This window comes from Phragmites australis, chromosome 2 (assembly GCF_958298935.1).
Source record: "Phragmites australis chromosome 2, lpPhrAust1.1, whole genome shotgun sequence".
NCBI classification, from domain to species: Eukaryota; Viridiplantae; Streptophyta; class Magnoliopsida; order Poales; family Poaceae; genus Phragmites; species Phragmites australis.
In genome coordinates this window covers 16488095-16560183 of record NC_084922.1, presented here as the reverse complement: position 1 = coordinate 16560183, position 72089 = coordinate 16488095, and the positions used below count along the sequence as shown (strand labels likewise).

At 43.4% G+C, this 72089-nt stretch overlaps 1 protein-coding gene and 1 pseudogene across 4 annotated transcripts; both read left to right on the top strand.

Moving 5' to 3' along the window:
* The first annotated feature begins 33952 nt into the window (after positions 1 to 33952).
* On the top strand, positions 33953 to 60822 carry LOC133901198 (ABC transporter C family member 14-like). 4 transcript variants are annotated; one of them, XM_062342486.1, is made up of 14 exons: positions 33953 to 35492; positions 39192 to 39688; positions 40045 to 40306; positions 49224 to 49544; positions 49721 to 49807; positions 49964 to 50596; positions 51060 to 51224; positions 51318 to 51612; positions 51809 to 52023; positions 52236 to 52541; positions 52621 to 52684; positions 56790 to 56837; positions 59832 to 60071; positions 60225 to 60822. In XM_062342486.1, exons 1-14 carry the CDS (start codon positions 34125 to 34127, stop codon positions 60323 to 60325), a joined length of 4602 nt encoding a protein of 1533 aa, XP_062198470.1. In that variant the 5' UTR covers positions 33953 to 34124; the 3' UTR covers positions 60326 to 60822. The 4 variants fall into 4 exon arrangements, with proteins under 4 accessions (XP_062198470.1, XP_062198477.1, XP_062198486.1 ...); XM_062342493.1 differs by lacking the exon at positions 56790 to 56837; XM_062342502.1 differs by lacking the exons at positions 56790 to 56837; positions 60225 to 60822 and adding an exon at positions 56722 to 56759 and having other exon boundaries at positions 59832 to 60067.
* On the top strand, positions 43263 to 43369 carry LOC133910363 (small nucleolar RNA Z247; annotated as a pseudogene).
* Positions 60823 to 72089: the final 11267 nt, after the last annotated feature.

Sequence of the window (72089 nt, the reverse complement as noted above, 5' to 3'; positions counted from 1 at the left end):
ATATATCATTTCTGCAGTTTTCTCCTCAATGCTGAAATTACTGCTGAAAATGTACAACTATTATTCACAACATGCATATCAGCTCTTACGTTAATTTGCAGTTAATGACATTTGGAACTATTGCAATATAATAAGAGAAGAATGAGTCACACTTGAGCTACCAATTGAGGAAGACATGGACTGATTCTATGGAAACTGGTGCCCAGTTATAGTAATGCTGCAGACGGCTGTTGCAACAACGTAACCAAGTTTTTTGTTTAATAATGAGCACACAAAGCTAACGCTTGATATTTTTACACCAAATTGAGTTTTCATACATGCTGGCCATCTCCATCGTTGTTCTTGAACTCGATCAGGGGGCCAGGTTGTTGTAATCCAGCTGAGACCACAGTATGTCATAAATTCTGTAGACCCGCAACTTAAATTTTTGCAAACTGCATCTCCATAGCGCACGCAAGATACGCATCGCCTTTGTTATTATTGTAAACATTTTACATCAAGATTTGACATAACCTAACACTTGTGTGAAGGGGGAAGATAACATGTATTATGAATGGTTAACAAATTCATCCGTTACCGCTCGAAATTCACGGTAACTGATCTTACCGCTCCGGTTCGATAATATAAACCGATCAGTTACCAAATTTGAATTAAAAAAGTTTTAAAAAAAATAAAAATAAAAAAATCAGAAAAAAATCCTAAAAAAACTAAGACAACTCTAAGAATTTCTGTGAAATTTGTTTTCATAAATAATGTTGTTTGCATCATATTCTATAGGGAGGAAGTTTGAAAAAAAAACTTGAAGCGCGCAGCTCATTTATTTATTCATATTAAAGAAAAGATTAACATGCAAATACATATTTTTCTTGTGTAGGATGTATCTTAAGAGGATCTTTAAAACTGGTTTCACTTCAGTTAGAGTTTTATTAATTTCTCCATAATTTTTACAAAGTTCATAAGCATAAAGTGAATATATTAAGAAACAGCATAGTATAAGTAAACTAATAAAAATAGCATCACTAATTTTGGAGGTGTGATGGGTTAGTTATGAATTAATCTAGTAGCAACACATTTATACAATCCTGCATGTTACAATAACTATTTCATGAGTTTATGTATTTATAAAAGACATAAGATCATGTAAGAAGACTAACAAAAATAGTTTCATGATTTTTGGATTAGCAAAGAGTAAACTATGTTTCTAACTTAGTTTAGCAAATACATTTTCTCACAGAAAATATTTAACTTTTTTATGAGTACAAATACTTTTATCGTGTAGATCATGTTATAAGAAAACTAACAAAATTTGTTTCACTTGATTTGAAACTCAGATGAATTAGTTATTTAGTTTACAATGTTGAGACATTGTTTTTGCTTTTTTTGTTGAGCGTCACTAAAAGTCGCTCGATAAATCGCTAAAATTGAACGGTTACCGATGAAATCGAGCAGTTAACGACAATACGGGAAATTCAAAAAATGCGCTTGATAAATCGGCGAAACCGCTTGGTAACCGGTGTAAACGAAGCGGTTATCGTTCGGTCGATTCGATCTGAATTCTTGCTGAATTTCAAATTTAATCGAGTGAATTTTGAGTGAATTCTCATCAAATTTCGAGCAGTTATCGCGATAACCATGATTTTTCGGTTACCACTGAATCTCGATTTTTGTGCTGCAAACAGTTTTGTAAATCTTGATTATGATACAAGACACGTTAGAGATGCATAACCAAAAGTTTAGTCTTCCAAAATCCGACCATGCATGCGGACATGTGCAGCTGCCAGATAGTACACTCGATCTTTGTAAGTTGACTTGACTTGGTAAATTCGATATGTATGTATGAAACAGAGACGACAAATTATTGCAACAATGAACAATTTATATTCAAGCCATACCCAAGATACTTGCATGTATCACTATATGAAAAACATAAAAGGAAACACTATATAAATAACGGTCCTTAGCACTCGTCACTTAAAAACTTTTATTGATAGATTTTATTATGATCCGTTACTTATATAGTCTCGTGTCGGAATCAGATCATGACCTGTTACTTTTGACAGGTAATTAGTGATAAGTTATAAAGTTACTCATCACTGATGATGTTAGCGACGGTCACTAATGACCAACTTACCAGTGACAAGCTGTCCTAGGTCAATCATAAGTAACGGGTCTCTCTGAACCAGTCATAAGTGACGAGTCATGCTATGACTCGTCATTGATGACTCATGTTATGACTCGTCATTGATGACTCAACTCTGCTATTAGATATTGTACAGAAAGCTTATGGCTGGCCATTTAAAGATTCAAACCAAAAGAGGCAAAGATCATATTCTCTAATTTTATACAAACCAAAGAGTGGTTCAGAACCTTGATCATCCAAATTTGTACAAATATTTTATGAATTTTTGAATATCTCATGTAAACGATCGTAATTTGATAGGTGATCCAGAGTACCTTCGGTAAAAAGGGTATGACTTTTACATACGGACTCCATTTTCGATGTTTTCTTTTAACTACAAACTTGTATAGAAAATGTTACATCTATTGCTCATAGACTACATCGGTTTTCGCAATTTTTTCAAGGCCAAATTCGGCTTGAAAGATTGAGTTCTTGCCCTCTGAAGTTTTTGCACCGTTTTCAGAACGCGCGTTTGTATCTATAGGCACCAACCTTTACTTCAAACTTGAGCAGAAATGTACAATAGTTCCTATTCTAGTGCTGCTGAAATGAGAAAAAATAAGAGAAAAATAAAAAATTTGAATCTTTAGGTATGATCTTTTCTTGAAATCATCATACATGAATATGTCTATATAGATGTACAAAATATTTTTGATTTCACTATATTTTATAGAAGAATGAAAAAAATATCTATTTACATGAATAATAAGTTTTATATATAACTTTGGCAAAAATAGTCATTAGTGACAGGTCAAGATTATGACCCGTTACTTATGATAAGTCATAAGAGATGGGTCATGTTATGACCAGCCACTAATGTCCTTCAGCAACGAAGGTTAAAAGGACAAAATATCCGACTTCCTTCAGAACGCACGTGAGGGTGGGGTGGTATGGTGGATTCCTACCTCGCTTAGCACTTCTGTGTTCGAATCCCCCCGAACGGTGCCACTATTGGAGCAAGAGTTCTTCTTGCCCCAACAAGTATGACGAGAGTTTCTTCTAAGGAGGAGACTCAAGCTTGGAGACGAAGTTTAAGAGAAAGAAACATCACGAATGTATTGATGGTAGAAAAAATGGATCGATTTGGAGGGAGTATCACAGCGTTCACTATGATGCGTCTTCTGTGTCCATTTCCTGCCCAGAGGACCATGGCCTCCTATTTATAGGGCCATGCGTAGCTTGTCATACAAGTTATCATAATGTACAAATGTTCGGGATCCAGCCAAATCACTGAACCTTATCCCGGATGACTACCTTTTATCCTGTCAGAAAATAAATATCCACCGTGGTAATTATCGTGGTGCCTACCCCCTAAAGGGGGCGAGCCTATCGCCAATTGTGGCCCGGCGCCATACTATCAGGGGTGTCAGGATAGCCCTCATCACGCCGAGGTGTCAGAGTGGCATCTATTCAACTTAGGCTTTTAATACCAGTCACTTCCTTGCAGGCAAAGCACGACCGGCGCTCCCCTCTCGGCAGATCTTCCCAGGTCCTGTTGACTCACCTCGATGCCGTCAGGAAGGTGGCCTGATCATCCCGAGGTGGGAGCCTCGGGAGGCATAGAACAGGGAGGTGAAGATGTTGGGAAGCGGGACCCCAGAGGGCCGGGACTTAGGGAGGCCGAAGCTTCGGAGGACCGAGGCTTCGGGAGGCCGTGTTTTGGAAGGCTTCGGGAGGTCAAACCGGGGAAGCCAAGGAAGGGCTTCGTAGGTGCGAAGGGTATCATGAAAGGATATGATGATATCAGAGATAGAGCCTTTAACAGAGGGTTCGGAGATCAAGGCTCCAGAGGGACCTGGACGGTGATCTTCGACCGTTATCTTCAAGCTGGTTTATTTTCCCCCAACACATGTACTGAGTTAGTAGAAAATTATCATGGCAATTAAAAAGAACATATAATCGTAGTACCTGTAGCCCTGTGAAAATCATCTCTCCCCATCGTACCGCTGCTGAAGAAGCTCGGGAACACCACCATGAGCCATGACAATGATTTCAAGCTACATGGTTCAATAAGTAGGTGAATAACAAATTATAATATATTACAAGCTTCATGGTTCAATAAGCTAACAAATTAGAATATATACAAGCTTCATGGTTCAATAAATAGGTTAATAACAAGCTTCATGGTTCAATAAGAAAACATTGTATGTGATGTCAGTATCAAATGATATATTACAAAATAAGTAGTACAACTAATAGGTGAATAACAATTTAGAATTCAAACCATGATTGCGAATAACTTCAAATAACAAACTAAAATGCAACAACTCTAATACACTACAGTTCGATAGTGACCTGATAGTTTACTGCCAGGTCGAGCATGTCCTCCTATCATGACCAGGTTGTTTGATAAGTTTGTACCTGTGTAGGCCATCAAAAGCATCTGTTTCATCCATGTCACCTTGCAGCCTCATGGCTCTGGGCTTTCTAGGATCCGTGCATTGTGCTTGAGATAAGGTACCCACTTAGGCCCCTCGATCGCTTTGTAGCTGCTTCCGATGTTGGAGGACCGCATCTTTGGACCCATGTGCTCCTCAGTGCATCTATCGTGAAGTATAGTGCTACATACTATGATCCACATTGCTGCCCATATCCCTGCAAGTGGAAAAGACATGCGAGCATGGGATACGATGCAGTTTTGGCTAATTGCATATGCACTTCACCTCGTGAGGCCCAAGTTGACATTGTTGCATGGTGTCCCCTGCACTATACCCTGAAACATATCTACGATAGCACATGAACAAGAATTCATTGTTGGCCAGATTGTAGATCATCGTCTGATGAAAGTGTGTCTTGTTCCTCCTTCTGGATATGATTAGCTCCATCTTAGGTGTGAACCGCATGCTACAATTCATAGGAGCATTACCACGGTCTTGAAAGTAGTCCGTCGTTCTATAGAATATGAGCTCAATGATGGCACACAACAGGAGGCCCCGTACTCCCTTTATGATATTGTTTAACGTCTCTGCTATATTTGTTATCATGATGGTGTATCTAACATGGGATATAATAATTTTAGAAGGCCTATTTGCATAAGAAATGGTACAATATGATCATTTAAATTTTATGTGCTAATCTGGCACCGTGAGTGTCATGGATTAGGGTCCAATGCTCCACCAGCTTCCCCGCTATCCAGTGGCTAAATGCAGCATGTGAACGGCTAACGATAGTATGTCCCCCAACCATTTGTGTTCGTAGATGGTCATCATGTGCTTATTGATCTGACATCATCTTGCGAGTGGTCTCATTTAACTCTCTCCATATCTCATTGAACTTCACCTGCTGGTTCTGTAGACACAACCCTTTAAATCTCTTTACAAGAGACTTGCTGTGATACCTTGTGTACAGATTCACTCCCAAGTGTCGCATGCACCATCTTCTCTCCACATCAGGCCATGCAATGGAGCTGTTTGTGCTATCATGCAACACATCCAATGCATGCAAAAGGTCCTTGTTATAGTCTAAGATGATGCAAACTTGTTCCCTGTTTTCCACGACATGTGTCCTCGCCAAAGTGAGGAACCACAGCCAACTATCATTGTTGTCACTCTCAACCATTGCAAAGGCGAAAGGAATGATATGATTATTTGCATCCGCCACAGTCGCTGTCATAAGGGATCCATGGTATTTGCCACTCAGAAATGTGGCATCCACACATACAACCGTCTTGCAATATCTGAAAGCTTTGATGTATTGTCCAAAGGACCAAAATATCCTAATGAGGTACCGGTCAATGGTGCTGTATGACCCATCCTCTAGCTTGCTCGGCTCATCCGCCATGGCCCACTGAGTCCCTGGATTCGTTATGGTAATAATCTATAGTAGCCTCGGAGCATAGTTGTAAGACTCCTCGAAGCTTCCAAACAACATCTTCAACGTCTTCTGTTTTGCTCGCCACGCGGTGTGGTAATTGATCAGCATACCCGTCATAGTCTGCACATCCTCCACAATGGATTTTGGTGACAAATCAATGTCTGTGCCAACAAGAGTGATGAGGAGTTAGGCTATGGACCTCACATCAATGATGTGGCTCACATTCCTAATAGCCTCTTCACTGCATATATGTGGGATATGTCTACTAATCATAAAATAATTCTCATATTTCAACATATGTGCTCGTACGAAGTAAGGACAATTCGAGTGCTTGGTACACATAACCTCATACTACGTAGAGTTAGACCGGGAGCACTTGTGGTCCCTTCATGTCATTACAGCATAGTTTCTAATAAAGTGGATGACCTCCCCCCTATTACGAAACTGTTGCCTGACCTAGATGTCGCTATTCTGGTATCTCCAGTTAGATAAGGTGTTATACTCAACGACGGCACAATCTAGCAGCCCAGCACCATGAAAGTACTAGATCGCAGGCACCGGGTCATCGTTGTCACAAGCTTCTTCATCCCCGCTACCACCGCTTAATCATCCATGCATCCTGCATCTACCTCAGAAGGGTCCACTCTAGCTCCCTCTCTACAGGAACTGCTCTCCCTGACATGCCCTCCATCCTCTTCGTGCATCACCTGCTGGCTTAGTCCTTCCACGGTAGTCACTGCATCACCTTGCACCAGTCGTGGCACTATGTTTACATATACGCCCATATCAAAGTTCTCCTCCAATGCCTTACGTGAGTACAAAGCTCATGCGTTATTCCTTCTCATCTTGAACAACGTATGGACAACGCCGAGCTGTTTGGAACAAGCTGTGGCTACACACCCTCCTAGACAACAGTATGGGATTGCTCATTCACACGCAAAATTCTCATAACATATGATTTCAGGTCATCCAACTCATTAGGTACCTCAACCAAACTCTCTATGTGCTGATAGTTATGTGCTAACCTAGCACCATGAGTGTCATGGATTAGAGTCCAATGCTCCGCCGGCTTCCCTGCTATCTACTAGCTACACATAGCATGCAAACGGCTAACTATAGTTTGTCCCGCAACCATTTTTGTTCACAGATGGTTGTCCTGTGCTTGTTGATCTGACATCATCTTGCGAGTTATCTCATTTAACTCTCTCTGTATCTCATTGAACTTCACCTGCTGGCTCTGCAGACACAAGCCTTTGAATCTCTTTACAAGAGACTTGCTACAGTACCTTGTGTACAGGTTTTCTCTCAAGTGTCGTATGCACCATCTTCTCTCCACATCAGGCCATGCAATGGAGTTATTTGTGTTATCATGCAGCACGTCCAACGTATGCAAAACGCCCTTGTTGCGGTCTGAGATGATGCAAACAGATTCCATATTTCCCACGACATGTGTCCTCACCAAAGTGAGGAACCAGATAAATAATAAATAAATTAACAGTACATATTAAATAGTATTGTTAATATTTAAATTAACAATACATATTAAATAGTACTATACTTAATAGTACACCCCTCGATAAATAATAAATAAATTAACAATACATATTAAATAGTACTGTACTTAACAATACTAAATATTTAAGTAATTAATAATGTTAATTAAATCAACCATACTGAATTTAAATGAAATATTTAATATTTAATATTGAACTAAAATATTAATTAAACTAACATTAAATTTATATTGACCAAATATTCAATCTCATTGTAAATTTACTACAAAACTATTTTGGAAGCTAGTTTTGCTAGGTTTCTTTATACCACATTTACTCTTCCAGAAATCAGAAGCATCAACATGTCGCTCTAAACCCAAGTGATCATCTCCTTTTTACGATGAATACTACTATACATATAGTTCCTAGAAACATTTCAGTGGTCACATTTGACAATACATTATTAACCTATTCATAGATTTCTTTATGCTAAGTGAGCTGAATAGAGAAAGAGACTAGTCTATGGTGAGTAGAAGACACTAAAAACATTGCTTTGTTTGACTTCATAGTTGTTTTTTTTCTTTAACTAAGGAAAGGAGTTCTTGTGCACACTACTATTTTAATAGATTGAGTTAAAATACTGATTAAACAAACGTACACCACTATTAATTAAAAAAAATTCAATTTGACAATTTTTTGGTGAATTGTGATTTTAATCAAATCTTCCTGTCCAACCCAAGTTTTTTAATGTTTTTAAAATTTATTTTTTTATATTTTACCCTTTCTTTTTCCATTTTTTCTCTCTTTCCTCTCATTACACCAACACCCTACTTACACCTATGGAGAGCATGCATGCAACAGGCCACTACCCTATGCCACCATTAGCACAAAGTGTCACCACTAATTTATCATATTATTAAACTAATTAAATAATCTAATTACACTGACTAATCAAATTCACGCTAATTACTTTTATACGATCTACTTACTCTGACTAACCAAATAATTACTATTATACAAATTCATACTAATTACTATTATACAAATTCACGCTAATTACTATTACACTAACTAAGCAAATAATCTAATTCATATAATCAAACTAAGCAAATAATTAAATAAATGTAATTGAACGGATTAAACAATCTACTTACTATAATTACTATTATTGCTGCAAGTATTAATGAAATACATAATTTAAGTATTTACTGTAACTTGTGCTACTGCTCATCCTCATCTCGGGTTGATTCTCCTCTCCTCGTGCTACTGGTACTCCTCACCTCGTGCTGCTTCTCCTCTCCACACGCTGCACTGTTTCTTCTCCTCTCCTCTCATCCCTTGCTCGCGCTGCTCACCCGCTCTCTACTCAGGCTGCGGCTCCTTACTAGTCCGCTCTCATCTTATAGCGTGCGGCTCTACTAGTCCGCTCTCATCTTATAGCGCGGGGGCTAACTAATTAACACATTAACGACTCAACCGGGCGCACCGAAAGCAACAACACGACGCGATGTGAGCAGGGCCGGTCTGTATTCAGCACTTGATGTGCCGAATATGGTACTGTTCACCATATTCGGCACCTCAAGTGCTAAATAAATGGAGTTTTTAGCATTTGAGATGCCGAATATGGTGAACAGTACTGGTGAATAATGTCAAATATAGGAGTTTTTAGTACCTCTGGTACCAGAATCGATTTTTTGGTGTTTGAGTGTTGAATACAGGTGTTAGATTTACAAATACACCGATATATTATCTATTTTTGTAAATACAGTGATGTTTATTACTTATTTTTAGATACACAGAAATGTAACATTCCTGGTATTCACAATGTGTGCCACATAGAAAAGAACGGTTGGTGTAAGGCTTGTGCAAAAGGTATAAGACCATATCTAACCATATTTTTTTTCATTTTGTTTCCTTCTTGATTCTCTTCCTCGTTCTTATTTTCTTTATTTTCTCTCATCTCCAACATCTTCTTTTTGAGAGGAATCGCGAAGGAAAAGAAGAGAGAATCCCGTTCTGAAGTGAATGATCTTAGAATTCCTTCATAAAGGAAACCGTGAAGAAAAACCGTTGGAGCGCTGAAAAGAACGAAAATCACTTCACGATTTTCATCTAAAAAAAGCCGTTGGTAATGATCTAACACACTGAAGGCTGTGAAGTATCATTCCTGGTATATATTCACAATGTGTGGCTTCATCATTCTAGTCAGACGACACTATCATTCCGTCTCATTGGCGAATCCAAGGAACTGGAACAGTGACAACTTGTTCATTGGCCATCGTCATTTCCTCGCCCTCTCAGCCGCTTCTGAAAGGTAGATACAAGTCTTTCAGTATGTGGCGCCGTTCAAAAAGTTCAGGTCTAGGCGTTGCGTCCAAACTCCGCATCCAGAAAGCACCCTTTCCAGGAATTGTGTATACACTACTGGAATGGCGTTTTATACTCGCCATGACGATTCCGTGTATGCATCACTGGCAACCTGGTCCCACGTGTAAGAGAGATAAAAAACAAGCCATGGTCCACATGTTCCGTGATTTTTTCTTTTCTTTGGCAAATCCAAGGAATCTAGGACAGCAACTTGTTCATTTACCGTCGTTATTTCCTTGCATTCTCAGGCTCCCTGTCTGAGCTGCTTCCATAGGAAGACGAGGCCATGCCGGATCGCGCGAGCCACACTTACCCCCGTCACCTTCACGTCGCCATCCCGCGGTTCCATGAAGTTTTGGTGCCTTCCGGAGGACTTGGGTCCGTCTGAAAACCACCCACGAAATCGTCACCGCTGACACCATCATCACCCTCCAAAACTTGACCCTTCTCTCCAACTGTGATGATTGTTGTTTAGTCTGCTAGTTACGGTCATCAAGATCCGATCGTGGCCACGTTCATCATGAAATCTAGTAAGGGCCGCGGTCGTTGGATCCTGTTCAGATGCTATGAATCTGCAATTCTGCATCAATCAAAACATTGAAGTGATGAGTAACAAAAAAAGGGTCATTGCTCACTCGAATCATTTGTGTCCCTCTTTTGTCAGTCATCTACAGTTGCCTTCACAGCTAGCACCATCTCGACATAAATTTCAATAGGCTTCAGCTAAATTTATTGCTGGCCACGTATTGTCTGCAACAAGTCATTGGTTGGTCTGCCATGTGTTTGAGATAATAAGCAGGTATAGCAATCAGCTTCTTGGCGATTTTTCTCTGCTTCTTCCATACTAGTTTCTATTTTTACCAGAGCATGGTATAGTTCTATTGCATATCCAAATAACCAAACCTTACATTACAGGAGGTTATTTACTGCTTCATTTTCTTCCAACAAACCCTGACATCGCATTTTACCTTACAAACATGAGGAAAAAGGAAACCTGAAGCATTGTCATTCTCGGAATGAATTTAGATTTCTCAAGGAGTATACTATGGTAACACGGTCTCTGCACTATTATATAGCGAGTCCGTTGTATCCCATGGGCCTAACAGTACTAACGGTAGGTCACATACCCATCAATGGCTTTTCCACTCCTTAATTCTGTCATTTATTCCGAGGAAAATTACAAATACCCTCTATAAGTCACTTAAAATTGTAAATATCTCCCTATAACTAAAATAGTTACGTTTATCACCGTATAAGTCTAACCCTATTGTGAAATCCCCCTCAGATTCTAACTTGATGCCTTGGTAACATATTTGCCATGATGTTGTGACATGCTGTTCTCCACCTATGTTGCCAGCATGAAAAGATGAGGATGGGGATGAGACTAACAACGCACTTATTGAATCAAATATGTTATTGTAATTCTTTAATCATATCATATCTATGCTATCAACCTATCTGGACTCTGGAAGCCTCCATCTCCCAGAGTTATGCCTCTCGAACCTTCCATCTCTCGAAGCCATGGCTACCAAAGCCTCTATCTCCTGGAGCCATGCCTCCCGAGGCCTCCGTCTCCCGGAGCCATGCCTCCCCCCGGAGCCCCCATCTCTGGGGCTCAGGCAGGCTTCCCAAAGGCTACGGGGTAGACCATTGGGTCCCAAGAAAGATCTGTCAGGAGAGGAACGTCGATCATCCTTTGCCTACAAGTAAGTGACCGGCATTAATTACCTAGACTAGTGGGCGTCATCCTGACACCCTAGTACAATGCAGGTTATCCTGACACCCCTGACATCACAGCGTCAGGCCGCAATTGACGACCGGATCACCCCTCTGGGTATAGGCACCGTAATAGTTACCATAGTAGATATTTATCTCCTATGTAAAGTAAAAAGTAATTATCCAGGATAAAACCATGTAACTCAACCTGATCCTAGATATTTTGCACATAGCGGTAACTTATACGCTAAGCTACGTCCAAACCTGTAAATAAGAGGTCATGGATGTGTGAGCAGAAGAGCACACTCAACACAGCACGGAGGAGCACAATCACAAGTCTTCCTGTGATACTCGTTCTAGCCCAGTCCATATTTTTACTATCAATACATCTGTGGTGTTCATTCCTCTCGAACTTCGTCTCCAAGCTTGAGTCTCTTTCTTAGAAGAAACTCTCACCGTACTTGCTGAGGCAAGACGATCTCTTACTCTAACAAGAGTATTTGGAATTTCTTCTTTATTCTGAATGAAACTGCATGCATGTCCATGTAAAACGACGTGCAAGGATACTAAAATATCATCGTTGCTCCCGCATAGTCACTCACACGTGAGATCTCGACATTTCGGGTGTAGGAAACTGTAAAACTGAAAACTTCCAGTACCATGCAAACTTCCAGATGGTACTTTAACATCACAAAATCCTGAGACAAAAGAAATAAAAACTGTTTTATAAAAAAAACAAAACTTTTTGAACAAGTAAACAAAAAATCCTAAGTATATATATATATATGGGTATGTACATATGTGTATAAACATATATATATATATATATGAAAAGGGCTATTTTTATGAGTATATATATAAGTATATATCTATAAATAAATGTTGCTTGATTAATATGTGTGCTGTTATATGTGTATATATAGTAGGAGTATATGATATATACATGTACATGTATGAAATACATGAGAGAATACCTAGAAATAGAAATATAAAAGCAAAAGGAAAAGGAAAAGGAGAAAAGTTAAAACCTCATCTAGGCTGGCTTTACCCAATCTGGCCCGATCTTCTCTCTTTCCTCCTCTTACCGGCACAGTCCACCACCTCTCCTCTCTCTTTCTCTCTTTCCTCACAGGCCGACGCCGTCCAACACAACTCGCATGCGTGCCAACCCATCAGCTGCCTTCTTCCTTCTTCCACCCTCCCTCTCTGTTCATGTTCGGCATGCCACTGACAACCGGAAAACGCACGAAGGAGATGCTGTGTTTGAGCCAGAGTTCAGCTAGTGACTGCCGAAACAGGATCACCCTAACCTCTGGAAGCTAGAGCTCACGAAGAATGCAGTCGAGCCCTAGATGAACAAGAGTTGACCTCAAAACTGAGTTCGCCAGCCGCATGAGATACTTCAAATCTTCATAAATAAGGAAGGAGATCGAACTCGAATCAAAGGGGAAAGAATCCAAGTGCTACATGCGAGCTTTTGACCAGATAAATATCGACCAAGCGCGTTTGGACCATGAGATTAAGTTCGGATCCTCTCTGATGCCGCCAACCCTAATCCGACTTGATTACGCCTCCCTACGCCCTCCCAAGTATAATTATGTACCTAGAGCCCCTCCTCAGAGCATCCCGCTTCTTTCGCCCAGCTTCCCGACAAAGAATTGTCATTGGAGCCTCATCTACAACGAGCTCAGGAGCTTAGATCAACCACCGCTCGTCGCTCGCTTGACCAAGGCATCATCGACGTCAACACATGGTCCAGGTGAGTTCGCTGTTAGCATGTGGTTATGTCCCGCCTCTCATCGGAGCAATCGGGGCATGACGATGAGGTACTAGCCGAACTTCAACGCATCGTCTCCGCCGTCTCTCAAACCGGAATCGAGCGAGGTAAGATGCCAGCCGTCGAATCTGTTGCATACGGTCGGGGTTAGATTGTCTACCTACCGGTTCGCGAGATAGATCTAGGACGTCCGATTTAAAATCGACGGTGTAAATTTAAATAGCCTAGCGGCGCCATCCGACCATTAGCTGACGCCGTTTATGCCACATCGGACAGTTGAGTCAGCGTGCCACATCAGCAAGTTAGCTCATGTGTCGTGCCGTGTTAGCTGATTATGCTGAGTCAGCATACACAATCAACGTTTCTTTTCTTTTTGTTTATTTTAATGCTCCGATGACATCATAAACCTTATATATTACATAGTAAATATATTTCCGATACAAAAATAACTCTAAAAATAGGAATAAATTAGAAAATATTTTTAATAATGTTTAGATAATGTTATTTAATTATGTTTAACGTTTTTGTATAGTTATATAACTCAAATAAATGCTAATCAATTACAGAAAAATCCTAGAAATCATAGATCACTCTGGAAAATTCTAGAAAAATTGCTAACCACATAATTTCATATGTAATTAATCTTTTTGTCCTATTTTAATCTTTTAGAAGCCATAATTTGTCAATCGTAGCTCTGTTTTGACTCATTTTTTTGCCAGAATGTCCAAAAAAGTGTGATTTTGTGTGTGATGATGTTTGTTGTGTGATATTTTGTTCTTTTTGGATTTTGGTGTTCATGTGTTGCCTTTTCGCTTATGTTCATGAGTAAACGTCAATGTTCTAGAGGAGATAGAAGGACTTTAAGACCATGACTTTGAAGACCCAACTGAGTACAGTGAAGGCAAGTTGTGTTTTTAACATATTTATCCTAATTTTTAAAATATTTTGTTTCACAAACATACATACTAATAATTTGGTCGGGAATATCAAGAGTTAGGCTTTACCCTTGTTTCTCTTTTCATCCTTGTCGCCATGGTTATGGTTATGGTTTTTGTTATGGAAGGTTAGATGATGCCTAGCCTTATTCTGGGATGGTGATCATGATTATGGCTCAATGAATATGATAATGGTCCTATGCAACACTGATAAAAGATGGTATAATTTTTGTAGCAACATGGTATAGGGATTTGAGCAATGGTTTGATGAGATCGGTATATGATGTATAGTTGGGTTGGGGTAGTTCTGCTCAAATCTAAGGATCGGTTCGTGGATCGATCTTTTCGAGTAAACAATATAACCATAAGCATGGAACGGGATGGGCCTAGACAATTAATTTGCATACTCTCAACATTTTGTAGACCATCCGGTTGTATGAAATGGATGGGTGTACTTCTAGTGTTCCATTTTCCAAAGAGGGGGCTTCCATTGATAAGGTGTATTCACGCTGCAATGAAACCTTAGCGTGTATGCATGTGCTGAGAGGGGCATTGCAAAGGCTTTATAGTGGTCAACTCGGCGCACACCTCGGAAGTGCGTAAGGTACTGATGGGTACCAGCAACATAGTTTGATCATCACTTTTGGGTAAAGTGTACAACCTCTACAGAGTGTAAAACTAGTCAATTAGCCGTACTTACGGTTACGAGTGGCAAGAAAAATCACACATGATTAGAACTTGATGGTTTGGTTGGTTTGGTCAATCATGGTGGTGGGAAGCTATGATTGAGGTGTTAGAAGGTTGGTTCCATGAAGTTGATTGAAATCTTGAGATAGTTATTTATTTATGGTTGCTCACTTAATTATTATTGTTTTTCAAATGTTTTACTTAATGTTGTTTTATTCTAAAGAGTCATATTGCCATATTATTATCAAGCTTTCATATGCATACTATTTCATCACAACTTGCTGAGTATGTCATGTGCTTACTCTTGTTATCACCAAACACTCAGTTGGAGAAGAAATTGAAGAGTTCACTGAAGATGGATCATTCTAAGATGCTTTCTACGTCGGTTTAGCCTATGGAGTCATCGTGAAGGATTAGAGTCTACATAGTTCTGCTGCAGTTTTATTTGGATATTGACCCTTGAAGGTCACTTTTGTAAGACGTTTAATAATCATTAAGTCGATATTGTAATTGTATTTATCTATGAAGTCACTATGTATTGAGATTGATTCCTGGGCTCAAAACATAGATGAGATTGGTCTTTTCCTTGGACCAGTCTTGACAGTACTCGTTGAGCTTAGTTAGCTCCTTAATCATTGAGCTATTTGGATTTCGATATTTTGAAGTATTGGTACTCTTTGTCGTGTCGAAGTTTACTACCTAAACTTTCTGCAAAATTTTGTGTCAATAATATTGTCGTTCTAAATTTCATTACCAAGACCAGAGCTTCATTTCACGGTTATTGCCATGAAGAATCTCATTAAGCTACAAAAGTTGCCAAAATTAAATTATTTCTTATTCTACTAGCCCATGTATCTCTTAGTTCGTTTTCTCTTTGAACTCGAGGGCAATAGGTCTAATCCCCTTTATCCAAATAAAAAATAAATAAAACTGGACCACGGGGAGGAGTCCGCCTATTTTTAGGGAGGTGCTCACACAACCTACGAGCACCCAGGTTCGAGACAAGGTGGGTAGCCTCTCAAGTGGAGGCTCTACCAATCACTACTGCAGACCAGGCTATCACTGTCGGTTCAAACCTGGCATCACTACCAGTTTTGGAACCTACAGTAAATTAGTAGCAATGATAATCATGGATTATCATAGCTGGCTCTAGAAATGGTAGTAATAGTAAGTATCATTGTCGATTCATGCTTTGAACCAGCAGTGATAATCCATCCACATGTGCAAAAATTCTCTACTTAAACTCTTCGGTATGTGAATCTATCTCAAGTTTGATCTCAAACTTGAGACAGAGACCCCGTACCAAAACGTTCATGGTAAAGTATTTTATATCTAAATCTAAATTCGTAACAAAACCTCAATCAACATTCAGATTAATGTGCCCTATGGTGTAAAACTGTTCAGAGCTCCTAGCTCCTGGTAGAGCGGTTTTGCACCACAAGGCACATTGATCCCTATGATCAAGCTTGCCTAATTTGAAACTATAATCTTCTTGAAACCGCAATGACAAATAAGAAGGGATGTTGCAAAATTGCTCTATCAGGAGCTCTTTGCCTTGGGATCTAGTATTACGGTATTGCATGAATATGTCAGTGAGCTCCTAGTAAAGCAGTATTACACCATAATAGTAAATATAAATGAATGGCGAAAGCACAGTCATATTGAAGCAAATGTGTTTTCTGCCACTCGTTTAGATCTGCTTATTGACACAATATTCAACACTCAACTTGCCACTCATTTAGTTAGGGAGACAGAGATTGAGAGAGAGGCTCGGGCGAAGGGGAGATGCGGAGAAGGCTTGGGCTCAGGTGATGGGAAGACGGCTTGGGCTCGGGGTGGCGTCTTTGGAGGCGAGGCGGCACGACCGTGCCAAACATGGCCGCAAGGTCAACGATGGACTAGGGTGGCGGGGAAGACAGCTTGGGCTTGGGGAAACAAGGAGATGGCTCGAAAGGCGGCGCAGCGCGGCCATGAGGTTGGTGATGGGCTCAAGAGACAGGGAAGAAAGCTCAAGGTTACGGAAATGGGGTGCCATGGCCACATCAAGCGTGGCCGCAAGGTCGGTGATGGCTTCGAGTGATGGCTTCGGGAAATGAGGAAGACGGTTCGGGCTTAGGGAAGCTAGGTGACATGGGTGCACCCAGCGTGACCATGAGGTCGAAGATGAAGTAGATGGACCTAAGAGGTAGATACGGTTGAAGTGGCGACGGTGAGCATCGAACCACTTCGACTGCCACAACCCCTCAGGATCAATTTCTAGAGATAGAGGAACAAAGTGAGATGGGGAGCAGAATGAGGGAGATAGGCTTGGGGTTTATAGAAGTATTCCAAACCGACAGTGATAATCCTTATCACTGTCAATTGGTATTTATTCAATTATTGATCTATCAATGAGCTAAGGAACTGGCGGTGACAAGCAGAATTACTACCGGTTCATATTGGCTCAATAATTGCTCTACCGATAAGCTTATGAACCGGTGGTGCTAACCCTTATTACTGTCAGTTTGTATTGTAAATGGCAATGATACTTCACTGCTAGTTCTAGCTGGTTCTAGATTATGTATGTAATTATATTTAGATTAGTAAATGTAATTAGAGTAAGTAGATTGTTTATTCCGTTCAAATATATTGGTTAAATGGTATTAAGTTGATAAATTAGAGTATGTAAAGTATTTGCATAATTTTATTAATGAATTTGATTAGTCGGTTTAATGAATTTGATAAATTAGAGCACATAATTAGACTATTTTCGTAATGTAATTAGAGTTATTAGAGTTGTATGATTAATCAGATTAATTAGTTTAATTGAATTAATATGATTAATTAGCTTACTCACTTAGAGCATCTCCAGCAGACTAGCCAAATTTCACCCTCCATATCTTCATTTGGCTATTCACTCCAAAAGATTCCCTCTCCATATTTATGTACTCTCCATATGCTTGTGGACAGGTGGTAGAGGAATTTACAATGCGTGTGCTTGTGTGGTAATCGCAATTATGATCTCGTAATAGAATCTACCGCAGTGTAATCGCAATTATGATCTCATCACAGGCATGGTAATTAGAGTTAGATTCCGCCACAGGCATGGTAACTGGAGTTACGATCCCACCACAAAAATAGTTATGATCCTGCCATAGGCATGATAACCGGAGTTACGATCCCAGGCATGGTAATCAGAGTTACGATCCCACCACAAAAGCAGTTACGATCCCGCCATAGGCATGATAATCGGAGTTACGATCCCGCCACAGGCTTCATAACCGGAGTTACGATCCCACCACAAATGCAGTTATGATCCCACCATAGGCATGATAACCGGAGTTACGATCCCACCACAGGCATCGTAACTGGAGTTACGATCCCACCACAAAAGCAGTTATGATCCCGTCATAGGCATGATAACCAGAGTTACGATCCCGCCACAAGCATCATAATCAGAGTTACGATCCCACCACAAAAGTAGTTATGATCCCGCTATAGGCATGATAACCGGAGTTACGATCCTGCCACAGGCATCGTAACCGAAGTTACGATCCCACCACAAAAGTAGTTATGATCCCGCTATAGGCATGATAACCGGAGTTACGATCCTGCCACAGGCATCGTAACCGAAGTTACGATCCCACCACAAAAGCAGTTAAATTTGGAGAATTTTCATTTAAAATTTGTAAGAGATTTTTAGTTGAAACTTGTTAAAATGGGCTCTCTGTTATTTAATATATGAGCACAAAAATCGGTGTGATTTTAGAAGTTCTATAAAGTCACTTTTTGAATTTATGAAAGAGGAGAGAAAAAAATGGAGTTTTGAAGCAAAAGCTAGCTGGCTGGCTTCTCTCTTGTCTCTCTACAGGAGTCACTACGGGAATTTGGCGAGCGGGGAGGCGAACGCCAAGTTTGGCCAGCGAGCGGAGTCGGATGGCGATGCTACAGGGATGGCCAGTCGTTTGGCTCTTCTGTTGGAGTCGTGTTTTTAGGTCTTCTGGCCAATTTTAACGATAGCGAGCCGGATAGCTTTTCTGCTGGAGATGCTTTTAGGTTAAGTAGAGTAATACGAGGTGCTGAATATGAAACTGTAGACCAAATTAATAGAACTAATTTGATTAATTAGCTTAATCACTTAGGTTAATGTATGGGGCGTAATTAGTTGTGTATCGTACATACATCTAAGTAGTTATTTTTTTACATTTACGTTTGCTTAGCAGATATGCTATGACTATCTACATTTATTATGGAGAACGTCCCACTATTTTGCATGGGAGGCTCGTATCAATTCAGAACTGCTAGCACATAGAGAGTACGATTGAGCTATCTATTGATCTAGATGGTCTGAAATCACATGTTGTGAGCCTTTTGCGTGTGAACCAGCAGTCCTATAATGTTGTCCTAGAGGGTGTGCAGCCACGGCTTATGCCAAACAGTTCGGTCATTGTCCATACATTGTTCGAGTTAAGAAGGAACAATGCATGGGCTTTGTACTCATGCAAGGCATTGGAGGAGAACTTTGAAATGGGGGTGTACGTAAACATAGTATCACGACTGGTGCAAGGTGAAGCAGTGAATAGCGTGGAAAGATCAGGCTAGCATGTGATGCATGAAGACGAGGGAGGGCATGTCGGGGAGGGCAGTTCTGATACAGAGGTACCTGGAGTGGACCCTTCTAAAGTAGATGCAGGATACATGGATGATGAAACCGGTGGTAGCGGGGATGAAGAAGCTGCTGATAATGATGACCCGGTGCCAGCGATCCAGTACTTTCATGGTGCTGGGCTGCTAGATTGTGCCATCGTTGAGTATAACACCTTGTCTAACTGAGGATACCATAATATTGACATCCAGGTCGGACAATGGTTTTCGGAACAGGGAGGAGGTCATCCACTTTATTAGCAACTATGCTATAATCACAAGAAGGGACCACAAGTGCGCCCGGTCTAACCCTACAGAGTATGAGGTCAGGTGTATCAAGCACTCGAATTGTCCTTACTTCGTACGAGCATATAAGCCAAAGTACGAGAACTATTTTGTACTAAGTAAACACACTCCACATACATGCAGCGAAGAGGCTGTTAGGAATGTGAGACACGCCGTTGATGCGAAATTCATAGCCCAACTCCTCATCACCCTTGTTGGCACGAACATATGTTTGTCGCCAAAATCCATTATGCAGGAGGTGCAGACTAAGACAGGTATGCTGATCAATTACTACACCGCGTGGCGAGCGAAGCAGAAGGCGTTGAAGATGCTGTTTGGAAGTTTCGAAGAGTCTTACAACTATGCCCTAAGGGTGCTGCAGAAGATTACCATGACGAATCTAGGGACTCAGTGGGCCATGGCAGATGAGCTGATCAAGATGGAGGATGGGTCATACAATAGCACTGACCGATACCTCATTAGGTTTTTCTGGTCCTTTGCACAATGCATTAAAGCTTTCAAACATTGCAAGCCGGTTGTATGTGTGGATGCCACATTTCTTAGTGGCAAGTACCATGGTAACTTTATGGCAGCGATGGCGGCGGATGCAAATAATGAATCATTCCACTCGCGTTTGCAATGGTTGAGAGAACAATGATAGTTAGCTGTGGTTCCTCACCTTAGTGAGGACACGTGTTGTTGGCAATAGGGAACGAGTTTTCATCATCTCAGACCGCAACAAGAGCCTTTTGCATGCGTTGGACATGCTGCATGACAGCACAAACTACTCTATTGTATGGCTTGATGTGGAGAGAAGGTGGTGCATGTGACACTTGGGTGCGAACCTGTACTCAAGGTACCACAACAAGGGTCTTGTAAAGAGGTTCAAAGGATTGTGTCTTCAGAACCAGCAGGAGAAGTTCAACAAGATATGGAGAGAGTTAAATGAGACCACTCACAAGATGATAGCAGAGCAGGAAGCACAAGAGAACCATCTGTGGACGCAAATGGTGGGGGGCCAAACTATTATTAGCCGTTCACGTGCTACGTTTAGCAAGTGGATAGCGGGAAAGCTGGTAGAGTGTTGGGCCCTAATCCATGACACTCACGGTACCAGGTTAGAACATAGCATTTCGATGATCGTATTTTACTCTTGGTTATGAAAATATCCCATCTAAAATTGTTGTCTCTCATGTTAGGTATAGGATCATGACAACGAACATAGCGGAGGCGTTGAATAATGTCCTAAAGGGTGTACGCGGCGTCCCGTTGTGTGCCATCATTGAGCTCACATTCTATAGAATGGCTGACTACTTTTGAGACCGTGGTATAGCTACAATGGAGTGCAGCACGCGGCTTTGCACCCAAGGTGGAGGAAATCATATCCATAAGGAGGAATAAGGGCACACTTTCATCGGACTAGGATCTACGAGCGGGCCAACAATGAATTCGAGGTCATGTGTCACTGATGGTATACTTCAGGGTATAGCGCGGGGGACACCGTGCAATAATGTCAAATTGGTTCTCATGAGGTGAAGTGCACATGCAATAAGCCAAAATTGCACCATATCTCGTGCTCCCATGTCTTCGTCGCTTGCAGGGACATAGACGGCAACGACGAATCACAATACGTATCACCCAACTTCACGATCGATGCATCAAGGAGCATGGCTTCCAAAGATGCATTTCTTCAACATCAAAAGCAGCTACAAAGCGATCGAGGGGCCTAAGTGGGTACCTTGTCCCCGAGCACGATGCACGGATCCTGGAAGGCCTAGAGCCACGAGGCTGCAAGGTGACATGGATGCAGCAGATGATATGTCACACCCGGTTTTTCAAAAGAATAACCAAGTGCAATCCACATGTATGACAGGATCAGTTTCATCATACATGCAATGACATATAAGTGATATACAGTTCTATATCGAACAAAACAACTTTATTGAAATAAATACCATAGTTTACAAGACAGCAGCGGAAGAACACAAGACAACTCCTATGGATCTTCTAGGCACACCGCAGGCAATCCACTGGGGGCAACGCAACCCAGGACGCTCAGTCTTCATATAGCCTTCAGCTTCCTTGATCATCACATAGACTTCTCCCATTGAGCATCATTTATTATTGGAAACAACAAGTGTGAGTACATATCATACTCCGCAAGTGTAGGAAAGTATGACATGAGGGCTTTAGTTAAGAAATGGTTAGACACTGGTTAACTGCACTAAGCAACCTTAACCTATGACTCCCAAAATTAGGCATCCTATTTACTAAGTGTGAAGACACAACTTAAACAAGAAGAACAGCTCATCGGATTTCATCTGACTACCAAACTCACCAGATATTCCATATTCGGCTACCATAACTCACCAGATAATCCCATTACCTGGCTACCCAGCCATCCATACCAGAACCCTGAACCCAACTAATCAAGAAGAAGTCCAAGCCGCTCTTGACCGTGAGCACGGCTGATCGATCAGTTTTATACTCTGCAGAGTTTGCCCATCTTTCCCCACGGGTGATGATTTCATCACCCGCATTACCAGGTGATAGTCTCCATGTTGTCGTGCCGGCCAAGCACTTACACACTTTTGAGGTGTGCGCCAAGAGATCACTACAAGGCCTTCACAAAGCTCCCGCCGACCTACAAGCACCCACTGAAGTTTCACAGCTAACAAATGATTAAATCGCTACAGAAGCCCCCTCTTGTGTCACTCAACCGTCCAACAGTGCTCGTAGAACCAGAGGGTGGCTAATTAATTGGCCAGGCCATACCCATATAGGTCCCGTGGATGGTTGTGGTTTTAGCTTGGTTACATGTTCAAGAACCGGTCCTTAGGATCCTACACAGGAACAATCACAAACCTGCTGTGCAGCACAACCTCAAACGAACCATCCTGTTAGGACCCCTATACCATGTTGCTACAAATGATTACCACTCCCAATCCATGTTGCATAATCATTAGTCAAGTTTAACATTTACCCCAACCATGACAACAACTAGCGTATCTACCCTTCTATTTCCCATGACTCATCAACAGTGACAAGGGTAATCATACAAAATCTAGTAAACCCTAATCATAGGTTTCCAATTTAGACAAGCATGCATAAATGATAAACAACTAACATATAAATACTAAAATAGGTGCAAAATGAGCAAGGACACTTGCCTGGCTACAGCTTAGTTAACTTCGTAAAGTCGGTTCTGGCATATCTTGAAGTCTCGACCTTGTAGCTCATCGAATCCCTAGAAACGCCATATTCTGCTCACAAGACCTATCGACAAAAGAGAAAGCACAAAACAAATAAGAAACAATACATCAAAAAAGAGACAACACATCATAAAAACATTATGGTTGGATAGGATATGATTTGGGCACAAGAACCGCTCAAATCAGAGTTCAGACGGAGGAGAACAGGTTCTTGGAAGATTAAATTAGGGTTGAAAAAAAAAGGAGACAAAATATTCCTTGAAAATATTCTCGACCAATTATTTGATGAAGGAAAACCCTAACTAACAATTAGAACAGAGTGGAACAAGGCGATGGCCGGTGGTGGGCTCTCGACGTCGCCAGCAATGGAGGACACAGACGACGGCTGGGGCGGTCACTGACGTCGATGTTGGCAGTAGTGAGTTTCAACAAATTGAGGAGATCATGGTGTAGAACGCGAGAAGGCAAGTTTAATTTTATGGTTGGTGTTGGCAGAGGTGTTTTGAGGTAGCGGCAAAACAGCAACGAACGCTCCCAGGTTTGGTGGTGACCGCGCGCAGACATAGTGAAGAAGACGTTCGCGTTCTCGGAGATTGACTTTGATATACAAGAAATGGGTTGAATAGAATTATTCATATTTTCTAGAACACGGTTCTGTAGAGATGGTTTGGATAGGGCTTCACCTGAGAAGGAGATCGATCGGTTGGAACTTTGGCGAGATTGCGCAACGACGTTGGAAGTTAGGATCGCGTTCTTGGTGGCGTCGCTGCAGATGCAAGGGAACCCTCATGTAGCTGCATAGAAGATGTGATGGGACACACCGTGACATGGTTGGTGCGTCCAAACAGCTCTTGGATTAACGGAGAATGCGAATGCATTCCAGTGCACGCGCAGAAGCCTCACAGACATGGGGGCAGCGGTCTAGCAACCACAAAATCATCGGATTCAGTGCTCTTCTGGCCGAACTACTTTTATTGATTGTTTATGATAACCAAGGGCACATCTCAGTGAAAGGGATCGATGATTGGAGCTCCGGTTTACCGGGAAACGCAGCTGACATTCTAGGTACGCAGAACGAGTACGGGACTGGGCAACAGGAATTGCGACGTCGAAAACGGGGGCTCTGTTGCAGCTTTGGACAAACCAATTTTGGGAGGATGTAGAGGACAAGTAGAGGCATGTCTCGGCCAAAGGACTCGTGGATTGGAGTGCTAGTTTGCCGGGGAACGCGATCTGAACCCATGCTACGCGTGCAGAACTCCAGACTGGGCAGTGGGCACGGCGGTTATTATCCAGATGGCTTCGGAGCTCTAATGGCCAAACAGGTTGGTGAGGGTGTGTGGGACATCCAGAGGCACGTGCTGGTCAAAGGGCGTGGTCATCCAAGCTTTGATCGGCCGGGGAACGCCGATGCCATCTGCGACGACGACGACCGTGGCAGCGTAGATCGGGCTTTGTCCGGGGTTTGGGGTTCGGTTAGGGATCACAAATGGTGAAAATACAGGGTAAAGGGGGGGGGGGAGGGGCTGGTCCTCACCTTGCTGCGACGGTTGGGGAGGTGGTCATCGAGGCGGCAAACGGCAGCAGCAACGATGCGCGGTGTTGGAAGTTTGGCTCGCGTTCCTGTTGTGCTGATGAAGATCTATTCGAGCCCTTCAGGGATACTGAGGTTCCATCAATGTTCTACAAGGTGACGTGGGTGGCTTGGCCGGATCTTCTCTAGATCATCGGGAACGTCGAAGGATTCTTTGGTTCGCGCTCTGGACGCGGCCAGACATGGGGTAGCAGCACGGTGACGTAGATCCCAGTGGCGTCGTTGCTCCTTTGGCCAAATGGTTTTGGGTCATGGTGGGGGATGATCTGAGGCACATCTTGGTGAAAGATCAAGGTTTTTACCTGGACGGATCGCCAGGAACGCGGATGCCAATCGGGGTTCTTGTGGCTGAATGCGGCGGGCCGCGAGAACAACAAGCCATGGTAGCAGCCTGGCGGTGTGGTAGGGCTTTGGAGGGGTAGGGGAGGACATTCTGGACCTATGTGAAGGGCTGGGGATGGTTGGGCCATGAAGGGGGAGAGGAAGAGGCTGGGGTTGAACACGAAATGAATGGCTCAAGAAGATGAAACAAATGGCTCTGGTTGAAGCACAGTAACATCAACGTTACAACTCCAAATTGGACGTTTTCAGACTCTATCATGTAGTACTCGAAAATATCTACAACTTTGGTATTCATTGAAATTTCTGGAAACGCCATCTTTATTTCCAAAACTTCATCACTAGATAAACTGTTTGAATTCATCCCAATCTGTGCAACACCGATTTCTGGGGCTATAACTTGTAGCTCCATTATCCAAATGAGGACTTCCATAGCTGCAAATCGAAGCACTCGACGAGACCTACAACTTTGGTATTGACAAGATTTGCATTTGAGGCTGTCTTGAACTCCGAATCTGAGTGAGAAGACGAGGTTGCCGACGAGGAGTAACTGGCAGCCGGCTTCAATTGCCATTATGGCCATTAGAGTCATTTAGAGCAACAGTTTTTGATCTTGAATTGAGGGAATAAAGAGGGGATTGATGAAAAAAATGATGGGGGAGAGAGGGGAGGGCAAGTGCCATGGAGATGGGCAGCCAGGCGGCCGTGTGCGTTGAGGTTGGGAGCGGAAAATTGTCGGCAGCGGCGGCGCTTGGGTGTGGTGTGGTCGTCCTGCTAGCAATCCGACGTGATGCAAGGTTGATGGCATGCTGCTGGTTTGGAGTCACAGGCTAGAGAGAAATACATTGAGGAAAGGCAGTGCACGTTGGTTTGGATAAAAAATGACATGAGATGAGATTGTCTATGGAGGATTTTTGGATAATATGGGGAAAATGGAATAAGGATTTGTCCAACCTTAAAATTCCTTAACCTATTCTAATATTTTATAAATACATTTTTCATCACACAAAACAAATTCTTTTTAAACTCTAAACAAAATTTTGGAAAAGCTTTCAAATTCCAGGAAAAATGTTATTTTATTGTTTTAAAATGCTCACAACTCAAAATCGGAATTTTGAGGTGTGACATGCTGTTGATGGCATACGTAAGTGCAAAATATGCAAACAATCTGGACATGACAGGAGGATTTCTCCGACCCAGCGGTAAACTATCAGGCTATGATCAAACTGTATTGTATTAGAGTTGTTACAATTTAGTTTGTTTTATGAAGTTAATCGCAGACATGGTTTGTATTGTAAATTGTTATTCACCTAGTAGTTGTTCTACCTTTTTTGTAATAGCTGTTGTCTTACGTTGTTTTTTTATTGAACCATGAGGCTTGAAATCATTAGCATGACTCACGTTCATCTTCTCGAGCTTCTTCAGCTGCCATATGACGAGAACCACAGGGTAAGGATGATTTTCACAGGGCAACAGGTACAACGATAATATGTGATTTTCAATTACCATAATAACTTGGTACTTACTCAATACATGTATTGAATACCTTTGCAGTTGGTTCCATTGCGTTCCAGGAGTGTGCACAAGATTAAGGAGTTATACCCTCGATTTCATGAGCCACTCACACGGGCAGGACTACTACCGTTCGCTCTCATGATGGCTGGAGCTCCCATGTAGGGCGATGGCAGGACTCCCCTCCCGTCGATTGAGGTGTCACTGTTCACAGGTCTCGTCGACCGCTGGCATCCTGAGACGTACACGTTCAGCTTTCCTTTTGGAGATATGGCCATAACTTTGCGGAACGTGGCCATGCTAACCGGGCTACCAATCAAGGGCACCCCGTTAGTACTTTTGCGACCAGCAAAGGAGTAGTGGAAGAGTTACATTCAGGCCAGGTAATTATTTGTTATGTAATGCACTTCATATCTTTTAGTGTTATTCATATTTCATTGAGTCGCTGCATCTTGTAGGTTTGGTGTGCAATATGACATGAAGAATGTTGGTCTCTCCATATCCTATAGTTCGGTCCATGCTCACCGGATGCGGACGAGGCTACAATTATGCAGCATTACGAGGTGTACTTGTACATCATGCTGGGAGGTATCATGTTCTACACCACGGCAGGCGATTATATACTTCCTCATATTGTATGGTTATCTGATCAGCTCGCGTTACGTCCTTATGAGCCGACATCTTACAGTTGAGGATCTGCTATGTTGGCTGCTACGTACAAAGGATTGTGTGCCGCAATCCAGCGGTCAAAGAAGACGGGATCTATTTCAGGCTGCCTACACCTTTTACAGCTATGGAGCTGGGAATACCTCTCGGTTTGTCGACCGTGGGTGAGCAAGAGCTACTATCCAGTCCCCATCTCCGATGGTATTGCAGATGACATGAGGCCTACGATGGGGTATCGGTGGATTCATGCCAGGCTAAGATGGATTCACCAGCAAGACCATGGTAACTACTCCTGAGGGATCAGTTATCTGGATGTCCTCAGTGCCGATCTCGTGGAGTAGGATCCATGGCGTATGGAACGAGTGGCCGAAATTATGACTGGAGGCCTCATTGTATCCTCTTGTTTGCGTGACTCAGACTTATGGAAGACCAGGTGCTTCTTATTATACATGAACAATGTGAAAGTATATTCTTCTGAGCGTGTACAGAGACAGTTCAGACACCGACAGTTGGTGCCAGTACCTCTCCCACGAGACGCTAGATGGGCGCATGAGTAAGTGTGTTATTGTACGTATCATTATTACGTTAGGTGATCCATATTAAGAAATTATAATTGTTTATATCACGTACAGGAGGAGCGCACAGGGGAACGCAGGCAAGCAGGACTGGTGTGTGATTAATGCTGAGCACATAAACAGGTGGACGGAGTCAGCCGCAGTGTATGTCGTCGTTCCTGCTGGACAGTATGACGATGGCATGTACTGGGAGTACCTTTTGTGGTACCGTTCCCACACGCGTGCCACCTTACTCAGCGGACTAGTACCGCTGGCCCCCAGACCCTTCCCTGAGGATCGTGTCTGCCTTCTTCATGTGGTGGTAAGTGATACTGTACTTCTAATGATTTTTATTAGTTACACATCCGTATTACTGACATGACCCTCATTTTATACAGACCAAAGCGGGGTACGAAATGCATACGCAGGCGGAGCAAGCATGTGGGGAAGCAAGTGGGTCATCAACGCAGAGGGATCGGAACCCTCTTCGGGACTACATGAGGACGAGAGGGTCTTGCTTGTTGTCCGTGTTACGTGGTCTAGGTGGTTGTGCCCCACCTTCGAGGAGGTACGACCTACCAACCATGGACCCGTCCTGTGCCTCCCACATCAGGCGCTCGTCTAGTGCCCGTGAGGCACAATCATGAGGGGCACCTTCATCTGCGGAGCATCATGTGCCACGTTCTTGTGCTAAAGCTGAGGAGTTCACGAAGGCTCCTGATCCCGAGCAGTGTACACTGGGTTCACAACCCCCTCAGTGGATACAACCTCCTCAGACTACGATGACACCTCCACCCGTAATATCAACTCATCACAAGGACTTCATTGACTGCACGCAGCAAACGCCTACCTGGAGCGGCACACAAGATTTTGACTGGGTTGCTGCATTGCAGGCGGGCAACTTCACCGAGCTCTTAAGCGGCCAGTACCCTCAATATCTCGATGCACCTGGGGGTTCACAGTGGTACCAGCATGGTGAGACTTTGGCAAACCGGACTCCACCAGAGCACGTACTACAAGCGTCCACACTTCAGCATGAGGATCCTACATCATGGTACATGCAGAGCCGAGTTAGCGGGTCTGGATACACAGCGATGATGCAAGCAAGGGCACACGTGGCAGGGGCTAGTGTGGGCTGTTGGAATGAGGGCCACACACACGCCAGACGCTTACACTCCTGGGGATTGCGTGCGGCGTCATCGTTGTTGATGAGCCAGTGCACTTGTACTTGTTAATAACACATGTGTTATTCACTATATTATGTAGTCACATGTACTATGTCTTATGCACTGTAGTGTTAACGTAATTACATTTAATTTACATAATATTTGTCAAATAATTAGGACACATAACTTCATTTATGAGTTACTTATTAAGAATCTGTACATATTAATTATGATATTTAATACTTGTTTAATATTTATTAACTAATCAGAGATTTGTGCTTTAGTGCAGAGCAAGAATGTTGCAGTCAAAGATCAATACATATATGGTAGGATATTCTAGTATATGCTATCTATGGACACCTACAACGATCAATATAGCACTAAATACCTCCTTGCAGGTTATGCGTGGAGGGAAGGATGATCCCTTCAAGGAGAAAGCCTAATCCAAGCTGTGTTCAAATTGAATGCAAGACCCTTCTATTCTGCGTTGACTGCTCCGCTCCTACATGTAACAACCAACGACCTTAGGGTGTTCGAACTAGCCGGCCAAATATACCTCAGGGTGTTCGAACTAGCCGGCCATCCTTATGTGTTAGGTTTCTCTATGAGGCAAAGAAGGATGACGATGTTGCCCGACTAGTATGTATCCCACATACAGGTTCGTCATTTTCTATTTGGTCACCCTACTTATCTTATTGCCATTGATTCGAATGCTCCTCTTTTGCTTTAGGCGTTCCCAAAAGACGCAGAGTTGATCAACAAAGAAATCCCACACTTCTTGATGATGCATATGCTCTTCGACGGGGGTGTGATGCCTAGTTCACGTAGAAGACGATGAAGATCAACGAACCTAAGGGGTACAAGGGCACCCTCTACTATTCTACTTGAAAATGACGAGACCGATGATTTCATGCCACTGATGCCTCGACGTTCCAGCATCCATACAGGAGAAGGTTCAACGAATACTACAAGAGGATATTCACACACCACATCAATATGGTGTCCAACCAACAACAAAATAGGACGTGCTCCTACCGTGATAGCTCAAGATGACGACGGCGATTTTATGCCACAACGACCCCTTCCTCCGAGGCCTCCATCTCCGGAGGACACTGATGACCGTGAAGATGATGGCCTTGACTGCCACAACTTCCAACCACCATCTCGGAGACGACAACCATCTTACTTTGATAGCCTTGACTGGCACAACTGGCATTCTTCCGCTAAGTTACGTCGTCACTTTTCACCGCCATCTTAAGATGATCAATGATATCAGGGTGAATATTGTCACTACTACATTTTAAATTGTGCATGTTCAAACATACCTAAGTGCTAAGGCTGTCCACCGCCTTAGAGACTACATGCATGGTGAATTACAAATTTTGAAATGTACAGTTAAATTAGCAAATAATTTCAAATTTTGTTGAACGTTAGCAATTACATGAAATGATAACACACCGGCATCAAATGAATGTAAAATTAGCAATTAATTTTAAATTTTATTGAAAGTTACCAGTTACATGAAATGCCAACACACCGGCATCAAATGACAGTTAAATTAGCAAATAATTTCAAATTTGGTTGAAAGTTGTCAATTACATGAAATAACAACATGCCGGTATCAAATGTCAGAATCAAACCGCAGCCGGGCCCGACCATATTTGGCAATTACATGAAATAGCAACTAGCAACATGCGGTTCATATTTCGGCAGAAAAAAGCATTTTCGGCACACCGCGTGCCGAATACGGCACTGTATCCCGTATTCGGCATACGGTGTACCGAATACAGTCCATATTCGACACACGGTATACCGAATATAGCTTTTTTGGTACATGGTGTATCGAAAATTCATTTTCAGTATACGGTGTGTCGAATACGAATGCTAAATTAGTAAATACGACTACTTATTATTTATTTCGATAAATACGCTCATATATATTATCTAATTTCGGATATTTGCCTACATATCCATGCTGGAATCAATCAAGTATACCCTATATATTAATTTGTCGGTACCAACCAACCAACCAACGATATCAGGTCATGTGCGGGCACACGTATTTCCATACTAATCTCCCCGGATGGCGGAGGCAGACGGCAAGGGAGACCATTCCACTGGTCACGTTGACTTGTCCGTCCGCTGCTGCGCGGCACGGCAGAGGCAAGAACTGGATGCTCGCTGCAGATGATTCTTGAAGCATATTTTTCAAGCTGAATTGGACGTGTACATGACTACATGTTCGATATGGACCGAAACGGGAAACAAAAAATGCTGTTTTTTAAAATAATGTAAGTAGTTTTCAGCCTCTGCATTTTGAAATACACGTAGCCTGTTCCTTATTACACATTTCAGCAACAAGCTGAGTTCAGACAAAAATAAACCATTACATAGAAGGGTAAATCAATTCTGAGAAAGTCTATTATTAATTCTGAGAATAATCTCTAATGAGAAGCATGCCGTGTGGTCTCATCCTCTGCTTCCGCTACCAGAGGTCAGGAAACTGACGGGAGCCATGCATCTCACTGATCCCCTACAGAAAATGCCCGTTTGAATCACGAACCACTGCACCAGTGGCACCACAGGATTCATTTGCAAAGAAGGATCCGTCGGTGTTAATTTTTACTGCATCGGGTGGCAGAGGAGCCCATTTCTCCAGATCCTGTTGTCGGGTAGGTGCAGTTGTCGGATGAACAACATGATATGTAGTACGTGATCCATGGAAAAGATGGGCCTGCCAAATGGAATGGAAGCCTAATTGTGGTTGTGGAAATCCTAATTTGCTGATTACCTGTCAGAAGAATTTTGGCTATGGTTGCATAATTGAGAGAGAGAGAGATCGCTCTCTATCCGTCCTGTTGTCCGGCTCAGAAATTATGGGCCTCTTTTTTTTTATTATGATTTCAGGATTTTGATTTTAAAATCTAAATCGAAAATAAACATGTCGATTTTATAGTCCAAATTCCATAATCTAGAGGCAGATTATACTATAACCCATAATCCAGGGAAAGATTGCTTCTGGATTATGGATTATAACACATATTTACCCACCTTTGCTATTACAAATATAACGTTTCGTTTTTTTTCCTCCCTTCGCTCACTCCCTGCTTCTCTACGTGTATAACCCGACGACAAGTGGACGGCGTTGCGGCGGCCGAGTCGCGCTAGACAACGACCGCTTGTTGTGCCCCCACTACAGCACATGTCGTCGATGCAGCCGCTGATTGAGCTCGGGAAGGAGGTTTCAAGTTTCACGCACTTTGGTCGCCTCCTCGCCCGCCTGCTCGGCGCCATCCACCAGCCCCACCTCACCACGTCGCTCGTCAACCTCCTCCATCGTGCGGCGCTCACGCTCGGTCCCCGTGCTTCACGATTTCAGAGGCGAAGGTGGTTCGGTCCATCGATGGCAACGAGGAAAATGGTCGCGTGCATCACGAACGTGACCAGAAAGGAGGAAAGGGCGACGGGGTTCGCTGGAGGGGTGCGTGGCAGAGCTCTGGTAATTGGGGAGGCTGGCAAATCGGCGGTCGCGTGAGTGGTCATAAGCAGCTAGAATGGTCAAACTCATGTGTAATTGAAACAACCTTTTGTGTTAGCAGAAAATTAAACAGAGTATCGTTGTGTCCTAACAACTTTATTTCTGTATGATGGTCTTAACAAGAGTTCAAATAACTTTTGGAACTATCATAGTCTACCAATTGAAATTTGCAATGCAAAATAAGAGACCTCCTTCACCACCACTAAAGCCTTAGTTGTGTTAGACAAGAGTATGACATGGTGGGGGACGCAAATTCTATAGGACTCGGTTCTACAAAAGACTCTCTTCCTTGTAATAATACGTGTTCACTTCCTCTCTCCTCTCTCAGCCCAGTCATTAGATCACGTGATGGATGATATGAATGGAGTCTTACGAAAGTCTTTCTAGATAAAATCCTATAGAATTTGCTTCCATCTGACCTATGCGTCATACTCATGTCTAAAACAACTAAGGCCTCCTCCACCACCTATCCTAGTCCCTCTGAATCCAAATATAAATCTATTTCCATGGTCCAATGGTATTTCCTAATATTAACACGTGCATTTGAATATTTTTTTCGATAATGAAATAAAACATATTCCAACCACTACCTCAAGAGATGTACAAAATCGATCACTATTATATAATTTTTGCCATGATGTAGACTACATCTACCACATAGTTAATCACCAATTAAGTGCCTTTGCATGCATATCTCTATAAGAAAATTCTATAAAACCCTTCACAGAAAGACCTCACGAGACCCTGATCCATACCTTCCTTCTCCTGATCCAACGGTTGACACATACAAAAGAGAAGAAAGATAACACATGTCATACTAAGAGAGGTCTTTCAAATAACCAGGTCATATATAGAATTTCCTTTCCATATCTCCCTCGAAGAGATAGACGGCATAGCAAGCCATGACATAGGTCACGTTGACATGGCCGTTTGCCACCGTGCAAAACGTTGGCATGGCCGTTTGCCACCTGTTGTTGCACGACCGAGACAAACGCAAGAGCATGCTACATCGCTAATCGCCAATCGCCATATAAGCCATCCGCTATTGGCCATTGAAGGAAATTCTATGAGATCCGTTCTTATAGAAAGATTTCTTCTTATGTATACCGTGTGTCACTTCCTTTCCTCTTAGTTGTACGTACTAACCGTTGTATAAAGAAAAATAACTTAAACCATCTCCAACAGCTACCTCAAATTTTCATCCTCAAAATACTATTACAGTATCCCCTATCACTATTACAGCATCCCTTATTTTCTACTATAGCAGTACTGTAGCATTAGGTGGAGGATCTGTTAGAGATGGATTTCCAGTGCTACAGTGGACTCAAAACACTGTAGCACTGAAAAAGGGAGATTTAAGGTCTCTCATGGAGATGGCCTTACATTAGAATCAAAGAAAAACGACTTTCTCATAAAATTTCATTCATCGGCCATAAACCCTGACACGGAACCAGAGCTACATGTCAGCCTTTATACATTAATCCCCCCCCCCCCCCCACTGCTCCTCCTCCTCCTCCTCGCCGCAACCAAACAACAACACACTTCTCTCAGTTATCTGCTTCTCCTCCTCTCCTAGTCTACTCTCGTGAGGACCAAAGTCACCAAACCCACGCACGCAACCAGACCACACCCACGCTTGCGCTTCTCCATGCGTCGCCACCGCTGAGCATGGCCCTCGCGTCGCCGCCGCCGCCGTGGTGGCTCACCACGGAAGCCTGCGACCTGCCCTCCGCGACCGGCGCAGGGCTCGGGGAGTGGGCTGGGTTCCTGTTCCTGTCGACGTGCTCGCAGCGCGTGATGCTCTCGACCGCGTCCGTGGCATTCCTGGTCGCGCTGCTCTGCCTCGCCTCGGGCAAGGCCGTCTCGCGTTGGCGGGAGAAGCGGCGGCATGGCGGCGGCGTCGTCAATGGCGGCGCGGACAAGCCGCTGCTCGAGAGGGGGGATGAGGCGGTGCGGGTCGAGGCCGGGTTCGTGGTCGCGCTGGCGGCGTCCGCAGTCCTCGCCGCGTTCTACGCCGTGCTGCTTGTCCTTTCCGTGGTGGCGCGGGGCGGAGGAGGTAAGGCCCTGGAGGTGGTGTTCCTGGCGCTGCAGCTCGCGGCGCACCTGGCAGCCGCGGCTGTGGTAGCGCACGAGAAGCGGTTACGCGCGGCGGCGCACCCGCTTGCACTGCGGCTCTTCTGGCTCGCCGCGCCCGCGCTGACCGCGTTCCTCGCTGCCTCCGCCGTCGCGCGCCTCGCCTTGGGGGCCGCCGGGCTCCCCGACGACGCACTCGCGGTCGCAGCGCTCGTCCTGTCCCTGCCTCTCCCGCTCCTCGCCGTCTCCGGCGCGACTGGCATCACCGTTATGGCCTCCGACGTAGCGGCGGCGGGCCCAGAAGACGAGGAGGCCGACGCCAGCAAGTCGGACAAGACTGTGACCCCGTACGCGACGGCGTCGTGGGCGTCACTCGCGACGTGGGCATGGATGAACCCGCTAGTGCGGCGCGGCCACCGCGCCGCCCTGGAGCTCTCGGACGTGCCCACCCTCGCACCTCCCCACCGGCCCGAGCGCATGCACGACCTCTTCGCCTCCCACTGGCCCTCCTCCTGGGCCACCAAGGACAACAACCCGGTCCGGCACACCCTGCTCCGCTGCTTCTGGCCGCTGCTCCTCCTGAACGCGTCGCTGGCGCTGCTCCGGCTGACCGTCATGTACGTGGGGCCCACGCTGATCCAGAGCTTCGTGGACTTCACGTCGGCGGGTGCCGCCGGCGAGCCCCGTTCGTTGTGGGAGGGCGCGCGGCTGGTGGCGACGCTGCTGGCGGCCAAGTCGGCGGAGGCGCTGTGCAGCCACCAGTACAACTTCCACTGCCAGAAGCTGGGGATGCAGATCCGGGGCGCGCTCATCACGGCGCTGTACCGCAAGGGGCTCCGGCTGTCGTGCTCGGCGCGGCAGAAGCACGGGCTGGGCATGATCGTCAACTACATGGCCGTGGACGCGCAGCAGCTCTCGGACATGATGCTCCAGATACACTACCTCTGGCTCATGCCGCTCCAGGTACGCACGCTGTCCATAATTTGGGACGAATAAACTCCATTAATGTTAAGTTTGTTTCCTCCCATCGGTCGCTTCAAAAGGACACAGATAGAAGACCATCCCAGGTGTGTGAATGGGTGCACCTAAGAACTAAGGAGGGTTCGTGGTACCTTTAGTTTCACTAATTGGCACCCCAAACGATCTTGTTGATTGTCCAGGTTAATTTAGAACGGATCGGATCAGTTGGTTGGTATCGTGTTTTCACGCTTACAAATCCTCTGTTTTCATGCCACCTACGTGCACGTACGTATCGTCGCTGCCAATTTCTCGTGTTTTTCACGTGGTTTTTCTCTCAACTTACAATGACAATATATATATATATATATATATATATATATATATATATATATATATATATATATATATATATGCGTTACTGTACAGTGTTTCTTTGTACATTTTTTGCAACCAATTAAGTTTCGCCGCGACTCTCCGAAACGCATCAACGGGGCGGGAAGGCGAGGGCCGCGCTGGTTTCTCGTCCTTTTTGCCCATTGCATGCCGTGACGGGAAATCCACAGGGCCAGTAGCGTTTTCCTGGTCGCATCCCTGCACTCAGTAGGGGTAGGTGACATGTGCGGCTCCCGCTCATGCCACGACACTAGCTACCTACTGAGATGCCAGAAGGCATAGCACCAACTAATACTCCTTGTTGCAATGGTCCATTCAAACATTTTTTGGATTTGAAACATAAAAATGGTATGAGTAGACTTGTCTTTAAAATGCTATCATACTCTCAAAATCTTTAAAAGTAGATTTTAGTACATACCCTATACTGTACACATTAGAGAGCATGTTAGAACGTTAATATTTTTTATGTGGAGTAGTACCCTAAATTTGCACTGATCTTGACCCTGCACCGGTCCGCACAAAGCCCGAAAATAAGGAGCAGGCAATAGGGTACTGCCTCCATTTCAATTTACTTGTAGTAAAATTGATCAAGTGTTTTTTATAAGATCTATAGATACTTAAAAATATATAATACTAATAAAATTCGTTTCATGATAAATATAATAATATAAAAGTTTTAAGTATCTATAATTATTTTAGAAAAACGTATGATCAAATTAAAAAAAATGATAAGTAAACTGAAAAGGAGGGAGGAATAGCTTTCACGACACTTCTCTTCTTAGGACGAGACAACTTACTCTTCTGCTGCTGCTGCTGCCACTGGCAGCAGCGAGTCGACTGATCGAGGTTTATTGCATGCATTTTTCGAGTAGGAGCAGCAGTGTTCCGATGGCAGCGGTTCACGTGAGTAGGTAGGTCTCGGGCTTTGAGGGAGAAATTGTTTAAGGACTACGGGCTACCTAATCGTGTACCGCAGACGCTAATTAAAATTGTTTAAGGACCGGGATCTATCGATCTGCTTGTGGAAGCCCGGCGATCCGTTCCGATCGAATTGTATACTGTGCAGGTGTCCCGAACTCAGATCGGGCGTTGAGCGGATCCAAATTTGGTCTCCATCTGCTCCGAGTAAATTTGGTTGATCAAAAATTTTCTATAGTAAAATTAGATAAAATCGTAAAAGTTGGGTGGTTGCCCCGAGTTTGACCCACCAAAATTTTGGGTTACTCTAAAACAAAACACCACTCCCTCAATTTATTCTTACATGGTATATTAGAATTTGAGAAAAGTCTTTCAAACCATACTTAAAAGATATATAAAATACGGATTTGTTGATACATTTTTTTACAATAAATATCTACATAGCTTGGCTAATTTTTTTAATTAAAAATCACAATGATTGATTTTTTAAATCCTAACATGTCTTTTATTTTGAAACATAGAGAATAATTTCTTTGACTGATTTTGGTATGACCCAGAGTTTTTTGTATGGCCAAATTTTGGCCTAGCTTCTTAGAGCATCTTCAAAAAATCTCCTAAATGACTCTCTATAGCTAAATATAGGGATTTTAATCCTAAAACATATCTCCAACAGCTTTTCAATACCACTTCTAATATTTATCAAGCCCCAAAATCACCCCTCCCGTTATCTATTTCTATGTAATATCCCCTTGCTCCCAAAAAGCTCAAGTGCCCCCAGGCCCCCGTTCGTTCGCCTGCCTCCACCACTTGCCATCCTGTGCCCGTGCCCCGCCGCCTGCCTAGTAGCAGCCCTCCTCCGGCTTCTCCCCCGCCCAACCATAGCCTCCTCTCTCATCCCTCTCCTTTCTTTCCCCTCGCCGAAGCTCGCCTCCGCCGAACTGACCACCATCCGTCGGTGAAATCTGAGCTCCACGATAAGGCTGAGCCTCCCAACCTTCTACCTCGCATGACACGAGCTCAAGCTTCATCGGATTTCCCCCTGCCCAAGCTACCACCGAGCTCTAACGTGGCTCGCCAGTGGAGGCCCGAGACTGAGTTGGGGCTTAGCCCGATGGCGTAGAAGGAGGCGAAGGCGGCGGGAGGCTAGATCTGGACCAGGAACTGGGATAGTGACATGGCTGGTCAGCTACTGAGTGCGACCGAGCAGTGGTTTGGTGTTGTAGCTTATGTGGGATCCCGATTCCTTGCAAGTGGGGTTGAAAGGGAGGAGAGGTGGCTCGGGATGGAGGGGATGGAGGAGAAAGCTCAGTCGGGCGGTGAACGACGGCGGCTGGGGTGAAGGGGAAATTCTAGGGTGCCGCTTTGTGATGTGCTTGTGTTACGGTTGAGTGTGTTTGTGCAAGTGGGAAGAAAAGGGATGCAGAGGAGGGAGGAAATGGGGAGTTGGGACTCGACCGGGAAGGTGGCTGGTGCATGAGGTGGAGGAGGATGCTTACAAGAAGCTGAAGCGAACATGGAGGGGAGACTTCTTGCTTAGGGAGGAAAATGGCGGCTGCTGTGGGAGGGATGAGCTCAAGCTTCGTTGGGTTTCTCGTGTGTGCCAGTGAGCCCAGCAACGGGTTCTTGTCCCACATTCTGTCCCAGTGGCTAGGCGGAATATGATGCAAAATGTAGAGATGAAGGCGGGGTCCACCATCGATGACATGTAGAAAGAATTACAGGGAATAGGGTATTAAGAGTTTGTTGGACAGAAAGGTATTTTAGGAAGTGAATGTTGTTGAAAAGGCTTCCTATATGAAGATATAAAAAGTGAGTTTTAAAAAGACTCTTGAAAATGCTCTTAAGATCATGAATCAAACAACCCTTAGTTCTATTTTAGTAATAATCGGTTGCTTAATACTATGACATATTGGGCTCCACGGCTGGATCTCGTGTGTGAAATGTGTTTTTTTATCTTTCCATTTTCCAATACAAATTGAGCTGTTTTATATAATCACTATAGTAGTAATCAGTTTACAATGATCACTAAAGTACTTTAAAATTGTATATATTACTAGATGTACTATAATGTGGTGCATCACCATCAATTGGGTTTTAATTCGCCCCTACGAAGGAAGTATGGAAAAAGTACGCTAAGGTTACAAAGTCACTTGCCTTAGGGTCATGCTTTTTTTTTTTTTTTTGCGAACGCCGTGTACGTCATGCATTCAGAACTTAGTATGAAGTACTTGTACGCGTTACTGTTCATCGTGTTTTTATGATTTATGCGGCAGTGGCGATCCAGGACTGCTAATCCATAAGTAAATCTCCTCGTTGTGTTTGCCTTAAAAAATAAAATAAAACTCGTCGCTGATGTAAATACATATGACATATATGTTACTATCTGTCCAGGTCGGCGTGGCGCTGGGTCTGCTGTACACGTACCTCGGCCCGCCGGTGACGTCGGCGCTCGTCGGCGTGTCCGGCGTGATGGTGTTCGTCCTCCTCGGTGCCCGGCGCAACAACCGGTACCAGTTCTCGCTGATGCAGGAGCGCGACCGGCGCATGAAGGCGACGAACGAGATGCTCAACTACATGCGCGTGATCAAGTTCCAGGCGTGGGAGGAGCACTTCAACGCGCGCATCGGCCGCTTCCGCCGCCTCGAGTTCGGCTGGCTCTCCGGCTTCATGTACTCCATCTCCGGCAACATCATCGCGCTCTGGAGCGCGCCCGTCGTCGTCTCCGCGCTCGTCTTCGCCACCTGCGCCCTCTGCGGCGTGCGCCTCGACGCGGGGCTCGTCTTCACCGCCACGTCCTTCTTCAAGATCCTGCAGGAGCCCATGAGGAACTTCCCGCAGGCCATGATCCAGGCGTCACAGGCCATGATCTCCCTCCAGCGACTCGACTCGTAATGCATCGATGCAACTCCAGCTATTGCATATCCTACCTCCGTTCTGAAACACATATCATCCTAAATACATACAATCAAATTTTAACCATTAATATACACAAAACTGTTAAAATTTGACACATAAAAATAAAAATAATGAATTTATCATGAAAAATAATTTAACATCATCTAATTGTTATTAATTTTTATTAAGAAATAGTTATCAAAAGTAAAAATTAAACGTATTTATTGAAGGTCATATTTATATCTTAAATAGTAAGTAAAAGAGAACGAGAATAATATTAATTTGCATGAATACAATGCATGCACTATGAAATGCCCACCCCACCAATGAATAATTGGCTTTCTTTTAGGTACATGACAAGCGCGGAGCTGGACGAGGGCGCGGTGGAGAGGGAGCCCGCGGCCGCGTTGGGGTGCGACGGGATGGCCGTGCAGGTGAAGGACGGCGCGTTCACGTGGGACGACGAGGTGGAGGCCGGGCAGGAGGTGCTGCGCGGGATCGACCTGGAGATCCGGACCGGCGCCCTGGCGGCGGTGGTTGGCATGGTCGGGTCCGGCAAGTCGTCGCTGCTTAGCTGCGTCCTCGGCGAGATGCGCAAGATCTCCGGCAAGGTACGCATACATTTACGTACGTACACGTACGCTCCCGCCAACTTACGACTTGCTCACCAGCATGCATACTCGGTAGTAGTGTAAGCTTGTTCTGTTCTGCTTACGTAACGCGTTGGGAGAATTGGATTTGCACTTCAACGCCATGCATGCATGGTTGTTGGTTGCACTCCCTTGTGCATGATTGAACGCTTCACGTGATGTGCGGCCTTCAATGTGGTCCGATCCATAGGATCGACATTGCCGTACCGGAAGGGAAAATTCCAACAACGGCTGTGCTTCTTTATCTCTACCGTTCATTTCCGTTAAAATTTATGTTAAAAATTAGATAAAAATAAATATAAAGTAGATAAAAAAATCAATTGATAAATAAGAGACGTAGACGATCAAGATACTGTTGCCACACGGGTCGGTCTTCTCAAGATCTGGAGAATGGTTGCTCGCAAGCTTTCTACAAAACAGCAAAATGACACCCCCACCGATCTTCAAATAAATAAATAGAGTACAGTACTGATAATAAACAACACACCACGTTGCAATTAATAAAGCCAGTGAATCTAGCTATAGTTCAAGGGGTCAGGTGTTTCAGTGTTTCAGTTTTTTCGGCCGCAAGAGAGAGGAAGATAACTTTGTTCAATGGGTGTCTTGTTCAACTTTGCCTTTGAACGATGGCGCCAATAACCACAAGATAATGGACCCTTTCAATGCTGTTTACTTATTCATTTGCTCGTACAGTAGTAGTGTAACAGTACATGGATATGGCTAGGTGAGTAGGAATGCAAATAAATATCTAATGAGTAGTTCTGAGTTAGTATTTAATTTTTTCGTTAACTTAATTAGATGTAAGTGAATCTTAATTCATTTTTGCGAGTTTTGGGTCAACCCAGTGATCCAAAAATACAAAATTTACATCCCTACTCGTGAGCATTGAACCTTTTAACACATATATCCCAGTCCTATAAATACGTTCTGTTTCAGCATAAATAATTTGCCCATCAGGTATCAGCTGTCAGGAGGTGCTCCATTGTTGTCAATCAGAGTAGGGGGAGTTATATTTCTTGAATTGAACATTTATTCATGTTAGGAAAGGAATCATCACTACTACAAAATATCACTTTATTGTCGGTTCCAAATTGGCTTTCACTACCGGTTTTAGAATTGGCATTACGCAACATGCAGTGATAGTCCGATACTATCACTGCCGACTATTGTCTACTGGTAGTATTGCCATTTTACAGAAACAAAAAAAAAATCCCGCTCGGCCACGGTCACTCTGCCGCCATCACTCGCCTCGGCCGCCGCTCGACACAATACTCATGCTAACATTGCACCGGGCTAAGCAAACATTCACAAAAATCACAAGCTAGCCGAGAACACATTCATAGAACATTCACAGAACAAAACTAGCAAACATTCAAAAAATCACTATCAAATTAAAGTAATAACAGAACATTCACATAACAAGCAGTGCTCGCCTTCGAGCAATCACAGAACATCCACCTGCGGTCAAACCACGCCACTGAGCATGCAGAACGGGAACCGGTGCTCGCGTTCCGGGACACCGGTCTTGGCAAGCTGCATGCGAAAGGCGGGAGCTCTCTGGGACGATGTAGGCGGGAGCTCTCGGGGACGTTGTGGATCTCCTCGCCGCTGTGCTCGCCATGGATCTCCTTGCTGTCGTGCTTGCTATGGAGGTCGTTGTGGATCTCGTCGGAAGCCATCGTGCTCGTTGTGGAGGTTGCTATGTGGGTCCCGACCGCCCTAGCCTTCCTCTCCCGCGCCCATCGCGGTGAGCCTCACCATGACCCCGGTCTGCGCTCAGCCGCCGTCTCGCGCCTCAGGCCTCCGCCATCGTGGATCCACTGCCGGAGATTCCCTCCACCCCAATCAGTCTCCCTTTCCCTCTCTCGTACGCGTGCATGAAGAAGCCCACCGGTGAGCTCCCCACTGTCCGGCCGTCCACCTTCCCAATCCGACCTGCCAGTGGGGGGGGGGGAGGGGGGAGAGAGAGAGGTAAGGACTTAGAAAAATTAGGCGGTCCCGGCAGGAAGAGATAGAGCCGGTCAGATGTGAGACATTCCAAAACTGAATTCGATTGAAATTTTGGGCCTGGCTTAACTTTCATTGTCGGTCCATATTATCCACCGCAGTGATAGTATCACTGCCAATCCATATTACGAGCCAGCAGTGATGACTCTTATCATTTTCGGTTCATAAGCTATGATGTCTGATTTTTTTCTGCATGGCTTGTGAACTGACAGTGATGAGCCGGTATAAAAGACCGATTATGTAGTAGTGCATGTAGATGATCATGTAATATTTGTATATGGTAACCAACCCTATCAGATCCCCTTGATTATAGGATCTCGGTTGGTGATTGTAATATGTATATCCTCATTATATAAACAGAAAGAGGGCTAGCCGGATGTGCTGAGCCATTCTCTCAATGGTATACAGAGGCTAAGCGATGGCCTCCAGCAGCTCCAACCTGGTGGCGTTTGGCTTCAACAACCTGGCCACGGTGAAGCTCTCTTGGGAGAACTATCTCCTATGGCAGGCGTAGCAGTTGCCGATCCTCCACAGCCATCAACATCTCAGCATCGTGGAGGGAACTGAAGCTGCGCCACCAATTACCGTTATGGTCTCCAAGACCGTCGATGGCAATACCGTGTAGGAGATGGTCACCAACCCGGAGTACTCCTCCTGGCTCCTCAAGGATCAACAGGTCCTCGAACATCTACTAGTGTCCCTCGAGTCTGACGTCCTGTCGCAGGTCGTTGGCCTGCCTCACGCAGTGGCCGTTTGGACTACTCTTGTGTGGCAATTCGTGTCGCATTCCAAGCCATGCGTCATGCAACTCTGGGTGCAGCTTGCACACACTCACAAGAATGACCTCAGTGCTGCAGATTACTTCAACCGCATGAAGAATCTTGCGGATTAAATGGCTGTCGCTGGCCATCCCCTCAACGATGATGAACTGATCGGCTACATCATGGCTGGTCTCGACAAGTACAATCCTTCGGTCTCTACATCAACCTTGCAGGCTGGGTGGATGAATTTTTCAGACTTCTATGCCCACTTCCTCACCACCAAGACACATCTCAAGTAGCAGATAAAGATGCGTCAATTTGGCGCATTGGCACATTGCGCGTCGCGCATCTATTGTGGCGGCCGCAATGGTGGCAACAACGATGGTCAAGGCAGGTTAGGTGGAGGCTGTGAACGCGCACCACAGATGAACCGTGGCAACGGTGATAGTGGTGGCTACTCTAAGAAGCAGAACAGGCGCGACAGTGATCGCGGCAATGATCATGGTCTAAAGTGCCAAGTCTATGACAACTTTAGCCACACTGTGCTCTAATGTCGTCATTATTTTGATCACTCCTTTTAATCCGAGGATGATCGTGTGGCAGCCTACATCAACACGAACAACACTGACACCACATGGTACACTAACACTAGCGTCACCAACCATATCACCACTAAGCTTGACAAGCTAATGGTCCGTAACAAATACAACAGTCGTGATCAGGTGCACACTGCTAACAGTGCAGGTATGTCCATCGCACATATTGGTCATTCAATGATTAATAACCCAGTTAAAAATCTCTCGTTGCACAATGTTCTTCATGCTTCCAAGAATCTAGTTTCGGTTCATCGCTTAGCCTCTGATAATAATGTTTATCTTGAATACCATCTTGACTATTTCCTTATCAAGTATCGGGCAACAAGGAGAACAATTCTTCACAGGGAATGTAGAGGTGGTCTCTACCCGTTTGCACCCAACACTAGAACCACGAATAAGCATGCCTACTCTGCTGCCAAACCCACTCAAGAGACATGTCACAATCGTCTTGTTCATCCACCACCTTCTGTTCTTCATCATGTTCTTTGATCACACAATATTCTCGTTCCTAGCGAGTCCAATAAACCATCAGTTTGTGATGCTTGTCAGTAGGCCAAGAGCCATAGATTGCCTTATGTTAGCTCACATGATATTTCCTTGTCATCTTTGCAACTTATTTATTCTGATGTATGGGGACCGGCGATTACTTCTGCCAGTGGTTTTAAATATTATGTGAGTTTTATCAATGATTTTAGCAAGTTTGTTTGGTTCTATCCTATCAAATGTAAAGCTAACGTGTTTCCCATTTTTACTCAATTTCAATCTCTAGTTGAACGAAAACTTGGAAAGAAAATCTTATGCGTCCAAATAGACTGGGGCAGCGAATATAAAAAATTACATGCTCTTTTTGGTTGCATCGGCATTGCTCATCGCGTTTCATGCCTGCACACTCACCAACAAAACGGTGCTATGGAGCGTAAGCATCGCCATATAGTTGAGATGGGTCTCGCTCTCCTTGCTCATTCCAGTGTTCCACTTAAGTATTGGTATGAAGCTTTTAGCATAGAAAGTTATCTCATCAATCGCTTATCCAGCCCTGTGATTGATAACTCCACGCCCCTCACAAAACTTCATGGTCACAAACTGAACTATTCTTTTCTTAAAGTGTTCGGTTGCGCTTGTTGGCCTCATCTCCGTGCATACAATGCGTGCAAATTGCAGTTCTGATCCCGTCGATGTGTCTTCCTTACAGCACTATTCACAAAGGATACAAGTGTCTTGATCTACAATCCGGTCACATATATGTCTCACGTGATGTCATTTTTGATGAGAAGGTATTTCCTTTTGCAAACTCCTCACCAGACGCTGGCCCTCGCATTCTCTTTGAAGAAACTCTTTTACCGGGTATTCATCTTGGCCATATGTCTAATGAGACTAACCATGCTTCCGTTTCTGTACCCACTGATCCTCTTTTGCAGCTGCAAGGACATAATAATGGGGACATGCATGGTGCTGTACAGGACATGCATGGCACTGTACAGGCTTCAGCATTAATGCCAAGCGCTTTGTCGCCCTCCCATGACAGATCAGCTCACGAGCAGTTGGACTCCTCAACGGCCCATGTGTCATCTGCTGCCGAGGTGCCGGCTCCTGCCAGTCCAAGCCCAACGCTTGGCAATGGGGCAACTTCTGCTGCCACATCATCGGCTCATAGCTCACCTGCTCCGCTGGCGGCCCCTCCTAGCCACACGCATATGATGGTGACACGCCTCAGCCATGTTCTTCGTCAACCTCGCAAGTTCACTGATGGCATAGTTCCTTATGGACTCCTATGTCACACTACCTCATAACCGGCCTCATTATCAGAGGCCCTCATTGTGCCGCACTAGAAAGTTGCAATGGATCAAGGACATGCTGCCCTTTTGAAGAATGGCACTTGGAGTTTTGTCCCTACCCCTCATGATCACAACATGATTGACATAAAGTGGGTATATAAAATCAAGCACAAGTCTGATGGCTCCATTGATCGATATAAAGTGTGACTGGTCGCTAAAGGCTTTAAGTAGTGTCACGGCATCGACTATGAAGGAACTTTCAATCCAATTGTTAAATTGGCCACCATTCATCTTGTGCTCTCCATTGTTGTCTCCAAGGGATGGGATCTTCGGCAATTGGATGTTTAGAATGCGTTTCTCCATGACGTTCTTGAAGAGGAAGTCTATATGCGCCAACCTCCTAGGTATGAAGATGGTCAACACCCTCATTTTGTATGCAAGCTTCACAAAGCTCTATATGGATTAAAATAGGCACCACGTGCTTGGTATGCTCGATTGAGTTCCAAACTGCACACACTTGGTTTTGTTTCATCCCGTGCCGACACATCTTTATTCATTCTCAACAAGGCTGGTACGACCATTTATGTTTTGGTCTATGTTGCTGATATCATTGTCACCGGATCCTCTACAGTGACGATCAGTCGTCTACTCTGAAGCTTGCAAGATGACTTTGCTCTCAAAGATCTTGGTTAGCTATATTTCTTTCTTGGCATTGAAGTTTAGAAGGTTGATGATGCCATCCTACTCTCTCAAACCAAGTATGTTGGTGACCTTCTTCGACATGCTGGGATGACCACCTATAAGGGTGTTACTACTCCCATGTCGGCCACTAACAAGCTTTCACTCTCCAGTGGTACGCCTTTGGATCCGGATAGGGTGGTTAAGTATCGTAGCATAGTTGGAGCCCTCCAGTATCTTGTTCTCACACGGCCTAACATTGCTTATTTTGTTAACAAGGTGTGCCAGTTCCTCCATTCTCCTACCAGTGTGCATTAGACGGCGGTGAAAAGAATACAACGTTATTTATATCACACTGCATCGACCGGTATGGTGATCCGTTGGTCTGCTTCCACCTTGGTTAGTGCCTTTTCTGATTATGATTGGGCAGGGTGTCCAGATGATCGAAAATCCACCGGTGGTTTTGCAGTATTTTTTGGATCAAATCTGATTTCATGGAGTTTTCGGAAGCAAATAACCGTTTCCCGCTCTAGTACAGAAGCTGAGTATAAAGCCCTTGGAAACACCACGGCTGAAATTGTATGGGCGTAGCATGTTTGTGGTGTGACAATCTTGGTGCCACCTATCTGTCTGCAAATCCAGTGTTCCATGCTAGGACTAAGTACGTAGAGGTTGACTTTCACTTTGTTCTAGATCGTTTGCACGCAAGGTTCCTGATGTTCGATTTATTCCTTCACGAGATCAGGTTGCAAATGGTTTCACAAAGCCCCTACCGGTCCGATTACATGATGGCTTCAGGTGCAATCTCAATCTTCAGCAGTTGTGACTGAAGGAGGCTGTTAGGACCTTTATCATGTAGGTGATCATGTAATCTTTGTACATGGTAACCAACCGTATCAGATCTCTTGATTATAGGATCTTGTAATGTGTATATCCTCATTATATAAAGAGCAAGAGGGCCGGCTGGATGTGCTGAGCCATTCTCCCAAACGGGTAGCTCTTAGAATAACGAAAATCAATGGCATGTTTCTATCACAAGTATGAACTACTTTTGCCTTCAGTCTAACTAGAAGTGGTTGTAGTTCAGAGATTAAAATCCCTTCATGCTTACTTTTGCTATGACAGAATTGATTTTTTATAGCTAGTAGTACATTGGACGGCACCATTCTTCAATACGTCAAAGTGTGAAAATAACGCAGAAGATCATTTCAAGTGGTTGCAATAATGCAATAGATAAGACACGACGTACGTCAATGTCAGTCCAGCAAAAAAAAAATGATCCAACAAAGACTCGTTCAGAGATCTTGATCCAATGCCACATCATCTCTCTTGGAAAGCTCCAATGGATTTTTCGTCCTGAGGGTTGGAATTTACATTTATTCTGTTTGGTCTCGAAGTTTTGGAGATTCATCTGCACAAGTGAATGTTAAGAGTCTACACAAGATTTGACAAATTAATTCGGTTGGTACAGCTGTAACGTGCTCTGGTTCAGGAATCAAATACTAACAGGAGACAAGATCTAGGCCCTGTTTGTTTCAGCTTCGGACTGTGACTTTTAGTTTTTATAATGCGAAGCTGAAACAAACAGACAACTTTTGGTTATAGCTTTTTAAAATCTGCTGGTTGGATTGTGGGAATCTGAAAAGCTATTTTTTCTCAGCTTTTGATAGATTGTGAAAGTCCATTTATTAAACTGTCCATCAAAGTTTTTTAAATCTATCATCTAAAAGCTTTTCACAATCCAGCTTTTTACAATTCAGCTTTTCACAATCCAACTTTAACTGCTTTTCAGAATCGGACGGTAACCTTTTTATACTCTAGAATCTAGGTCAGAAAAAGATGTTTCAAAAAGCATTCTTCACTGGGGCTGGTACATGTGTGATTTGTACAATTACTCCGAGGAAGGCTGTGCCTAGGCTGCATGAACTTTTCAGTGCTCTGCCATCAACTTTCTGGCGACACAAAGAGGCTTTGAGCAGTACCTGTACCTGAAATGCATCTCACAAAGAGAGAAACCGTCCGCAATGAATCACTGTTTTGTCAGCAGATGCCTAGCAATAATGTTCTTTTGGTCTTCGTACCTGAAGCCTCGCTTCAGAAGCCTTTTCAGTGCTTTTCCTGACCTCTCATGTGGTCTGATCAGGAACTCAGATGGGCCGTCGTGCTGTCTCAGTAGTGTTTTTTTCCATAAAAAAAGTTTTATTAATTTTTATTGTTACATAAAATAATACAAAGATATAAGAGTTCAATTCTGATTTCTGCATAGTATGAATGCACACCGCCAAAAAGTTTAGAGATTCATGGTTTTCGATTGTACAATGGATGCCCAGCAATATTAGGACTCGGATACGGACCTGAACGCCAGAATGAATCTGACTCGTATTTGTGGTGTCCACTTTGGATTTTTCTTTTTTGGACTTATGTCCAAGTAAGACTGCTATCCTTGCTTTGCATAGAGAAAGCTACACTGAAATTTTGTATATTTGATTTGATAGACAAGGGAAGAGAACTAGCAAAATTTTATATCTGCTGCATTTCTGTAATACTGGCTTCTGAGTATCTACCAGAAATAAAAAGATAAACTGATAATGATACCGCTCTGACTAATGTAGAAGTCCTGAACTATGCAAGACACAAGGTTCAGTCAGGTCCTGGACTATGTTTTGTAGGTTTTTTTTAAGGACTGTTTTGTAGGTTATTGATATGCAAGATAGATTAAACCTGTTTGATATGCAAGAAAGATAGAAAATCAACCGAGATTGCTTAAAATTTCGGCGATTTTGCTAGGAGTATATTACATTGGAGTACAGCAATAAGACATTTTTTTTCTTTACTTAAGACACATGCAGCCAAAAAAAAAAAAAAGAACTTGGTTCCTCTTCTCTCTGGGAATTTTGGACAACATGTACACTCAGACGCTAACTAATCCGAAGAAAATAATCTTTGAGTTCAATCTCTGAGAGAATAATTCTCATGTTTACAGAAGAAAAAATGAATCCTCTTGTAACGTTTCTCACAAGGATGCATTGACATTGTTGAATCATATCTGCATCTGCTGCAGGTGAAGGTGTGTGGCAGCACAGCGTATGTTGCGCAGACGGCATGGATTCAGAACGGCACCATCGAGGAGAACATCCTGTTCGGGCAGCCCATGCACAGGGAGAGGTACAAGGAGGCGATCAAGGTGTGCTGCCTGGAGAAGGACCTTGAGATGATGGAGTTCGGCGACCAGACAGAGATCGGCGAGCGCGGGATCAACCTCAGCGGCGGGCAGAAGCAGCGCATCCAGCTCGCCCGTGCCGTCTACCAGGACTGCGACATCTACCTCCTCGACGATGTTTTCAGCGCAGTTGATGCGCACACCGGCACTGAGATCTTCAAGGTACTCACAGTTCACATTGTAAAGCTGAATTCAAGACCCGTGCAAGTTTCTAGTACTTTTCCGATTGCCATTGTAGAATTGATGAACTTGATTGGTTGCTCCTAGTGTGTGATGCAGATTCTTAACACTGAATGAATAGCAATAGGCTGAACTCAGTGTTGCTTATGTTTCTGCAGGAATGTGTGAGAGGCGCTCTGAAGAACAAGACTATAGTCCTTGTGACTCACCAAGTTGATTTTTTGCACAATGCTGATATCATATATGTAAGTGCTTGCATATTGTTAACGGATATCAATTGATTTTAGAAGCCATAGAATTCATAAACCTTGTTAATTTGTTTCCTTGAATAGATAAACTTCTCTGGATTAATACTGAAACTTCTCTGGATTAATACTGAAACCACTGCCAAATCCTTTCAGGTAATGAAGGACGGCATGATCGTGCAATCCGGCAAGTATGACGAGCTACTCCAGGCCGGCTCCGACTTCGCGGCTCTCGTCGCCGCGCACGACAGCTCCATGGAGCTCGTGGAGAGCGCGGCGCCGGCGAGCGAGCGCGAGTTGCCCCTCTCCCGGCAGCCGTCCAACAAGAACGGCGGCAAGGCCTCCAACGGCGACTCCTCGTCGTCCTCCATCGTGGCGCCCAAGGCCGAGAAGGCGTCGGCGCGGCTGATCAGGGAGGAGGAGCGCGCGAGCGGGCACGTCAGCCTCGCCGTGTACAAGCAGTACATGACGGAGGCGTGGGGGTGGTGGGGCCCGCTGCTGGTGCTCGCCGTGTCCGCGGCGTGGCAGGGCTCGTTGGTGGCCAGTGACTACTGGCTCGCCGACCAGACATCTGAGGAGAACGCCGCCTCGTTCCGGCCGTCGCTGTTCATCAACGTGTACGCCGGCATCGCCGCCGCCTCGGTGGTGCTCGTCTCGGCGCGCTCCTTCCTCGTGGCGTTCATCGGCCTCCAGACCGCGGACCAGTTCTTCAAGCAGATCCTCAACAGCATCCTGCACGCGCCCATGTCGTTCTTCGACACCACGCCATCCGGCAGGATCCTCAGCAGGGTACATTGCTGCATCCGCCATTTTCTTTCTGTACAAGCTTTTTTTTGATAAATTTTTTTTATTAACTCTTATCATTACATCAAGATGATATAATGGTACAAAAATTCAGTATCGATCTTTATGGTGTCCGTGGTGAGCCCAAAAGAACAACTAAAAAAAGTTCAAAAACACACAGAGCACTTGATGCATTCAGCGAGAATGAAAATAGGAGAATTTAAAATCCGAAGTCTAGAACCCATCTGTGCCGAGAGAAGAGGGTCCGGACCACCTGCTCTAAACGTGTACACGCTGCAGCTACCGTCTCTTGGGACGCTGCCTGTGTAGCACAGACTAAGTACGCCGCCGGTAGAAGCCTTGTGAAATTAGCTCTGGAAATCTGTCTTTTTTTCCTTTCTTATTTCGGTTTTGCTGGATTGTTTTCATGTGTTTCTGAGTGTACGACACGGTTTACAATGTTCCGCAGGCGTCGTCGGACCAGACGAACGTCGATCTCTTCCTGCCGTTCTTCGTCTGGATGAGCGTGTCCATGTACATCACCGTGATCAGCGTGCTGATCGTCACGTGCCAGGTGGCATGGCCGTCCGTCGTCGCCATCGTCCCTCTGCTGATACTGAACCTCTGGTACCGGGTGAGTTAAAAATCCTGCTGCAAATGCATGAGTTTTGCATTAATATTGTGTTTCACTCGATTTGATTCACATATTTGCCAATTTGATATGCAGAGCTACTATCTGGCGACATCGAGGGAGCTGACTCGTCTCGAGTCGATCACCAAGGCTCCAGTGATCCACCACTTCTCGGAGACAGTCCAGGGTGTCATGACCATCAGGTGCTTCAGAAAGGAAGGGAGCTTCTTGCAGGAGAACCTGAACCGGGTGAACTCCAGCCTTAGGATGGACTTCCACAACAATGGCGCGAATGAGTGGCTTGGTTTCCGGCTGGAGCTGGTCGGAAGCTTTGTTCTCTGCTTCACAGCCTTGCTCATGGTCACATTGCCGAGCAGCTTCATCAAGCCAGGTAGGCTTCTTCCATCTGACCGACTGCATTTTTTACATGGCTACTCTAAATGCATAGCTTGGTAGACACCTATATTCTGCTAGATTCACGTACGGTATGTGTAAACCCTGCAACATAGATGGCCATCATAAGTTTTGTATGAAAATGTTATCATGTTCCAATAGTTTCAAACACTGAAAACCTTTTCATCATGCAGAATATGTTGGTCTATCGCTCTCCTATGGTCTATCTCTCAACCAGGTGCTGTTCTGGTCCATCTGGATCAGTTGCTTCATTGAAAACAAAATGGTCTCGGTTGAGAGGATAAAGCAATTCACAAACATTCCATCAGAGGCTGCATGGAGGATTAAGGACTGCCTACCTGCTGCAAACTGGCCAACCAAAGGCGATATCGATGTCATTGATCTCAAGGTAAATTGAGATAAATTCTTGTTCACTTCATGCTTTCAGTTTCAAGATATTATTAAGAAACTACATTATTTTTTAATTTATTCAATATGGCGCAGTGATCAAGCTATCTATAAAAGCAGTTGTGCATCGGCAATACCATTTTGTAGTTTCTTAATAATATCTTGAAACTGAAAGCATGAAGTGAACAAGAATTTATCTCTGTGCTCATGCAGTTTAGATATAGGCACAACACTCCACTGGTGTTGAAGGGCATCACAATCAGCATAAACGGAGGAGAGAAGATTGGAGTTGTTGGTAGAACTGGCAGTGGGAAATCAACACTGATCCAGGCATTGTTCAGAATAGTGGAGCCTTCTGAGGGGAAGATAATTATCGATGGCGTTGACATCTGCACGTTGGGACTCCATGATCTTAGGTCTCGGTTTGGTATCATCCCTCAAGAGCCTGTTCTCTTTGAAGGCACCATTCGGAGCAACATCGATCCGCTGGAGCAGTACTCTGATGATGAGATCTGGCAGGTATTCAACCAGCAATCCAATTTTATATCTATACTATTTTCGCTGTCTTTCTTTAGAACCTAAACTTATTTCCATGTAGGCTTTGGATCGTTGTCAGCTGAAAGATGCTGTGGCCTCAAAACCTGAAAAGCTTGATGCTTCAGGTACATAACTTACTCATGTAATTGTTTAATATGCTATGCAAATGTGGAAACAATATGAAATGTCATTATTTTTTCTATTTTTTAGACCAAAGGCATTGGTCCTGTTTTATAGAAAGCACCATAAATTTTAGCTGGTAAAACCAGCTTACACCGTATATAATCGAAGCGTAACAGCCATTTAGACTCTAACCAAACCTCTAACATCCAGCAACTTTAAAACAAACCTCTAAAGAAACAAAAGCATAGAATCAATCAATACCAACCCAAAAAACACATAAGACCAAACAGGCTATCCAATTCCTGCTTGTAATCTAGCAACCATGTGTTGTTCTTGATGAGCATCCACCTCCATCTTGATTTTCCTTATCATTTCCTCCATCTGTGCCCGATCATACTCCTTGGCACTCAACTTCCACCGCATCATGAACAAGAGCATCCTGTAAATAATGGCCTGAGGAGAAGAACATATTTTATTTTGAAAAACAAAATTATTGCGCGTTAGCCAAATAGTCCAATAAATAGCACCTAAGAGAAAGATTAGAATTAGTTTATCTCTAGAGCTTCTAATACTACAAAATATATCTCTAAGCATACAAAGAGAATCTGGAACCAACTTCTAGTGCAGAACATCTCTACAAATACACCAAGCAAATTTTGCAACAGGGCACTAAAACATAATGTGGTCAGCAGTCTCTCTAAGACCACATAATTTACACCATTTGCTACCCTTCCAACTTTTCTTAAGCAGTTGACTCGCAGAAGGAATTGTGTTTTTGTAAAAAGACCAAAGGAAAATTTTAATCTTCAGAGGGAGATAGCTATTCCAAATATCCATCAAACTTTCATCTTTAACACTAGAAAAAGTTATATGTCTATAGACAGAGGAAGTGCTATACTTTCCAGTCTTTTCAAAAGCCCATATAACTGAATTAGGGACCTCAGACAAACAAACCAGATTAGATATTTCAATCAAGGTTTTCCACTCATTCACCTCTTGGGGACCAAAAGATATTCTAAAGAAAAGAATAAGAAAACCCTGTCCAAGCACCTGGTGCACTGTTGCATCTTGTTGAAAGCATATTTTGTACAGCTTCTCAAATTTGATCTTTAGGGGATAGGAATCCAAACAAATAACCGAAATCTAATCTTCTTCCCACTCCTCAGGGTATAAATCAAACCCATAGCAGTATAATCTTTAATGGAGTGTAAGCCTTTCCAAAACTGAGAGCCACTAGCTGTGTTGCTACTGTAAACCCCCATCTCCAAGGTATTTCCTCCTCAAAAGTACAAATACAGGATCACAATCACCTCTTTTAAGTTTCATAATCTATTTTGATTAAAGGCAAACATTCATAACTCTAGTATCAGTAAGGTCTAAACCCCCAAAATATTTTAGCTTAGTTAATACATCCCATTTGATCATATGACATCTCTTCTTCTGTCCCTACCCATGTCAAAAGAAATTTGATCTCACAAACTCCATCTTTTTATGCATAGTTTATGGTAAAAGATACACCCCCATCGTGTAGTTAGGGATAGAACTCAAATAGAACTTCCCCCTAGATGAGAGGTACATGCATTGCCATCTTCTTTTCAACCTTCTGTCCCATAAACATCAGCTCTCTAACTCTAAGATGAGTATCACTCACCGGTATTGCCAGATATTTGATAGTCAGTGAGCCCATTTTACAATTCAATATATTAGTAACTCTTTTTTGTTCTTGATCAGAGGCTCCCACAAAATCACATCACTCTTCTCATAATTGATTTTCAACCCAGACATGCTTTCAAAACAATACAACAAAAATTTCGTGTAGACAATTGATTGATCATCCAACTCTAAAAGAATAATTATATTATCTGCATATTATAGATGAGTGATCTCACCAGGAAAAAAAATGAGGAACTAAACCTTTTATCATCCTTTCCTTTTTAGCATTACTGAGAATAGCATCCAAGGCATCTTCAACCAAGTTAAAAAGCAAAGGTGAAAGAGGGTCACCCTGCCTCAAACCTTTGAAGCTTCTAAAATAAGATTTAGGGGTACCATTGATATTGATCCCAACTCTACCACCCTCAATAGCTTGTTTAGTCCACTCTATTAATTTATCAGGGAAATTTTTCCTTCTCATAACTTCCTCTAAAAAACTCCATTGAACCTTATCATAAACTTTTTCAAAGTCAAGTTTCAGAATAACACCAGATCTATGGGTGACTTTCAGCTCATGTAACACCTCATGTAGGATGGCAATACCATCCAATATCTGCCTCCCAGGGATGAAGACAGTTTGAGACTTGCTAATAAATCTATCAGCCAAAGGGGTCAGCCTCAAAGATAACACTTTGGTAAAAATCTTATAATCCACCCCAACAAACATATAGGTCGATACTGCTTGATAGTGTTAGCCTCTTTCAACTTTGGAATCAGTGTAATCAAGCCATAATTGAGTCTGTTGAGGCTAAACTCTCTTTTATGAAACAACTCAAACATCTCAAAAAACATGATTCAATTGCCTCCAAAACTATTTGTAGAAAGTCACTGAGAAGCCATTGACTCTAGGTGCAAAATTAGATTTCACTCCGTTCTTGTGGTCCAAGTTTAGCAAAATCTGCTTTTTCAACAATATCTTGAATTTTCTTTATCAACTCTTGTTTGTGTTTCTTCATCTGGCTTCCAAAATTTGCTCTCCAACCTTTACAAAATCTCCTAAGATCTTTCTTAATCAGCTTCCAGTAATCTTGTACTTGGATATCACCTCCAGCAGGTAATTTGCTTATCAAAAGATCTTTGAAACCATCTTCAGTAAGCCATGCTGATTCAAATATGAAAATGTGTAACTTTTGATCCTCTTGTCTTCACAGGTGTCTACTATAATTGGATTGTGATTAGATCCAATTCTCAACAAAAAATTATAGGTAGCAATAAGATAGAGATGATCCCATCCTTAAGTGGTAAAAACTCTATCCAAGGTGCATCTAATAGGGATCTCTTACTTATTTGTCTAAGTAAATCTACTGCCACCTCTATGCATCTCTCTCAAAGCAACATCATCAATAAAACTATCAAACATATCCATTCAACAATACACTATATTATATCAAGATTTCTCATAAACATATATAATAAAATTGAAATCACCTCCAATCAACAAAGGATTGATAGCTTTAAGAATTTTCTGGTACAACTCTTGCAGAAAGGCAGGTTTTCTTTCATACTGGACTGGTTCATAAACATTAATCACCTCCCAAAATGACTTATCTCTTCTACTTTTGATAGTAACACTAGAAAAGCAATCACCCCTGTCCATCTCAATAGCATCTAAGGTAGCCTCTCTAACTCCAATCAGAGTCCTAGCATAGTGGCCTTGTGCAACAGTCCAGTTCCAGGAAAAATGATGGCCATTAACCAACTCTTTCAGTTCCCTAATAGTATAATCAACCTTAATAGTTTCTTGAAGACAAAGAATGTCAGCTCTATGTAATGTCAAAAGATCTTTCAATTGCCTTCTTCCTTTAGCTCTCAACCCTATGATATTACAGAAGAGAATTATCATGATTTACTTCTTTACTTCTCCCCCCCCCCCCCCATCTTTTTTTTTTTGCACACAACCTTTCTTACTCTATGCCTCTTCCTTGGTTCTGACTCATGAGGAGGACAACAACTCTAAATCCAGCCCAAGAGCCATGCCATTTTCCTTGCTGTAGTCCACCATCTTCTCTTGGGTTATACCCATATTCACCTCAACCTTTTCCTCAATCTCAGCCTCATGATCAGCCTTCAGCATCTGTTTCTTAGATTCCTCTAATATTTCTCTAGCTCTCAGCAAGAGCAGTCCTAGTTGTCTCTTTAGCTTGAATAGTTGATATATTCTCAGAAGTTGTATTATCATCACTGCCCACATTGATTTTACAAGACAAAGCAACCCTAGATAAATACAAAGGATCTAAGGAATTAAAAACAACAAAAGAGTAATGTTTGGAAGTACATGAGATGCCATTCTTTTGTTGTTTAATTGCCTCAGCCTTTATCTGGACAGGGACACCATCACCAACAATTCTGGAGCTTTTCCTCTTGGTAATCACTAGACCACCTCTTCTTTTGTAGGTCACAGGTGTAAACTCCTCCTCCTGGTGAACAACCTCTTGTATGGATGTATGGATTTGCTTTTCTTGTTCAAAACTACCCATCTCTACCACTTTCTCAATTTGAATCAATTGAGAATCTTTAACTAGATTCAGGTTCAATAGTGGATCAATTTTATTTGCTCTTTCTTGCACTCTTCCTCCAGCCTCTTCATCTCTTCCCTCTCTTTCTAGGGGGTTCTCCTCATAATCTACTTGTTCCTCATCTACTTCATCCTCTACTATCTGTTGTATAAAGTCTTGAGAGTCATTGATATCCATGTAATCATTTATTACTTATTGTGCACCAGGTAACATATCTGGGACAACTTCCATCTTGTCCTCATCCTGCTTCAACTCTGAATTTGTGTTGTTTCAATTGATATCTCATTTATGACATTATCTTTAGCCTCCTCAAAGTTTTCTGCAAACATTTCTCCAATATCAGTCTATTTTTTGTTATTGGTGGTGTTACTTTTGCCTTCTTTACTGATACCTTTTCACCCACTTGAGTTTGCATCAATCTAACAAAGCCAAAATCATGGCTGCCTTCAGAATCCCCACCTAAATCCTCACCATCATCCTCATCTTTATCAGCGTGTCTATCAAATCTAGAGGGGGGTTGTCAGATGGTGGAGGATGTTTGCCACCAGCATCAATTTGCCAAGTGATCTTATGACCTTCCCTATCTATAAAGACTTCTGTCTCCCCTCTAATTTGACAAGAATGTCTACATGCTAGTTTCACCTTAACAGGGCCAGGACCATTTACAGAATGTTCATTAACCTCCAAAGGATCACTAGCTAGACAAGCTATCTCAGTGACAGCTTCCTCAGTCTTAGCAAAGGCAGGAATACCAAAGGCTTTGACTCATATCACCTCTAGAAAACTAGAAGCATCAACAGACATATCTGTAGGCTTCACATTAGCTTTAATTACTGTCTTTTCCACTATTTAAAACTCAAAGCCCTTGAATTTGGTTAATTTATACCTCATATCATCAGGAAATGCAATCATAAATTCCTGATCTTACATTTGTCTTATCTTCCACCCTTTTTTGCCTCTAAAAACATGGATCATCTCTTTATCTATTATGTCAGTGGTGGCCTTTCCTCTTTCAGTTATTATCACCCCCAAGACCTCCTTATTACTCCCAGCCTTTTTAGCAGATGGAATATGCATGCTATAAAATCCCATGCTTGGAAATCCAAACCCACACACCCTAAGACCTCTTTTATCAAGACAAGATGTGGCCTTATGACCAATTTTCTTACAATTGTAACAAAGTTTTGGTTTGGTGCAGTGGGCTCTATGATGACCAGACTCATTACAGTTATAGCAGTACATTTCAGATATAGGAGCTCCAAAATTTTTTACATTCCCCTCTTGCCCCACATTCCTTTGGATTTTTGAAAACTCTACATCACCCTTGCGCTTCTCCTCTTGTTCTTCTTTTAGCTTATTGCACAGTTCATGCGCTTCAACCCTAAAGGATTTTCATCTCGCTCTTCAGGTCTCCTTTTGTTATTCTGGCGGAAGACACCCCCTCCTTGAATACGATCCCCTTCCGCTTGCTATAGATCTGGATCCGTATCAAACTGCTGGTGACCTTCTCGATGAAAAATATTCTGATCATCTCTACCATAACTGGAAGAACCACCCCTATTGAAGTTGGAGGAAGTATCTCTACCCAAGACCAGAGGGCCATCTCTACCAAAAATAGATTGATCTTCACGTCGATGTTGCAGATCTCTGCCAGGGTGCCTTCGATCTTCCCCATCTCTTCCCATCGGAGGACCTTCTCTTCTGTTTGGATCAACTCTATTACCAGATTGAAAGGAAGACCCTCCCGTCATCATCTCCTTGCCCTTGTTACGGTTCATCTCACCTCTAACCACCGTCACGAATGAACGAGAGTCAACTCTACGGTGCACTGCTCAAACGATTCGTCGTGCCGATGCCCCAAATCTTTGGATCTCCACTGGTTTTACAAGGAACCCTAGAATCGCCGCCTCAAGCGCTCTTCCTCTCTGCACCCACGCCCAGAAACCACACGAATCTGTCCAAGAGTGGCCGTATATGTCATTGACATAGGTACCAAATGCAAACTTGGGCTAGGCAAAAAGCCTGAAGAAGCTGGGCTATGTAATCGGCCATCATCTTGGAGCAGTTTCGGAGAATCACCAATGACGTCTTCCACCTTCGCCACAACTAGAGACTTCTCGTGCTCGGATTCAGCTCGATCCTTACTTGAATCAACGCTAAGATCTTCCTCAAATTTACCGGCACCGCCGGTAAACTCCCAAAATGAATCGCGCCGAGCATGCATCAAGAATCCTCCAAAGCACCCCGAGAATCCACCAGCACATCTCTAATCTCACCTTGAAGCTTCTGCCCAAGCCAAGATTGATCAGCAAACTTGATGACGAATCTCTTGGATCCTCAAACCCTAGCTCGTGTCGTGCCGAAATTGGCCAAAACCGTGCAACAGGGGTGGTGGGGAAGGCACAGATTGTCACCCGCCCCACCTCCGACCAATCCTCCACCTAGTCACCGGCAGAATCGCTAGGACTCCAATCCATCTCCACTCTCTCTCACAACGTGAGTATCACCTCTCTGAACGCAACTCCACCCATCTGCTCTAGAGCCCGATTGACCGACCGGGATGGGACTACAAATCCATGTGTAGTTTCAAACGCTGCCACTCCCCAGGGTCAGTAGTTCCCCTTACTTTTTCTATTTCAATTTTCCGTATTGTTCCATCTCAAGGAGTGCATGCTCTGGAGCCGGCGGATACATTTTGTGATCTATCCTGGCTTTCTCCATAAAGATACAAAGAAAGTTACTAAAGAGTACTTACCTCAGTTACTTGCACGAACATTTTAATTGAAAATGCCTAATCTGTATGTATTTGCTCTATTAATGTGCTAACTTGTGTTTACAACATTTTTTGTTCAAAGCAAATGTCGTAGAACATTTATTGCAACTACCTACTAATACGACATACTCTGCTTCTTTTACCTAGTTGTCGACAATGGGGAGAACTGGAGTGTTGGACAACGGCAACTGCTATGCCTGGGCCGGGTGATGCTGAAAGGCAGCAGAATATTGTTCATGGATGAGGCCACGGCTTCAGTGGATTCCCAAACCGATGCTGTGATTCAGAAGATCATCCGGGAAGACTTTGCAGCTTGTACCATCATCAGTATTGCGCACAGAATACCAACAGTCATGGATTGCGACAGAGTCCTCGTTATAGATGCAGGTAACTATCTAATTTTTTTCATTTTTTTTCGCAGTGAACTTTAGGATTTCTTAGCAACATTGCAAATATCAGAATTAAAATCTGCAGCTCGAGTTGTTCGGTATCATCTTATTGTCGATCTAAAATGTGAATTGTTGCGTTATCACTTATCAGGACTAGCAAAGGAATTTGATCGTCCAGTGAATCTGATCGAGAGGCCATCTCTGTTTGGAGCATTGGTTCAAGAGTACGCAAACCGGTCATCTGACGTGTAGCCTTTGAGATGGCGTAATTTTTTAATCAAGATTTGGGAGGAAATAAGGGATCAAAATTTCTCCCGTGATCGATGAGCAAGCTGCCTTCATGCTTTGAATTAATACTGCACGTCCAAAAAAGTTTTGTGAGCGGTAACTAGCTCATGTGAAAAGGCTGAAAAGGAGAAGCCACGGTGTGATCAAGGCATCAAGATTCAAGATGACTAATCTGAAGTATTAGATTTCAAGATATCTTTCAGCCCTTTAAGCTGAATTTTTCTATTACTATGAACTGAAGATGATGTATAGTGTATCCTTCAACCGGAATATTATCCTCAAGCAAATGTTCTGTCGACCAGATCAGCTGTATGGAGTTAAAAATGACGAAAATTGCAAGAAATATTTCTTTTTCCAGAAGAAACAGATAACTTGGGTTTGGGTTATCTATACTCGATCCATTTTGTTTTACTTGTCCTCTAGGTATCGACAAGGTATTCAATAAATTTATTTTACCATTATTCTTTCAGTTATATGGTAACAAAAATTATTAAAAATATAATAATCCAAAAGTATCTTCATGCGGTAAATAATAAAATTATACCCCATCCGGTCAAAAATACTTATGTTTTGGGCATGACACAAGTGTGTCTTTGACCACTATTTCTTTTTAGAATATATTTGAGAAATCCAATAAATATATAAAAGTATTTTTCAAGATAAATCTACGCATATGACTTTTATGTTTTTGAACTAAATATTTTTAAAGTTATTGATAGTTAAAGTTTTAAAGGTTGATCCGATCTTATCCAAAATAACAAGTATTTGTGATTGGACGGAATACATGGTCAAAAATTAACTAGTCATGGCGCAAAGAAATCTTATACATTCTAGGACTATTTTTATTTCGTGCTTAGAGGTAGTATTTGGTAGTCTCTACTGGACAGCAACGCATAAATATATTTATATACATAATCCGTTGTGCAATCCTTTTACTCATCATTCTTGTGTACATGAACATTAAAAGCGAAAGTCGGATTCTTGCCAAACACAGTTGGAAAACGGAGCTCGAAAATGGCTGCAACTATTTACTGCTTCGCCAAAGTTTCCGAATTATTCTTCAGCACCATATGCATTTATTACTGTTGGATTGTCTAGTATTTGAGGTACTAGTCTTTGTAATGTGCAATTTGTTGCTGTAATTTTACTTTCGTTGAGGAACAATGCAAGATATTGAATATAATTTAGAGGCGGGAGAGAACCGAGGAACATGAGCAAGTACCCGGGGATTTGATTTGATTGTTTACAGCGAATATGTGTGAGATGTTGCTGGATCAGTGGACCATTATAACCATGAATAATGGATAGGTACTATATCTGATTATTTTAAAGTTTTATGTAATATTTGAAGTATATCTTTATCTCTATTAAGAGGATTTTTGTGTGAAAAAAAAAACTACCCGTAGATATCTAAAACATCCCGTAATCAGAAATATTTATCTTCAAAAATAGAAAGGATGAGTTCAGAAGACATACAACACCCTAATATATATAGGGAGACAAAAGGCCTTGTGGAGGACATGTCATTACACGCCCAAACGAAGAAACAAGTCGAATTCAAGCCAACAGAGACAAAGCATGTAAGTCGCCGACTAAATTTAGATCTATCTAGACTAGTCACATACCCTTTTATAACAGACTCAATCAATATAAAAAAACCAGACATAGGGTTATTATCCTTTCGGAGGCCCAAACCTGTATAAAAAACCCTGTGTGTTCTCTCGTGATTCGTCTACTCAAAATATCCTCTATTTTTTCAACAAGTTCGTTAGATCGATGGTTCACAAATCATTGATAGCTAGCACTATCTATGAGGATCATGACAAAAGACGTTGAATAAACTACGTAGAAGATACTGTCGGCATCTCCTAAAGCTTCACCAAGAACCGATTTTTCGGATGAAGGGTTCTATGATAACTTTACCTCTCTTCCCGACGAACTGATGATCGATCGGATGAATTTCGCGATGAACTTTCCGGCGATGAGGTAAGTCGATTTATGAATTAATGCACTAAGGATTACGACATCGAGTTTGAACCACTCAACTGCCATGATAATTGTGAATGTCCGATTCACAACAAATTCAAATCAATCCCCGCAACTTCTGACAACATGGTTTGTCAAGACACCAACCCGAAGCAATATGATGAAACATCCATGATGGATCTAGACACCTCCTCCAGCGGAGATTGCCCCTGAGAAGTTTTCGCTATCGGAGATGAGACTGATGATCTTGGTAACCATAACGACGATCCTACAAACAGACAGGGTCTTTCGGCTCCGAGTGTGGGCAATGGTTAGCTCCAGACAAGGACACTACCCTTGGTATTTAATGGAGCCCCAATCTTGTTGTCTCTTGAACATCAGTAGGGGGTTGACTGCTTTAAATCTGCAACTGCTAAGAGGATCCTTCTTCTACAAGAGGCCGTTATGCGCCCTCCAATCACTGATATGACTAACCCAGCCGGTAAGGTTTGGATGAACTCAGTGGTCAACATAACAAAGGAGATCATCATCCAAGCTGAGAACTCTCATCTGGCTCTAGCCGGAGGTAGCGCTAATCGGGAAAGACTAGGTACTCTCCCATCGCGGACACATCGGACTCAGAGAGGCGCAACCCCAGGAATAAAGTTTCCTGGGATGACAATTGGGCAGACAACCGCTGCCAGACTTCACCAGTCTAAGATCATCTGGTCAATGATTTGTGTGAGGCCATCAACAACCGACGAAGGCACTCAAGGGCATCTGAAGATGCTTCGTCTACCCCTTATCGATCTAGTCGGGGAACATCCCGACATCGATCAATCGGAACCGATCTCCAATCTCCTTTGGAAAGACTCTCGGGGATGCTGGAACCAAGTAAGGCGCCATCAATGGATGACTGGACTTTTTTCCAGATCTGCGGAACATAAGCTAGCCGGCAAGGTTCTGTCCCAAGACGATCGAGAAATACAATAGAAGCACAAATCCTGTTGAGTTTCTCCAGATCTATACCATAACCATCTAAGCAGCTGGTGGCAACAAATAGGTAATGGAAAATTACCTCTCTACCACCCTTGAAGAGACAACCAGGACATGGTTGACCAATTTATGCTGAGAATGATCTACTCGTGGGAGCAGCTTTGCAATGTATTCCAAGCTAACTTTCAGGGTACATACATTCGTCCTGGTATGAAAAATGATCTCTACTGTTGTGAGCAGATGGAAAGTGAAACCTTGCGTGAATTTGTGCGTTACTTCAGCAATATCCGAAACAACATCCCTAAGGTTAGTGACTACGATGTCATACAAGCATTAACGCAAGGGGTAAAGAATCGAAAATGCATTGAAGATATCACCATCCAAGAGCCTGAGACGGTTAAGGAGGTCATGAAGATCGTCGATGAGTTCGCTAAGGCTGAAGACATGCTTCTCTTCGTCAAGGAGAAGACTTAGGGCATCAAGCACCCTCAAACCGGGCTCACTAGGCAAAGGCCAAGCACAAGAAGAACATCAAAGGAGATAAGGACAAGAAAAATAATTCTAAGGAAGTTTTTGTAGTTCTACCTAACATCCGTCCGGACAAGCACCCCAGTTCCTCCTAGGGCAAGACCTCTACATTAGGTTTCGACAAACATGACGGTAAGCCCTTGTGCGACCTCCACCAGACCGACAACCACAACCTCCATGAATACCAACTCTAGGAGAAGATGGTCAAAGTGGAGGTCGAAAAGGCGGCCAAAGGAAAGAAGATCCAAGTCGTGGCCCAGAGTAGGGACTAAGGCTCTAGCGGTAGTGAGGACGACACGAATTCGGTGTCTTTTCACTTGGACGAGAGGACAATCGACCTCATGTTCAATGATTTCATGTCCTACGAGTCCAAACGATAGTACAAGATGGTGGGCCGAGAAGTCCTAACTGCCATCCCTAAGGGTCGTCAGGCTGTTAAGTGGTCAAACATGGAAATCTCCTTTGGCCATGAATACCGCCCTAATAACTTCGTACGACTAGACCGCTTCCCGATAGTGGTTGAACTTACGATAAATAACTGCAGGGTTACCTGAGTTCTTATTAATAGAAGGAATTGCCTAAACATCCTCTTCGCGAATGCACTCGAAGGGATGCAGATCTCCCAGTCTGCTATCAAGCTGTATACTCAAAGCCTTCCATGCTATAGTACCCAGATCTTTGGTCACTCCCATCAGCCAGATATCACTACCTGTTACCTTCGAGAAGCACGCCAACTTTCGGACAAAAAAAGTTATGTTTGACATGGTTGACTCTGAGATGTTATATAATGCCATCTTGGAAAGACCTAATCTTGCCAAATTCATGGTAGCCATGCATTACACTTATCAGTGTGTAAAGATCCTGGCTTATTTGAGATTTTGGTGAAGTTGCACTACAACACGGTAGAGTATTTGAGGCAGGCTATTCAGCCTCAAATATTAGTAAATTCAGCGTCAAAAGATATATTGAGGCAGACAAAGCTTGCCTCAGATACCCCTGCCTCAAAAAAGGTTTTTTTTAGGCAGCCAATGAAGTCAGCCTCAAATAGGTGACTCTGAGGCTAACAAATCTGCCTCAGAATCAGCATGAGGCTGACGATTTTCCTCAATGCATTTGTGTCAGGTTAAGTCTAAAAAGCTACCTCAAAATTGATCCATAGTCATTACTAGCATTGTATCTATACATTTAGCCATAAGGCACTTGTGAGATGTCTTGCGTGATTACTTGTATGATGATGACCTTGAGTAAGAGCTTTTCTTAGAGAAGTAGATAGTGAGACTTTCATCACTTGAGCTTGACTATTCATCTTCGCTCACCTATCTTCCTATGTTTGTGAATGCTTTTGCTTTTCCTCTTGTCTCCCTCTTCTTTGCCTTCATGTGTGAGTATGGTGCTTACTTGCTTGTGATAGCAAGGTTCTTGGCATCGGATAAGAAAGAATCTTTCACCCCCATGTGATTAAACCTATCAAGACTACTGCCATCAAAATATGGAACGATATGGGTATACATCCCAACTCCAGACATCACAATTCTAGGTGGTTAAACCTATCAAGATCACGTGGCTCTGATACTAATTGTGAGGAACAATGACGTTTAAGAGGGGGTGAATTAGGATATTTAAAAACTAATAGCTGTAAAAACTTCACAAGATAAACTTATATCAATTTTTATCTAAATATGATCTAGATTTGTCTAGTGTGTTTACTCTACCATTCAAAAGGTTTACAACCTACTTAGGAAGGTAAATTATAAGTGTATAAATGCGAAAACATAAATAAGGTAGAGAGAGCAAACTCGGCATAATGGATTTTATCTCATAGCATCGGTGGCATACAAGCCACCCTTAGTCCACGTTGGAGCTTCACAAAGGATATGCTCCCGGTTGCAAGACTCTTCCAGTCACAACTCTTGAGCTACCAAACCACCAAGGCAAGGCCTCAAGTACAATGAGCAACCAAGCCACCAAGGCGATGTCTCACCACTAACCTCTCTGTCGGCCACTTGTACCTTGTCTTCACTTTGGAGTTTTAGCCACCAATCCAAGGGCCTCCGCGTCCCTGTACACGTTTCTTGCCACCGCTCCACACCAAGTCAGAGGGTCAATAAGCTTGAGCCACCAAGGCTCAAGGTTCCGGTGAGTCACTAAGACTCCAGGGCATCGGCGTATCTCTTGGTACAAGGTTGGATCACTACTTGATCCACTCTCTAGGTTGCAACACCTAGCAATATTTCTCTCTAGGCCTATAAGCACTAATCACTCTCTAATCTTGTGCTTAATCATCTTGGATGATCACTTTTAGCACTTTGATGGCTTGGATGTCTTTTCAAGTGTATATGAGCTTCTTTAGACTCCAGCACCTTCAGATAACTAAGTGGAGGGGTATTTATAGCCTCAACCCCGCGGTGTAGTCGTTGTCCCAACGGCATAAATTCTTTGTATACGTCGGATGTACTGGTGTACTGGTGTAGATAGATTGTTCTCACCGGATCATCCGACGTATATATCTTCCAAAACTAGTCGTTGGAACTCTACTCAAAACCAATGTGAACACCGGATGTTCTAATGTATTCACCAGCTCCATCGTCGGACCTTCCGGCGTGTTCAACTGAGCCATCCAGCGCCTTCCTCAGTGCAAAATACTTTGGGGTTGCTTTGCTTTACTGCCGGACCATCCGGTATGTTAAATTACACCAAATCGAATTTTGATATCTTCTCTGCAACAAATGCTCCGGCGTGCACACTTCAATCGCCAGACCTTCTTGTGTATAGTCCTTCGGTCTTCCCACTATTGCAATCCTCTCTGCAACAATTGCTCCGGCGTATACTTCGACGCGCACACTTCAATCGTTGGACCTTCCAGCGTGTACCATCCTTGAGCTTCAACACAGAAATGCTCCAGCGTTCATATCTCTATATCACCGGATCATCCAGTGTGTAAAAACACCCAGCAAGAAAACACTGGTGTTCACAACTTCTCTACATTAGACCTTTCTGTTTAGTTATATTTTTTAGGTCTTCTCCAATTCAACCAAACTTTGTCCCGACCACGGTGGCTTCTTAATGTATTGCATCCATAAAACCTACTAATATATATTCTTTACAAACATGTTAGTGTTATTGTCTATGTTATCATTAATCACCAAAATCACAATCATGGTCTAATAGGGCTATTTTTGCTATAGGATCCCAATGAGATCCCTACCGAGTATGTTGTTGTTCCCTTTTTTTGTGATGCAAGATTTGATTGAAATTGGGGCTGAAATATAGCATGATTAGGCTAGATTGACTTGTTTGTAATGTTTGATTGCTCAATGTGTGGAATCCTTTAGGTTGTGCAGATACTCGAATCCTAACCATTTATTCAGTGTTGATCCTTCATCCACATTTCGAGTAGAAGTTACGGTTGAATTATTTTGCACAACCATAGATGGCAGAAAGGAGTATCGAAAGGGTAAAACCTGGCACTTTGTTGTGGACCATGAGTTGTTCTCTATCATTGAGTTAGCTTCGCATGTTAAGAACTATTTCAAATGGAATGATGATCAAAGAATGATAGCATGGTATTCTACAACATAGGATTGGTTGATCCCTTTAATTGCCAAGTGTGAGATACCTACATTATTTGAATATAACATGGACACGAGGAATGTGAAATTCTTTGTGACTATTGAGAATAAGCAGGTGCAAACGTTACTTGCTTCACCCTCAAGCATGCAGCCACAACCACTGCCATTAGTTGCCTAGATATCAAAGGATAAAGAATAGTAGTGGGCCATCAACATGAAAACAACATAAATGCAAAAGATGTAAACAATTTAAGCATCATGAAAAGCATTCAAAGAGGCCAATGGCTGATCTGGATGGCATGTCTAACCCACCTACAAAACTGCCTAAAAGGTACATCTCATTTACATAATTTACTTGGATTGTTCATTTATATGTTCATGTGCTGATTATTACTAAATTAAATTCTAGGAAGAGGAGGAAGAAAGCTATAGAGGCTGGTATCATTTGCAAGAAAACCAAGTCGGTCAATCCTTTGACACCAATTAGGGAATCCAATCAGTAGGATTGTAATATGGCTGCAACTTCAAGTCTAATGACAAGGCGAAGGGTAGCACTTGCATGTTCTCCTACTAGCCAATGTACTCAACCAGTTGGAGCAAGCACAAGTCCAGGGCCCTGACAAGGAGGCAAAAGGCTGCTATGAATTCTCCTTTGAAATCAAACATGTAGTGATGTTGTGATCTTTTGAAAAAAGTGTTGTGCTACTTATGTATTTTGAAAGCAATATATGAACTTATGTACTAAGTATGAACCGATGTCTTGTTGAACCTGATATTACTTGTTGTGGTTTGAATGATGTATTGACCTAATTTATGCATGCTCACTTTGATATGTCTGAGGCATATTTTGTTCCTTGTGAAGCATGCTACTATGATATGTTTGGTTGTTGTCTAGATCTGTTATGTCTTGTTGAACCTGATGTTACTTGTTGTGGTTTGAATGATGTATTGAACTAATTTATGCATGCTCACTTTGATATGTCTGAGGCATATTTTGTTCCTTGTGAAGCATGCTACTATGATATGTTTGGTTGTTGTCTAGATCTGTTTTAGAGTAAAGAACAAGAGTACATATATCTTTTTCCTTCTACCGTTAACTTCAATTATCTCATAATGGTATTTTGGAGTAATAGGGATAAACATTCATAGTAGTTTGGTAATGTCACAACTTTGAATGGTATTTTGACAGACTGGTTCCAACATAATGGTATGGTGATAATTTTCCTAAAGGAGAAAGAGAAAATTCCCTGATTGCCATTAGAAGATAAGATCATGGCCTATTTGCCACTGAAAAGATTGGCTTTCCTTAATTGCCATTGATTTAAATTTCCATCCTTTCTTAGCCACTGCTGTCAATTTGACCCTCATTTATTGTTAAGTCCTAATGGAATAGAGGCATTTACCCCTGAGGTACCATGTAGCAATTTTGTGCCACTACAATCGCGAATAGAAGCATCACTAAACATGCTCTAGTACATGTATAAGATTGTCATGTATATATTATATCAAATAGATGGAGAAAGTTTTACACATAGATGCATATATTACATCAAGACACTAGGTTCACTCACACAAATTTCAAGTCACATATAAGGTTCACAATTGGTTTACAGATACCATCTTGATAGGTAGATGTATTACAACACCATACTGGCATCAATTGATTCATCTAGACTAAGCAAAAGGGGCAAGCATGTTAGACACACACTACATCATGTCTAAGACACCCAAAATAAGCCCATGTTCACCATGCCTAAGTACATACCCTCTTCATCAACATCCACATATTCATTCTTAAGTAAATGGCTCAGAAAGTTTGTGGCTCTGCTCAAGTTGAGTAGTAGGTATGCTTAGACCTGCTTGAGCTAGGCATGCCATGGATGTCGTGGCTAGGACATCTGTACTAGCCTTTTTAGATGGTGTAATATGCCACAGAGTGATAGGCTGTGAATCTGAGGCATCACAGTATGCAATGCTCATACGCACAACCTTAGTCTCAACATGTTTGTCAAACATGTGTGGAAAGGATTTCAAACCACCATCATAGTATTAAACAACGACAACGTCCTTATAACCCAGTGGAGACTCGTCTATGATCAATTGAACAAAGTCCTTGAAATTTGTGGTGTTAGAATTTAAAACCTTAGTGAAGGAAAAACATGTGCAATCTTTCCTAGCGTATTTACGGTTCTCATCTAGTCTGATTTTCAATAGATAGCTCGATTTAGGATCCATCATATCAACAACATGCGACCTAATGCCTTAGCACAACATTCATAAAATAGTGGATAAGGAGGAGCGAAAACTTACCCGTCAGGGAGCCATGCAGGATGAGGGCTTCACACCAAAGCCGCCATCCCCTTCATCTGCTAAGCCCCTCCGTTGGCCCACGTCAAATGCCTCTGCGGCTCCGCATTGAGACCCTTTGCCGCCCCGAGATCGAGCCAGGGCACGTTCGAGCCACACAAACTCCCTCCGCATGTGCTCCTCCTCGCTTCGCACCTGCACCGCGGTGCTGCTAAGGTCACTGATCTAGGGTTTGCGGTAAGGATGAAGGAGCAGCAAGCTAAGAATGGGGTGAAGTTAGAGACACATGGTGTTGGAGCAAGAGTTCGTCTAGCCCCAGCAAGTACGGCGAGAGTTTCTTCTAAGGAGGAGACTCAAGCTTGGAGACGAAGTTTGAGAGGAAGGAACACCACGAATATATTGATGGTAGAAAAATGTATCACTCTGGAAGGAGTATTTCAGCGTGACTTGGTGTGCTTTCACCTTTGTATCTTTTTTTGTTGTTTTGCCCGTTCTCTCCCGCTGTGTCCCCGTTTTTCTAGAGGACCATGGCCTCCTATTTATAGGGTTGTGCGTAGCTCTTAACAGAGGGTCCGGAGATCAAGGCTCCGGAGGGACCCGGAGGGTGATCTTTAACCATTATCCTTAGGTTGGTCTATTTCCCCCCCAAAAGTACCCCCTTGTTCTCAGGCCCCGATGTTTCAGAGGGGGGAGAGGATGCAGAGGAAAAATCAACCCCAGCCTGGTATAGTATCAAGGATGCCTGATGGCAATTCTTTGTCCTTTGAAGTCGCTAGGGTAGAGGTTATGTGTGGGTTTGGAGAATCCCACGCGTTCACTTGGGGGGACAAGACGTGCCACTACCGCGTTTTGGCTGGATAATGCGGGGGGTCGTTTAGGGTCTTGTGCCCACGACCTTTCACGCGCCGAAAGGGGTTTGGGTTATTAATGTGATGGGACGTCCGCGCTAGAAAACGAGGCATTCATCATGGAGCGCTGCCACGTGTTGGAGGGAACCCGAATATGGCCACGGCCCCCTAGGTGTTTAATGAGAGGACACAACGATGTTCATCCCACTTCATCTTCCAGACCTACGTGGCTGCGTGGCCCGAGTATAAAGCCGGGGTTACCTGGTTGGAGTCTCCACAGCCTCACGAGCAAGCAGTTAACCTTGACTTGAGTATGGCATCGTCTTCCTCCTTATCCTCTTCAGAGATGCCGATGATCTCGATGGCTTCTTCGGGAGCTGGACCGTTTTGGTCGCCGGTAGAGGCGCTGGTGGCGACGCCGCTTCCATCTCTGCAGGGGAGGCGGTTTCCCGCCGCTCCAGCCCAACCTTTGGCCGGGGAGGGCGTGCCTTTCGAGATCATCGATATCTCCGATGACGATGAGGAGATCGATTGGGATCTCCTGCGAAGGGAGAATGAGCTGGCATCTGTGGGCCCGACGGCGAAGCAGGAGGAGATCGGGAAGGCGATGGAGAAGGCCCCGTCAGTGACCTCCTCGGACTCCTCAACGTCCTTTGACAGCTTGGGAGCCAGCTACTGTATTGGCTTCCGCAGCGGCAGGCTGCAGATGAGGCGCATACGCCGTCCCATGTGTGGCCTCTACCGGAACATGTAGGAGTTGGAGGCGGTCACCGGGATGGCATACTTGGTGACGTCGTGATATATCCATGTCACGGCTGAACTTAGTCACCTTGTACTCTTTCTCGCCCTGTTTTGCTCCGTAGGGATCTATCTTCTTTCCTGGCAATTTCTATATTGTTGCTTTAGTTTATATCCTCTGGATGTACTAGTTGTTTAATAATATAACATGGACCTTCGGGAACGGTCGTGTCTCCTTGCGTATCGGAATGCGAGGTGATCTTTCGAACGGGTGACCACATGCGTGCGTGCTTTCGTGCCTCCAAACCGTGCTTCTTCGTCCCTTTCGAAGGTGATGGCTAGTTTTCTAATGACCGAGGCACCGAGCCTTCATATAGATCATTGTGGATTTCATTTCTTCTGGGGGAGAGGTGGCCTCGAGAATTTGGTGGTGATGGATACGTAGGGTAACTAAGGAGAACCAGGTGGAGCAGTGGCGACCTTGTCATCCCGGGTTAGTGTGTACTCCTCAGGCCTGGGACTAGTAGTGCCTCCTTCCTAATTTGTTCCAAATTTTCGACTCGGCGAAATCCCTCTGGAACCTTTGGAGACGAGCTCCGGAGGTGGTCCTTGACCCTTCGGGTTCCTTAGCGACTTTCCAGGCTAAAGGTGATGATGTGTCAGAGGCGCAGCTGAAGACTAAGCAAGAGAGGTTGTCCACGACCCTCCCCGGCCCTTAGCCGCTGCCCGACTCTGGAGGGATTCTGTCTGGAGCCTGGTGATGAGGCAACGCTACCA

Coding starts and splice junctions, on each gene's coding strand:
- LOC133901198 (XM_062342480.1), top strand. CDS start 34,125: ATGGCCCTCGCGTCGCCGCCGCCGCCGTGGTGGCTCACCACGGAAGCC. Junction 49,545..49,720: donor CCGGCACTGAGATCTTCAAG/GTACTCACAGTT, acceptor ATGTTTCTGCAG/GAATGTGTGAGAGGCGCTCT. Junction 51,225..51,317: donor TACTGAACCTCTGGTACCGG/GTGAGTTAAAAA, acceptor TTTGATATGCAG/AGCTACTATCTGGCGACATC.